Source organism: Odocoileus virginianus, chromosome X (assembly GCF_023699985.2).
Source record: "Odocoileus virginianus isolate 20LAN1187 ecotype Illinois chromosome X, Ovbor_1.2, whole genome shotgun sequence".
NCBI classification, from domain to species: domain Eukaryota; kingdom Metazoa; phylum Chordata; class Mammalia; order Artiodactyla; family Cervidae; genus Odocoileus; species Odocoileus virginianus.
In genome coordinates, this window is record NC_069708.1 from 32,758,506 (window position 1) to 32,830,594 (window position 72,089).

Genomic DNA, 72,089 nt, shown 5'->3' on the forward strand with positions numbered 1-72,089 from the left:
GTAGGGAAAACCACTAGACCATTCAGTTATGACCTAAATCAAATCTCTTTCAATTATACAGAGGAAGTGACAAATAGATTCAAGGGATTAGATCTGATAGACAGAGTGCCTGAAGGACTATGGATGGAGGTTCGTGACATTGTACAGGAAACAGTGATCAAGATCACCCCCAAGAAAAAGAAAACCAAAATGGTTGTCAGAGGAGGCCTTACAAATAGCTATGAAAAGAAGAGAAGTGAAAGGGAAAGGAGAAGAGGAAAGATATACCCGTTTGAATGCAGAGTTCCAAAGAAGAGCAAGGAGAGATAAAAAGGCCTTCCTCAGCGATCAATGCAAAGAAATAGAGGAAAACAATAGAATGGGAAAGACTAGATATCTCTTCAAGAAAATGAGAGATACTAAGGGAAAATTTCATGCAAAGATGTGGACAATAAAGAACAGAAATGGTATGGATCTAACAGAGGCAGAATATATTAAGAAGAGGTGGCAAGAATGCACAGAAGAACTATACAGAAAAGATGTTCATGACCCGGATAATCACGATGCTGTGATCACTCACCTAGAGTCAGACATCCTGGAAAATGAAGTCAAGTGGGCCTTAGGAAGCATCACTATAAAGAAAGCTAGTGGAGGTGATGGAATTCCAGTTGAGGTATTGCAAATCCTAAAAGATGATGCTGTGAAAGTGCTGCACTCAATATGCCAACAAATTTGGCCCCAGCAGTCGCCATAGACCTGGAAAAGGTCAGTTTTCATTCAAATCCCAAAGAAAAGCAATGCCAAAGAATGCTCAAACTACTGCACAATTGCACTCATCTCACACGCTAGCAAAGTTATGCTGAAAATTCCCCAAGCCAGGATTCAACAGTACAGTAACAGTGAACTTCCAGATATTCAAGCTGGATTCAGAAAAATCAGAGGAACCAGAGATCAAATTGCCAACATCCGTTGGATCATGGAAAAAGCAAGAAAATTCCAGAAAAAAACACCTACTTCTCTTTTAGTAACTATGCCAAAGTTTTTGACTAGGTGGATCAAAACAAACTATGGAAAATTCTTAAAGAGATGGTAAACCATCACCAGACCACCTAACCTGTCTCATGAGAAATCTGTATTCAAGTCAAGAAGCAACAGTTAGAACTGGACGTGAAACAACAGAATGATTCCAAATTGGGAAAAGAGTGTGTCAAGGCTTTATATCTTCACCCTTTTTATTTTACTTATATGCAGAGTACATCATGAGAAATGCTGGACTGGATGAAGCACAAGCTGGAATCAAGATTGCTGGGAGAAATATCAATAACCTCAGATATGGCAGAAAGTGAAGAAGAATTAAAGAGCCTCTTGATGAAAGTGAAAGAGAAGAGTGAAGAAGTTGGCTTAAAGCTCAACATTCAGAAAACTAAGATCATGGCATCTGGTCCCAACACTTCATGGCAAATAGATGAGGAAACAGTGGAAAGAGTGGCTGACTTTATTTTTTGGGGCTCCAAAATCACTACAGATGGTGACTGCTGCCATGAAATTAAATTCACTTACTGCTTGGAAGGAAAGTTATGCCCAACCTAGACAGCATATTAAAAAGCAGAGACATTAGTCAAGTCTATGATTTTTCCAGTGGTCATGTATGGATGTGAGAGTTGGACTGTAAAGAGAGCTGAGCATCGAAGAATTGATGCTTTTGAACTGTGGTGTTGGAGAACACTCTTGAGAATCCCTTGGACTGCAAGGAAATCCAACCAGTCCATCCTAAAGGAGATCAGTCTTGGGTGTTCATGGGAAGGACTGATGTTGAAGCTGAAACTCCAAACTTGGCCACCTGATGCAAGGAGCTGACTCATTTGAAAAGACCCTGATGCTGGGAAAGATTGAGAGCAAGAGGAGAAGGGGACGACAGAGGATGAGACGGTTGGATGGCATCACCGACTCAATGGACATGAGTTTGAGTAAACTCCAGAAATTGGTGATGGACAGGGAGGCTTGGCGTGCTGCAGTCCATGGGGTCACAAAGAGTCGGACACGACTGAGTGGCTGAACTGAACTGATTATTTACTTATTGAAATACTGCCATTCTTAGCATACTCAGCCTACTCTCTCCTTCCCCTGTAATGCTTTCCTGAGTTCCATCCTGAATTTCCACTTCTCACTCCAGTCATTACTTGACTTCTGCTGTGAAATCTTGCAACCTTAAATGTGACATTACTAAACCCTTATCACATATATGTTGCTTCATATTTGTGGCAATTGCATAATTTCTTATCTGCCTAACTAGATGCTAAAAATTTGTTCGGAAGTGGTACCCTGCCCGTTGCTATCACTCCCTTCCCACACTTTCCCCCTCATTCCCTCCTCCCAAGCTGCATTTGATCCACTAGTCTTCATTTAGCAATTTTGAAATAAATATTTGATTAATGGAGTGTGAGAGGGAAAGAGCATTGTAATAAACTCTAGAGAAAACCAAAGCAAATAAGAACTTTTCTTAAAATAAACAAACAAATCATTACCCCCATATTCTGCCAGACTTTGGAGTACAGAATAAAAAGACAAAGCAGGGGTAATATATTTTGGTCTATTGTCAGCATACCTGACTTAAGGCAAATTTAGATTAATTTACTCTTCTCCCCCCAACTTATTTTTCCCCAACTACCTCAGGACTATTCTCACCATAGCTATCCTAGTGCACTCATTAAAGACTATTACTTGGCAGCTTAGTTTTCCTATCCTGGAATCTCATCAGTTTTCCTTTATGACTTGTTCCCACCATCTACTTTGGTCTTTTCAATTCTAATTAACTCATTTATGTTAAGATTTTTTTTTTCATTTATTTTTATTAGTTGGAGGCTAATTACTTTACAATATTGTAGTGGGTTTTGTCATACATTGACATTAATCAGCCATGGATTTACGTGTATCCCCTATCCCGATCCCCCCTCCCACCTCCCTCTCCACCCTATCCCTCTGGGTCTTCCCAGTGCACCAGCCCTGAGCACTTGTCTCATGCATCCAGCCTGGGCTGGTGATCTGTTTCACCCTAGATAATATACATGTTTCGATGCTGTTCTCTTGAAACATCCCACCCTCACCTTCTCCCACAGAGTCCAAAAGTCTGTTCTATACATCTGTGTCTCTTTTTCTGTTTTGCATATAGGGTTATCGTTACCATCTTTCTAAATTCCATATATATGTGTTAGTATACTGTAATGGTCTTTATCTTTCTGGCTTACTTCACTCTGTATAATGGGCTCCAGTTTAATTTCTAAGTGAGCATCAGGATTGGAAAATCAACTTTAAAAAGAAGAAATGCTTACCTCCAAAAGGCTGGTATTTCAAACATTGGTGAAGGAAGCATTTTAAAGTAGAGCCCTACAGGTTCTCCATATAGTATATCACACAGATATGTCCTGGTGTGAGACTGGACCTGCACTAACATACTTCTTTCTCCTATGGCCTACATGAAAAATTCCCTCTCTCTGATCTGAAGATCAAGTCTTGGGAAGCACTTTTAGCTATCTCTTGTTCATCTTCCAGTGGTTCTGATGGTGGTAATATGGTAGGGTATGAGTGTATGTTCATTCACTAAGTCATGTCCAATTCTTTGCAACCCTATGAACTGCAGCCTGACAGGCTCTCCTGTCCATGGGATTCTCCAGGCAAGAATACTGGAGTGGGTTGACATTTCCTCCTCTAGGAGATCTTCTCAACCCAGGGATAAACTCACATCTCCTGCGTCTCCTTCATTGGCAGGTAGATTCTTTACCACTGAGTCCCTGGGGAAGGCCAGTAGTAGAGTATTAGGTGCCTAATACAGTATGGTACTAAGCTCTGGGTCTCCAAGGTTCCATCTTCAAGAGGTTGTGGCTATGAATATTGGCTACAGGAAATAAGCCTCTTTTCACTCAGTCCTCCCTAAATTGAGAAGAGATGACTGCTTACTACACTTTCTGCTTCCAAGGGTTCTGAGGGAAATGGGGAGTGGGTGGACAGGATGTGGTCAGTTAAGTATCTCCAAACCTCTTAAGGAGTAGGATATTTATTTCATTGTTAGGACTTTGAAGATTTAAACATAAAAGAATACTCTAGACAGAGGTCATCCGTAGCTTGACCTCTCCTATTTGGATCTACCTAAGGGACATCCTCTTGAAAGGGATCTCTAGTCTTTCTGATTCTATTGTTTTCCTCTATTTCTTTGCATTGATCACTGAGGAAGGCTTTATTATCTCTCCTTGCTATTCTCTGGATCACTGCATTCAAATGGGTATATCTTTCCTTTTCTCCTTTGCTTTTTCCTTCTCTTCTTTTCACAGCTAATTGTAAGGCCTCCTTAGACAGCAAATTTGCTTTTTTGCATTTCTTTTCCTTGGGGATGGTCTTGCTCCCTGTCTCCTGTACAATGTGATGAACTTCTGTCCATAGTTCATCAGGCACTCTGTCTACCAGATCTAGTCCCTTAAATCTATTTCTCACTTCCACTGTATAGTCATAAGGGATTTGATTTAGGTCATACCTGAATGGTCTAGTGGTTTTCTCTACTTTCTTCAATTTAAGCCTGAATTTGACAAAAAGGAGTTCATGGTCTGAGCCACAGTCCACTCCCAGTCTTATTTTTGCTGACTGTATAGAGTATCTCCATCTTTGGCTGCAAAGGATATAATCAATCTGATTTCGGTGTTGACCATCTGGTGATATCCATGTGTAGAATCTTCTCCTATGTTGTTGGAAGAGGGTGTTTGCTATTACTAGTGCGTTCTCTTGGTAGAACTCTGTTAGCCTTTGCCCTGCTTCATTCTGTACTCCAAGGCCAAATTTGCCTGTTACTCCAGGTGTTTCTTGACTTCCTACTTTTGCATTACAGTCCCCTATCATGAAAAGGACATCTTTTTTGGATGTTAGTTCTAGCAGGTCTTGTAGATCTTCATAGAAATGTTCACCTTCCGCTTCTTCAGCATTACTGGTCGGGGCATAGACTTGGACTACCGTGATATTGAATGGTTTACCTTGGAAACGATCAGAGATCATTCTGTTGTCTTTGAAGTTGCATCCAAGTACTAACCCTAACCCTGCCTCTTGAGAAACCTGTATATAGGTTAGGAAGCAACAGTTAGAACTGGGCATGTAACAACAGACTGTTTTCAAATAGTAAAAGGAGTATGTCAAGGAGTATATTGTCACCTTGCTTATTTAACTTATATGCAGAGTACATCATGAGAAACCCTGGGCTGGAGGAAGCACAAGCTGGAATCAAGATTTCCAGGTGAAATATCAATAACCTCAGATATGCAAATGACACCACCCTTATGGCAGGAAGTGAAGAATTAAAGAGCCTCTTGATGAAAGTGAAAGAGAGTGAAAAAGTTGGCTTAAAGCTCAACATTCAGAAAACTAAGATCATGGCATCCAGTCCCATCACTTCATGGCAAATAGATGGGGAAATAGTGGCTGACTTTATTTTTCTGGCCTCCAAAATCACTGTGGTTGGTGATTGCGGCCTTGAAATTAAAAGACGCTTGCTCCTTGGAAGGAAATTATGACCAACTTAGATAGCATATTAAGAATCAGAGACATTACTTTGCCAACAAAGATCCGTCTATTCAAGGCTATAGTTTTTCCAGTAGTCATGTATGGATGTGAGAGTTGGACTATAAGGAAAGCTGAGTGCAGCAGATTTGATGCTTTTGAACTGCGGTGTTGGAGAAGACTCTTGAGAGTCCCTTAGACTGCAAGGGGATCCAACCAGTCCATCCTAAAGGAGATCAATCCTGTGTGTTCATTGGAGGGACTGATGTTGAACCTGAAACTCCAATACATTGGCCACCTGATGAGGAGAGCTGATTCATTTAAAAAGACCCTGATGCTGGGAAACATTGAGGGCAGGAGGAAAAGTGGACGACAGAGGATGAGATGGTTGGATGGAATCACTGACGCAATGGACATGGGTTTGGGTGGACTCTGGGAGTTGGTTATGTACAGGGAAGCTTGTGTGCTGAAGTTCATGGGGTCGCAAAGAGTCGGACATGACTGAGTGACTGAAGTGAACTGAACTTAAGGGACATCCTTAGACAGGGCTGTCCACTTTGGTACTTGAACACAGTATTGAGGGTCTGTGAGAAAAGATAACAGTAAAGATTACAGTGATCCACTATCTATGCGTGAGGCCAAAGGAAACCTAGTTTTAGAAAGAGGCTGCATTCAAATATAGGCTGTGTATTACCACACAAAGCTGAGTGCAACCACAAGACTGAAAGACAATGTACTGTGGTCCTATAAATAGAAATGAGAGTTTCTTTGCTAAGTGTGAAGCTTTGCAGACTGTATGTGCAGCCCATAGTGTTAGCCTTGCATCATTAATCAGAGGGGGAGAGAGAGAGAGAGAGAGAGAGTACATGCACAACTGTTAGTTCAAGCTGCCCGTGGAAAACGGAAATGTTCGGTGTTCAGAGTGGCTTGCATATTTCACTCTGACATCTCACTATCATGTTTTTCAACATGATAGTGGTTAGGCAATGCAGATAATTATTTTTCCTTTTTCTCTTTTTTCATTTTTTTTTTTTGGGGGGCTTTCTTTTATTTTGTTTTCTTTTTACTCTCTCCTTCCAACCTCTTTCCCTCATTTCTTTCTCTTGTGTCTTTCTTTCTTCTTTTTTTTTGGTGGGGATTTGTAGTGAAGAGAGATTGGATTTAGTTTTTCTCAGAACAAAGAGCTTATATTGATGCACAGATCAGTAGCATCCATGTTGGAGTGGCTCTCACATGAATTATTTGGATATCTCTGGAGAAAACAGAAAGAAGTTGAAACGGTAAGCTCCAGTTTTTAACTGCATATTAGCTGTTATCTGTGCCTTTCATCTCTGATGTCTTCAACTGATCTCTTCACACCAGATACTGCGTAAACTGTCAGATTTAAGGGTGGCATGGATGTAGTAAACCTGGACCATCCTTGTATGTCATTTCCTTGGTATTTACACAACAGAAATAATTGTACAGTTGGCTACCTGAGGTGAGAGGGAGGAAGAATCTTTGAACTTGGGGAAATATAAGTTTGCCATAGAGAGGTTTTTCATAATGTGTTTCTATCAGTTGATATTGAATAAAAATAGCCTTATGGACATTCATGATTTAATCAACTCTGTATTAAGTAGAGTTGCTTATATGAATGCACAGGATTGTTTTTATTTACTCTTTGCTATAAATCTTTGGGAATGGTATTTTTATCTGCCAAAATATTAAATTTGTGTCATTTTCAAAATGAGCTATAATTAAGAAAACAAGAGGGCCCTTACCAACATGAATGTGTGTTCCTATTAGCTTGTATAGGTTACATATTTTCACTCTAAATTATCATTTAAATTATAATAACTGTTGGCTATAGAGAATTATCTCTCAAACAAAACATTTCAGTAAGAAAAAAACATGTTTCTAATGAGAGCGGAAATAAGAAAGATAAGAGACACAGTTGCTCATAGATAAGCTGTTTCTGTCAGAATAAATAATTGGTATATTTATAAATTCAACAATGGATAAAATAATTTTGAATTAAATTCACATTGTTATACATTTATAATTGACAACATATTTTGACAAAATGTAAGTGAAATTGTTTTCTGGTTTGCATGTTGTTTTTTGTTTGTGCTCAAAGAGAAAATATTAATGAAGTTACCTTCAAAATTTCAAATTCCCCTGGGTTGGGAAGATCCCTTGGAGAGGGGAATAGCAACCCAAACCAGTATTCTTGCCTGGAAAATCCCATGGATGGAGGAGCCTGGAGGGCCCCAATACATTGGGTCACAAAGAGTTGGACACGACTGAGCAACTAACACACTCACACTCAAATTTTGAGCGATGAGCCTATCAATAGCATGTAACCCCTAGAAACTGCATCCCAAGATTAAAAGAAAAGAAATGATAGATTTTTATGGTGCAACAAGACCCAAGATTAAATTCCAAATGATTTTCCTTCTCCCTTCTCTGCTGTTGACAGTGGTGTGTAAGCACTTCATATTATAATGCTATAATATTTCCAAGGAAGAAACAAGATATAATTTTATTCAACTAGCAAAGCTACATTTATTTGTTAGAAAGGTTTGTGTTATTCAGCAAGGGGTATATATTTCTGAATATTTTAGCTGCTGTAAATCTCAGATATGGTGGCAAGAACACCAATCTTATAGATGGGATTTAAGTTTTTTAGCCCAGGGAAAGATTCTATACTAGTGAATATTTGGAATACATAAATGCCATCCTCCAAGAAGTCTGTGTCAGAGGGATAAATTTTTTTAATTACAAAATTTTTCTTTGCACTTGTAAACACATGTACTACTACTCTGCCTTGCTAATGTTTACAGTAACATTTCTGTGAGACAGAAACCATCTAGTGTATCTATTCTGTTGGAGCCAGCATAATATAGTACATAATATTGTAAAGGTGAATAAACACATGAGGGTCATCAAAACTTCCAAAAATTTCATTGAATTTCCACCTAGGGATTCTTAGGAATGAATGAGCTCAATTATCCCCCTTAACACTAGGTTCAGTTCAGTTCAGTTGCTTAGTTGTGTCCGACTCTTGGCAACCCCATGGACTGCAGCATCCCAGGCTCCCCTGTTCATCACCAAATTCCAGAGCTTGCTCAAAAACATGCCCATCCAGTTGGTGATGCCATCCAAACATCTCATCCTTTGTCTTCCCCTTCTCCTGCCTTCAATCTTTCCAAGCATCATGGTCTTTACTAATGAGTCAGTTCCTCGTATCAGGTGGCCAAAGTATTGGAGCTTCAGCTTCAGCATCAGCCCTTCCAATGAATATTCAGGACTGATTTCCTTTAGGATTAACTAGTTTGATCTCCTTGCACTAGATAGCTGAAATTAAAAGGAGAAACAAGCATGCTTTTTTTTTATTTCTCTGATAGACAATTTTTGGCACCAATCAGATGCTTAAAACTGAGAAGAGAATTTAAATTCTTCTTCTGACCCTTTACTTTATCCCAGAAGAGTGACCATAGACAGTCTTATTTCCCTTGCTCATTAAAGTGACATCTCCAAAGGCTTCCTCTTATGCCATAGGTCCCAGGAATCAATCACCAGAACCCTAGTCAGAGAACATGAAATTATTAGAGGCATACTTGAATCTTGTCATTCACAGGATCAGTGCTGAACATCAAGACTGCTTTATGCTTTGAGAAGTGACATAGATTGTCAGTTTGCATTTTACAACTGGAAAAGCTGAGGCCCGAATAGTTGAAGTGAATGGGTTAAGTATCACTGTGAGTTTGTAATAGAAAATGCTGGATTCTAGGTCTTGTGACACTTTGTCCAGTGCTCATTTCACTTTACTGCCTATCAAGGCTTGAAGATTAACTGACACGTTCATTTTTCATTGGGCGATGTTAAAAAGATGTCATTTTGAAATCACTCACAGACTCTCAATACTGGAGTCACAATTGAGGCTTCTCCCAAGGGCCCTGATAATGTAGCAAACCTTAATTTGCTGGGGTTTACCACTGTTTCCTACTGTGCTAAGGGAAAAAAAAATTCAACATGCAAATTGATATACCCTAAGTGCTGTGATATAGCACTGCCACAGACCTGGCCCATGGACTGAATGCTTTTGTGCTATATTGAGTGCCAGGGCATAAATTTGGCCAAGCTAAAGGCATGAGAGAGTACTAAGGAAGCCCCAAGGTCTAGGAGATTCCAAATTTGAGAAGAAAATCAAGATTACAGGGTATCTGCCAGGCAAAAACAGGTATATGGGGCTTAGGATAAAGTGTGAGGAAGCTAAATATTATAATAATTGTTAGTATGTGAATCCCAAAGAGGATGCAATTGTTAATGTCTTGGCTGTAACTGATGTTTATCATATAAGAGGGTGATAATCTGATATTTGAATATTAAAGTGGGCTCTCTTGGTATAGTCATTAAAAGATGATTAGGAGTAGAAAGTGTACTTCACAGACATTACTTTCATTTACAGCAATAGCTGCATTAGCTAGATGCAGATAAACTTCTTGAGAAATAATCAGATGTGCATAATCTTAACCAAAATCATCTGTATAGACTCTGGAGATTGGGGTATGCACCTTGGTGGCTCAGATGGCCAAGAATCCGCCTGCAATGCAGGAAACCCTGGTTCGATCCCTGGGTCAGGAAGATCCCTTGACAGTAGGCATGACAACCCACTCCAGTATTCTTGCCTGGAGTACTCCATGGACAGAGGAGCCTGACAGGCTACAGTCCATCAGGTAGCAAAGAGTTGGACAGGACTGAACAGCCAACACTTTCACTTTCAAGAACTTCACTAACTGATTACCTAGTAAAGAAACCAAAGTTTAAATCATTGGCCATGATCAGTATATGTCACCTAGAAGCATGACTTATACTCAGAGCATAAACTAAGGCTGCCCATTCAGGCTCATTTGTATCTCAGACAGCATGATTACTGTTTTATTAGGTACCTAAAATGTATGCAAATGTCTGCCACCAAGTCAAAAGTCCCTAAATCCCTTTCTTAATAATTAAAAACATATTTGTTTCTTCCAAGAGCTTTTACTCATTACAATAAATACTATTTATAGGCAACAATGACAAGATTTTGTTCATATTATTAGCAGTAGAAGAAATGTTTGAATATTGTTATATTTTTAATTATTTAGCAAAAATTCTTTTCAGCTTTACTTGGCAGATCAGATTCATGTATTTCTCATAAGCTAACAAGATGGTACCAGATATTTCTTAAAAGCTAATGATATGTTTTATATTATAAAATAATTCTTCCAAGTTATTTATAGCATAGCAGTAGTGATTTTGATTTACTATTTGGAGTATTAAATCTTTTTTAAATGACACAAAGTGACCTATGTATTGGATTTTTAAAAATTTGTTATTCTGAGTGGCTACTCTACTTTGAAGTGTCTGCCCAATGTTATGCTGGAAAACGAATGACATGCACAATATGGACTGATTTATTATCCATCCAATTTGTTTCATTTTTTAAAAAAAGTTCAATTTCAAAACTGCAAAAGGATATGTTTTCTTGATATTTGTAATTAAGGTCACATCAATGGATATAATTAAACCATCTTGATTACAAAAGTGAGTAAGACAGTGGCTCCAAACTACAGAAACAATTTGTGTTCTAAATTTACTATAACAAGTTGAAAATCTCTTTCTCTCTTTTCTTCTTGGAAAATGAAGTTGTTGAAACTAATGAACATTCTTGGCAACTTAACATTAATATATTGTGATATTAGTGAATCAAGGATATTTACTAGGCATTCTTGTAAAGAATCTGAAACAAAAAACTGGTGTTATCTTTAAACCCAATGATATGACAAAGTTAGATAACTTTTATTAAAAATTCTATCAGAGGTACTCTAAGATACAAAATGATGCTTATACATGCCTCTCACAGTGGAAAGTTAAATAATTATCCAAATAATTCAGTTAATGTTGATAAAGAAAGAGCATAACTTGGGTCCAATAAACAAACTTTTCTTTAGCAGACACAATGTTGTTCTCTTACTGTTTTTGTCCATTATACTTGGTTAGTTTAAATTTGTAAGTATAAAAATAATTTAGAAATTTCTATTTTTTTTCTTGGGTGGTAAGGATGTGCAGAGGGGATTTTTAAATCTATATTATCTTGCTCCTTATTAATTTGTATAAACAAGAATTTTACTTATTTGATATTCTAAAGATATATTTGTCATTTTCTCCATATTTCCATAATAATAGTATTAATAACATCTGTGTCTATCTCATTTGATCCAATTTTGATTGGCATCTAATTTTTTTTCTTATTTTGTTGTTGCTTACTCATTTTTCCTTTCACCTTAATATTTTTTTAACTCTAAAAGTACAAGTAGACCTCTTTTTCTAAGAATGCTAGGCTTAAAACTAGGTAGTACTAATTTTTAATACTTCATAAAACTAATTCAGTATAATAAGGGGAATTTCAGTCACTTGACCTAGCATTAACCTCTCTCTGGAAGAGTCACTGATGATAGAAATAACTGGTTTGATTATCAAAATCAAGCACAGTCCATGTCAAGACATCAGGTACAGTAATGTCTTTCCCTCTGAAAGTCTATGACTTCCAAATCTTATCAGGATTTAAAAAATGAATTGTTTTAATTTCCCATCAATGGATATGATAAATTCACTCTGTTGATGCTCTACCTAGCTGAAGCACAATAGGAATATGACATACTGTGAAACTATCAATCTAGATAACCAATTCGGGTTAATTAGGGAAAGTAGATTTTGGGGGCTGAGTTATCCAGAGTGTGTGATCATCCTCTGTATTTTGAGTTGCTCAGCTTTTCTCTGACCATTTTCTGGAAGATCATTTTGGTCACAGAAAATAGTGTAAACTTCATTCAATTTTGGACCATGAAATTTGATTAAGCAGAGCACTGTAAAGACATTTTGCAATAAGCAGAGACAAGAGTGCTATTTCTCAGAATTCACAGAGGATGGCCTGGAATATATTTTACATAGAATTACTTTGGGCTCCAAAATCACTCTAGATGGTGATTGCAGCCATGAAATTAAAAGACGCTTACTCCTTGAAAGAAAAGTTATCACCAAACTCGATAGCATATTAAAAAGCAGAGACATTACTTTGCCAACAAAGGTCCATCTAGTCAAGGCTATCGCTTTTCCAGTAGTCATGTGTGGATGTGAGAGTTGGACTGTGAAGAAAGCTGAGCGCTGAAGAATTGATGCTTTTGAACTGTGGTGTTGGAGAAGAATCTTGAGAGTCCCTTGGACTGCAAGGGGATCCAACCAGTCCATCCTAAAGGAGATTAGTCCCGGGTGTTCATTGGAAGACTGAAGCTGAAGCTGAAACTCCAATATTTGGCCACCTCATGAGAAGAGTTGACTCACTGGAAAAGACCCTGATGCTGGGAGGGATTGGGAGCAGGAGGAGAAGGGGACGACAGAGGATGAGATGGCTGGATGGCACCGCCGACTCGATGGACATGAGTTTGAATAAACTCCAGGAGCTGGTGATGGACAGGGAGACCTGGTGTGCTGCGATTCATGGGGTCACAAATAGTCGGACACGACTGAGCGACTGAACTGAACCTGTTAATAAGCATCTTGATTCAAAATTACTGTTGTGATAATTGAACATGATGAAATGTCACCTGTGTGTCTGAATCTTTTCTATGGGGAAAAAAAAAATCACTGAGGAAATTTAAAGTTGTTTGACCTCTTGGAATCAGTAAATTGAAAATCCCTGTGACATCATTCAATAAGGAAGAGATGCTAAGGTTGATTAACCTGGGTTATAAGTTGCTCCTTGACTGGGACTTGGGAAAAAAACATATGGAGCCAGAATAAAAACTTATGCTAAACAAGTATCTGGAAAATATGGCATTATGGTTAATCATGCTGGCTCCTATTCAAATGCAGTATGATCTTCAATATGCAGGATTCTTTAATACATTGGATAGAGATGCAGTCTTTCCCCCAGCCTTTTCATTTAGTCACACATTTGTGAACTTGAAGCAAATATTTTGATATGAAATTAAAATGAAAGGTGAATTTTCTTAGTAAACTCATCTCCAAAGACTTATGATACTGCCTTGGAAATTTTAAATCTAATCGAGTAATGAATTCATGCATTAACCCTCTTGTCATATTGGGCCAAAGAATGGACAATACTCTTATGTAATGATAGTCAACTTATTCTCTTTTCCCATGACATTGTGACATTTTTATTAAAAAAAAGATGGATTGTCTAATAGTGCATTTTCAAAATAAGATTTTAATTTCACATTACCCTTTTTTAGATTTGAAAAATTCATTTTGGAATATAAATTAATTTTGATTTGCTCAATCTCACTCTTAAGCATATTGATTTCATTATCCTCATGAAAAATTCTGAGTCTTTCACTTTCTTCTATTATTAAAATTCTGGGAGACCAGTCTAGTTTTTATAAGAAAGGAAAAATAACTAGCATTTTCCAATATGATTTATGAGATTAGATATACATTTAGTGGTTCCAAAATCCTCCTAAAAGCTCAAGCTGTGAACTGTGTGGTCTAAGGGTCAACATCAAATTCAGGCTATCCTTGAGCTGTTTTCTCCCCAAAGAACTAATGCCCTATTCAAAATCATGTATCTGCCTAGCAATGACTCCAGAGAAAACTACTAAATATTTAATAAGCTATCTATAGCCTAGGATTAACCAATTTTTTCCCACTTATTTGTATTAGTTGGAGGCTAATAACAATATTGTAGTGGTTTTTGCCATACATTGACATGAATCAGCCATGGATTTACATGTATTCCCCATCCCGATTCCCCCTCCCGCCTCCCTCTCCACCCGATCCCTCTGGGTCTTCCCAGTGCTCCAGCCCCAAGCACTTGTCTCATGCATCCAACCTGGGCTGGTGATCTGTTTCACCCTTGATAATATACATGTTTCAATGCTGTTCTCTCTAAACATCCCACCCTCACCTTCTCCCACAGAGTCCAAAAGTCTGTTCTGTACATCTGTGTCTCTTTTTCTGTTTTGCATATAGGGTTATTGTTACCATCTTTCTAAATTCCATATATATGTGTTAGTATACTGTATTGGTCTTTATCTTTCTGGCTTACTTCACTCTGTATAATGGGCTCCAGTTTCATCCATCTCATTAGAACTGATTCATGGATTAACCAATTTTTAAACCTGTCTACTACAAGCCCTAACATTGGTTTTGAATTCTCTACTATCAAAAATAAAAATGATTATTATTTATTGTGCATTTATGATGTGTACTAAGCATTGGGCAATAACTCTTACTTCTTAAGAATAACTTTATTATTTCCCCCATCATATAGGTGGGGAAAAGTAATGTGAAAGAAATTAAATAACTTACTCAAAGTTTTACAACTGTCTTGTTCAAATTTCAAACCCAGTTCTGTTGGTTGTCAAAGCCTTTTCCATTACACTAGGTTGTCTCTATATGATAAAGGCACATCACACTATTTTGACCCTTTCCATTTGAAATTAACAGTTTATAACAGAAGGAGTCAAGTTTTACCAATTTCAAAATAGGTTGTCCTTTTTCAGTTTTGGGCTGAGTAAACTAGGAAATAAAGAGAGTAGAACACATAAAATGAGAAATAAAAAAGGATTTAAAAAATATATCATAGAAAGTATAGATGAAGTACTTTAATTCTCTTTAACCAATCTATATGGTGTGATGACTAATTTTTCAGTGTAGTATGGATAATAATACGAGTCACATAAGATAAATCTTCTGCCCTCATGGGGCTTATTTATTTGAGGGAGATAAAATAGCACATACTAAACCTGAATATACAAAACATATTTAGAAAATACATTGCTTCATGACATGTTTTGCATTAAACAGAGAATCACTATCCACATTTACATTTAAGCTGATGTGACACAAAAATTATTTTAGCCTGGTTAGGCCATTCCTGTGCCTCTGAGTCTTTCCTAGGGGAAAAAATCCCCTGGAGAAGGAAATGGCAACCCACTCCAGTATTCTTGCCTAGAGAATCCCATGGACAGTTGGGTCTGGCAGGGTACATCCATAGGGTTGCAAAGAGTCAGACATGACCAGAGCAACTATGCATACATGTACCAACCATCAGAAGAGAAAGTAGAGCTATATTTGTATTAATGAATCATTTTTTCTCTTAAGACCAAGGCTTTGGTATTACAGGATATATGTTCCAGATTCAGAGGACAATCTATGGCTATATTACAGAAAGAATTAGTTGTAATCTAACATACATAAGTTTAGAAGTTCAGTGGTATAATATCTGACTCACCTGGTTACAGAACTCTGTGTAAAAATTTTAAATAAACAACAACAACAAAACAAAATCAGAGAACAAAGTTTTAACATACTTCATCTCCTGATAATGTTGGTTATCCCCTCATGTCTTCCTTATCTCTGCAGTGCCCCTCATCCCCCACCCATGTCTATGTTTCTTTATCCAAGAAGAAACAAAAGAAAGAACTTGAGACATCTACACCTGATTTTAGAACTCTAAATCATACTTTCAGCAGGCACCAGTTACAGACATGAGCTTCAAGATGTGTTCCTTTGGGACTGGTTTGGGATATAACCTGAACAAGGCAGCAGGATTGCCCATTTTCAGTTTCTCTGTCTGTAAAAGCAGTGTGATTAAGGGTGCCTCTTTCTATAGGGTATGAATCATCACGCTAATGCTTAATAGATACTTTGAATTCTTTTGGTCAGAGTTCCTCTACACAATTTGTAAAAATGCCATGTGTGTTTGAATTGAAATCACACTGGGAAAATTAGGTTGCACCTGTCTTTCACCTGACAGATTTCCTTCAGCACATGAGAGCATTACATTTGGTCAAGTTTGCAGTTTGAAATGCTTATAATAAGGATAATAGCTATACACATTTGAGCAGAATAAATGAGAAAGAGAAGTGTAGTAAGTCTCTATATACAAACGAGTTATTTTCCGAGAGCACATTCATAAGTTCAATTTGTTCATACATCCAACAAGTTAACCTAGGTATCCAACTAACAGAATCAGCTAGCTATATATTACTTTAATGTAATAGGTTTATAATATTTTTCCCACAAATTACATAAAAAACAAACACAAAAGATAGAGAAGACATTTTCAATCTTACAATACTGTACCTTGGAAAGTACAGTAGGACAGTACAGTAATTGTCATACAGGGGCTGCTATCAAGAAAACAGGTAAGAAGAGTTACTGACTGGAGGAGGGAGAGAAGGTGGAAGATGACAGAGCTGAAGGATCTTCAGCAATAGAAGATGGAGGGCAGACCGCAATTTCACTCATGCCTGATGTTTTTGGAACACATGTTTGCATCTTTGAAAGTTCACAACTTGAAGATTCATATGTAGGGGACTTACTGTATGAGTTTTATGGCTTAGTAAAATCACTGCTTTTAGAAATGCCTTGGATTTCCCTTGTAGCTCAGTTGGTAAAGAATCTGCCTGCAGTGCAGGAGACCAAGGTTTGATCCCTGGGTTGGGAAGATCCCCTGGATAAGGAAAGGGCAACCCATTCCAGTATCCTTGCCTGGAAAATCCCATGGACAGAGGAGCCTGGAGGGCTGCAGTTCACGGGGTCACAGAGTTGGGCACAACTGAGCAACTAACACTTACTTGTGATATCAGAAATAGAGACACGGATGTAGAGGAATACCTTATGGAATGGCCTAACCATACTAAAAACTATTGTGGGTTTGTACCCTAAATATATGGAAGATTTTACATAGCTTGACATTTGCATTGCTCAATTTAGTGTTTGATTTTACTCATTTCTCTTGTTTTTTTTTTTTTTTTTTTTTTTTTTTTTTTTATCATGTCATTGCTACCAGCCTGCAAGCTTTTGAGGAAAGAGAGCGTGTCTCCTTTCTTTTTATCTTCAGTGACATCTAGCATGATGACTTGATTTACTTTATGGTATTGCTCATCTCATCACTTAATTCCTTTCTCTTAGACTGAGAATTTAGCAAATTATAGCATCAAGAAAGGAGATAAAGAGGAAAAAAAGAACAATTGTCTCATTTTTGTTTATTTATTCCAGTCTTGTATGTTAGCAGCAATGGATGTCTGAGTGTCTGTGTTTCTGTATGTGTGAGGGGTGGTGTAGGGAGAGAGATGAGAAAGAGGAAAGGCTAGATGTTGAGTTTTTGCACATAGCAAAGATCCCTGGTTTCCATGTCATTGCAGAAAGAAAAATGAGAGATATTTATTTCTGCTGATTTTTACACTCACCATTAGTTAGTAAATTGGCAATCTTAATAATATAAACAAAGTTTTCATTCAAATGACTGGACTGTATGAAGAGAAGAGAAATATGTGTGGATAAACACATATTAGAGAATACATAGTTGGGAGAAAATGTGATGTGCATTAAAAAAAACAAGGATTTTTAATTAAAACTTAAGCTCTAGTCTTGACTTAGTTTTTAACTTGCTATGTAACTCAGGAAGAATCCCCTACTTTCCCTAGCCCTCAGTTACCTTGTTTGTAATAGCTAAATCATCAATAGGGATTATTAGGTTATTAATAGAGATTTAATAAAGATTAATAGTCTAATCTTTATTTTAAATGCTCAGCCTGTCATCAATTTAAAAATTATATTAAAGCTCATTGAATCATTATGCCATCTTTGGGTGTATCGATGTAAACAGCCTGTCGTCCCAAGTGCTCAATAAGTATTTGCTGTCTGAAATTGTTGAATTAGTTACTCCATGTGTAGGCTACTGAACAGGTGTTAGTGAAGGAAATAAGGGCTCTAACCTGATTAGCAGGCTTCCCTGTTGGCTCAGTGGTTAAGAATCTGCCTGCCAGTGTAGGAGAGGAGCCTAGTGGGCTACTGTCCATGGGTGCACAAAGAGTTGGACAAGACATAGCTACTAAATAAAAACCAGTCTAATTAAAACCTCTCCCTTACTCTCCACCTATGGTGCCACGCTCTTTTTGCTTAGGTCTGCCATAATTTCCATGAATTATTTAATAATAAACTGCCAGGAAAATGTCTGCAAGCTTTATGTGAAGGTCTTGGATAATGTCTTCTAGTTCTCTGTCATTAATGTATTAGCTTAAATCTTATTTTCTCAGCTTAAAAGCAGAGACAGTGACCCTAAAATGTTTTGATGAGGAGGACTCCATAACAGGAATTTGTTGTTGTTTAGTTGCTAAATCGTGTCCGATTCTTTGTGACCCCATAGACTCTAGCCCACCAGCCTCCTCTGCCAGTGGGGTTTCCCAAGCAAGAATACTGGAGTGGGTTGTCATTTCCTTCTCCAGGGGATCTTCCCAATCCAGGAATTGAACCCACATATCTTGCATTGACAGGTGCATTCTTTATCATTGAGCCACCAGGGAAGCCCCTCAATGGGAATAAGTTTGTGCAAATCAGGAAAGTCTGCCTAAGATTGTATATTTCTTGGACTGGATATGGATTCCAGGCAGGTAGGCTTGTGATATGAGGCCTCTTAATCAGACTTGAGATGATAAAGTACTGGAAATAAAGAACACAAAATTTCTTCATATTTTTCTAATTTTCATTTAGAATTGAGCCTATCTGCCAAATCCAATTTTCTACTAGACTTGTAATATCAGAACCTTAGGAATAATTCAGTCTCTCATTTTACACACAAAAAAAGATGAGTCCCAGAGATGGAAGGAACTTTCCTAAGATTATACTACTAATTACTGATACAGCCAAAACTAGAAGTCAGGAATCCAGTGCCTGGCCAGTGTTCATTCCCCTACATCCTGCTTTCTCTCAGCTTAAGTAACCTGTTCTGGGAGTTGAAAAAACCAGCAAGTAAAGTAGCATACTTCTGTAGTATGTGGCTCTTTTAGAAGTAATCAATGAAGTAACTCCAAAGTCAAAATCCACTTGTTGATACCTTGCCTAACTCCTGTTCATGAAATACAATAAGTTAAATGACTTAAAAAATAGTTCTTGAGACTATTTACCATCTTAGAATCTACTTCTAGCCATCTGGATTTGCTTGGTAGGGTTTATGATTAATCTGGAACTCTGCTCAGTCACTGAATTCTGTCCTTATAATTTGTCCTCAGATATCTGCCCCACTTCGGTGGTATAGATGAACTTGGATAGCTCTTGTTTTACATTCTAACAAAGTACCAGTAGAGATCATAACTTTGTAACTTCCTATCTGGGCTTTGGTTCGTAGCCACCATGACAGACTTCTGTGGATTCTGGGGCATCTGAGAATGTATTCAGCTTACTCATTGTCTTCCCATGTCTATTTCTTTCACATTGTTACCTTCTTTTAATGACAAAGCAGTTTAGAAAGAACTTTAGTCTACTTTATCTACACTATTAATTTTCTTCATCAGGTCATTTTAAAGACTATATTGAGGAATTTCTCTGTGCCTAGCATCCTAATTACTCTGTCTTAAAGGCAAGAAGAAAAGAAAAAGCAGCATGCATTGGCTATCTATTGTGTGTCAAGCATAGTCTTCCTGACTTTGACTTGGGATACCTCATGTAATCTTAATAGTATAGCACAGGGACAGGCATTATTTATTATACCCACTTTACAGAAGGGAGAAAGAGGACAAGAGAGAAAGAGAGGGAAAGAAAAAGAGAGAGAGAGATTCCCCAACTGACCCTGGTGTTTGAACTCTAGTATCTAGTCTCTTTGAAAGCATCCCCTTCCTGAAGGAACTGGCAATCTGATGAGAAAAGACTAGCTTGAATCAAACTTGTTTAGGTGGTAGCTGCTATGTTTATTGCCTACCTCTTGTCTTTCCTGCTCTCTCCTCCCTATTGTAGAAATCTCTGCTAAAACTTCTGATACAATCTGGCTTCTCAGGTAATCCTACTATATTGCACCACGTAAGGCTATCTGCCTCTGCATTAATTTACTTTCCTTCTACTAAGTAAAAAAATATATATATCTTTTTATTTCATCCAATTCACCTTTTATGGTGAAAACTAGCTTACCTGATTGATTATAGTTAATAGGTTAATGTGAAAATCCTCCTTGTAGCATTTTTATTTTAATAGGAGATTGTTGGAGACAAAGTGCCCTAAAGGATTGAATCTATAATGGTGTATTTCAGGCAAAATGGCAAGTCTGGGCAAGAGATCACTGGGTAAAGTGGAGCAGAGAGGAGCAGATGTGGAGTTTGGTTTTTTGATGCCCCTAAATCACCCCATGTAGGAAGTCAACTATAATCATTGCAAGGATACACATAAGGTAGTTTTGCATACAAGTTAATCTCTCTTCTTAGCACCAGCTGTGCTAACAGCCAGTAGCCAGCTTGGTCTCCTTATATGTGTATTCACTAATTAAACAGTTGTGGTCACAAGAACTCAGAAAAATCACTGAGAAAAGTCAGTTTCTACATTCCAAGTGTGTTGTGAGTTTGACTCTAAGTTGTTGAGATTTTCCTAGGGAGCTCATCAAAATGAAGAGCTCCTTATGACCAAGGAAGGACTGTGAACCTAGCACTGACATTCATATCCACTTATACCCTTTCAAAAAGCTACTAAGTCAAAAAGATATGTCAGATGGTAGTAAATGGATTCCTTCTCACTCTACTTTGCTATCACTAAGGGCTAAGGTTACTCTTTTCATGCTCTCACTTGCCCACAGTAATCTATTTCTGGGTTCTAAGCATCCACTTTCTGAAATTTACCAGCCTTCTGTGGGAATGCTGTTCCCACTGTTCTTGACCATGGTTCTTCTATGTTCTTTCAGGCACGAATGAATTAAAGCAGCTGGATTCCCCATGGCTTCCTCAAGAGACCCTATTGCTCTGATTAAAGAATTTTAATGGCACTGGAGAAAACAGTAGGTATCCAAACATTAGCTTGACTTCTCTTTTTTCATCATCCTTAAAAGAGTGTGCTTCTACTCTGTGGGCTCTGGAAAGGCACTAAGAGCCTGTCCCACATTTTCTGGTCTACTTGAAAGATTACCAGGTGATGACCAGGTAAATTACATTTATCTCAGACAATAAATGTGATCTTATAGAACATGAAAGGCCACAGTTTATGGAGTATTTGGTCGAATGTTATTTTTATTAACAGTGTCTCATTGAGTCATATTGGAATCTGAGACAAAGGGAAGAATAAATTTAAATTATATGACTACACACACACACACACACACACACACACACACATGTTTAGTATTACTCAGCACACATTGGCCACACTAGTCATACAATAGAGGATAATATGTGTGTGTTGAGAAAGGGTATGCCATTTGCTGGAAAGGAAGATTATAGTAGCTATAGGTGACTCATATACATATTAGGCAAGCATCTATTAACTGATTGGTAAGCTTAAAAGTCAATAAATCTTAGGCTAAGAACAGATTTTGGAGATTGGTGGGGGGTATTGGTATGCTTCTATTGGCTTCTTTGTCTTGATATCTATTCTTAAAAGAAGAGTATTACTGAAAAATCAACCTAAATATCTAACAATCAGAAGTGAAAATGTCTAATACTTAAGCTTACTCTAAAATACCATGAGTATAAACCAAATTGACAAACTTTAAGCTAGACATATCAAGAAAAAAGAGAGAGTACTCAAAATATATGAAAGAGAAGTTATAATAGATGGCACAGAAAAACAAAGTACCATAAGAGACTACTATGAAAAATTATATATCAAAATATTGGACAATTGAGAACAAATAGTAAATTCCTAGAAAAAATATAATCTTTCAAGACTGAATCATGAGAAAATAGAAAATCTATATAGACATATCATTAATAAGGAGATTGAAAAATTAATAAAAAATCTCTGAAAAGGAAGGATTAGTTAGGGACTTTGGAATTGACATGTACACACTGCTATATTAAAATGGATAACCAACAAAGACCTACTGTATAGCAGAGAGAACTCTGCTCAATATATGTAACAAACTAAATGGGAAAAGAATTTGAAAAAGAATGGCTGCATGTATATGTATAACAGAATTACTGTGCTGCACACCTGAAATTAACATGATATTGTTAACCAACTATACTCCAACATAAAATAAAAAGTTAAAAAAATCTCCCAACAAATAAAGGTCTAAGATTAGATACCTTTAATCATGAATTCTACAAAGCATGAAAAGAAGATTTAACACCTATCCTTGCCAAACTTTTCCAACAATTTGAAGAGGAAGAAATCCTTACAAATGTATTTAATGAACTGAACATTACCCTGATATGACAACCAGACAGGGATACAACAGAAAAAGAAGACTACAGGAAAATATCTTGATAAACATAGATGTAAAACTCAACAAAATATTGGTGAATCTAATTCAATAATATACTAAAAGGATTATATACCACAATTGTGTAGGACTTATACTAGAGATTTAGGGATGTCTCAACACATATAACTCAATCAATGCAATGCATCACATTAACAAAATGAAGGATATAAATCATATGATCATCTCAATAGATATATGACTCATTTGAAAAAAAAAATCCACATACATTTGTGATTAAAATCTCAACAAAATAGTTAAAAAGGGAAGACAATGCAACACAATGAAGGCCATATATGACAAACCCACAAGTAAAATCATATTCAATGTTGAAAGCTTTTATTCTAAGATTAGGAACAAGATGAGGATTCCATTCTCATCACTTTTATTTAACATAATATTAGAAGTCCTAGCCACATCAGTTAGGCAAGAAAAATAAATTAAACGTGACTAAATTCAAAAGGAAGAATTAGAGCTGTTAATATTTCCAGAAGAAATTATACTGTATATAGAAAACACTGAAGACTGCACCCCAAAATTCTTGGAAATAAGTGAATTCACAAAAGTCACAGGGTACAAAATTAATATACAGGAATCTGCAGTGTTTCTATATCTATATAATATATAGATATTAATATACATATTAATATATACTATTAATGACTATCAAAAAGAGAAATTAAGAAAACAATCTCATTTATTATTGCATAAAAAAACTAGGAATAAAATTAACCAAGGACTTAAAAGATCCATACACTGAAAATTATAAGACACTGATGAAAGAAGTGGAAGAAGACACAAACAAGTGAAAACATATTCTATGCTCAAGGAATGGAGGAATTAATATTGTTAAAATGTGCATACTGCCCAAAGCAGTCTACAGTTTTAATGCAATGCCTGTTGAAATTCCAATGGCATATCTCATAGAACTAAAACAGTGCAATACATAACTACTACAACTAATACTAAAATTTGTGTTAAATAACAGAAGATTCTGAATAGCCAAAATAACCTTGAGAAAGAAAAAAACTGGAGGCATCATGCTCCCTGATTTCAAACTGTACTACAATTTTATAGTGATTGAAATTGTATGGTACTGGTATAAAAACAGCCGCACAGATCAATGGAACAGAACTGAGAGCTCAGGTATAAGCTCACACATATGGACAATTAATTCACAACAAATGAGCAAAACAATGGAGAAATGACAGTCTCTTCAATAAATGGTGGTAGGAAAATTGGACTTTCACATGCAAACAAATGAAACCAGCTTACACAACATACAAAATTAATCCTAACTGAATTAAAAATTTGAATATAAGGTCTAAAATCATTAAATTCCTAGAAGAAGACATAGGTAATAATCTCATTGACATCAGTCTTAGCAATGTTTTTGTTGATCTGACACCAAAAGGCAAAGGAAACAAAAGCAAAAGTAAACAAATGGAACATCAAGCTTACAAGCTTCTGTACAGCTAAAGAAACCATTCTCAAAACAAAAAAGTATCCTGCTATATGGGGGAATATATTCTCAAACAGTATATCTGATAAGGCGTTACTATCCAAAAAGATCCATATAGTTAAAGCTATGGATTTCCCACTGTCATGTATGGATGTGAGAGTTGGACCATAAAGAAAGCTGAGCACTGAAGAATTGATGCTTTTGAACTGTGGTGTTGGAGAAGACTCTTGAGAGTCCCTTGGATAGCAAGGAGATCAAACCAGTCAATCCTAAAGGCAATGAGTCCGGAATATTCATTAGAAGGACTGATGCTGAAGCTGAAGCTACAATACTTTGGCCACCTGATACGAAGAACTGACTCATTGGAAAAGACTCTGGTGCTGGGAAAGATTGAAGGTAGGAGGAAAAGGGGATGACAGAGGTTGAGATGGTTGGATGGTATCACTGATTTGATGGACATGAGTTTGAGCAAGCTCTGGGAGTTGGTGATGACAGGGAAGCCTGGCATGCTGCAGTCCATGTGGTTGCAAAGAGTCAGACACGATTGGGTGACTGAACTGAACTAAATCCAAAATATATGGACTTCCTAGGTGGCTCTAGTGGTAAAGAACTTGCCTGCCAATGCAAAAGACATGAGATGTGGGTTCAATCCATGGGTCATGAAGATCCCCTGGAGAAGGACATGGCAATGCACTCCAGTGTTCTTGACTGGAGAAGCCCATGGACAGAGGAGCTTGGTGGACTACAGTCCATAGGGTCACAAAGAGTTGGACAGGACTGAAGTGGTTTTGTAGGCATGCTCCTATGGTCTGTGTTCAATTATTGTACCTTGTAGATACAGCAAACATTAATGGTTACAAGAAGGGAAGGAGCTTGGGGGAGTGGTTGAAATGGATGAAGAAGGTCAACTTTATTGTGAATGAAGGTAACTAGACTTGTAGTGGTGAACATTTTGGAGTTATCCAAATGTTTGATTATAACGTCATATACCTGAAACTTATATAATAAAAAAATCATGAGCAAAATGACTACATAGACCACTTAAACATGGATAAAAAAGCCCCTAAATATGGTCACTTTCAGTTTTATTCCTAGCCATGAGGTCAATGTTTTAATAAATAATACAATACTTTGTAGTGAATGTATCATTTGTATGTTAATGTGTGCATGGCTAACTGAAGTATTTAGTGTATGGGTTTATGGATATGTGAAAGCCAACCTGAAGCCACTCCATCCTTCCTTTCTTGTTGCACTTGCTCATAAAAGGGGGAAGAGCCTCTTCTCAAGATTACTTGAGACTTTTCCCCTGAGGTGATGAGTATAACTGGAGAGCTCAGTAAGACAAAGAGAAAAATTTAGGCAACTGTCCAAAATGTATAATGTTTGTAACAGTCATAAATCAATGACTAGTGATAGGTTGAGTAGGTTACACTGCTACTGATATATTTCTATTGTCTTTTGTGAAATAAATATCTGTTGGCTCAATTAACGGACAACACTTCCATCGGAAGTATTAAAAATGAAAGTGCTGGTTTAGCCTGAATTCCAGTCATAATATAAAATTCAAATTAACTAGGGATAATTCAAATGCATTTTCATTTCTTAATAACCATAAAAGTCCGTAATTAAGATACAACCTCAGGCTTAAGAGAGAAAAAGAGAAATACTCAACTACTACAATTAGCAAACAAACAAAAAGCTAAACAAGACAAATAACAATAAAGTCTTTGTATTAATAGGTATGTAGTTTGCAATTTATATTAATAGGTATGCAACTTGTAATTTATGTAATTTGTTTAAATGATTTCCTCCTGGAGACATTAGCTAGCATTCGGTCTTTGGCCACACATTTATGCATATTTATAATTATTTTACACTGTATAATGTTAAGAATTTGTTCATTTTTTTAAATATATTTATATAGCACTTGGTATAGAATCTTAGAAATATCAACTCCTCATACCCATAGAGAAAGGCACTGTTATCATTTCATTTTACAGATGAGGCAATTGAGATGTAGAAATGTTTGTGTTACTTGCCCAAATTCAACAGCTAGTCAGTTGCAGAGCCTCAGTTTGAAAACATGAAGACTGGCTCCAGAGTCCATTTTCTTGTCAACTACAAATGATGCCTCATTATTTCTAAAGTATTTACATATTGTGCCATAATTATATATACATGCACATGAAAACACAACTCAGCTGGTAAAGAATCTGCCTGCAATGCAGGAGATCCCAGTTTGATTCCTGGATTGGGAAGATCTGCTGTAGAAGGGATAGGCTATCCACTCCAGTATTCTTGGGCTTCCCTGGTGGCTCAGATGGTAAAGAATCTGCCTGCAATGCGGGAAACACGGGTTCAATTTCTGGGTTGGGAAGATCCCTTGGAGAAGGGAATGGATATTGACTTCAATATTCTGGCCTGGAGAATCCCATGGACAGAGGAGCCTGGGTGGCTACAGTCCATGGGGTCACTAAGAGTCAGACATGACTGAGTGATATGACTGACACTAACATGAAAATATATATATGGCATAGAATGCCAGAGCTATGTAAAACCCAGAAGTAAGGAAATTCTCTGGTGGTCCACTGGTTAGGACACTGTGCTTCCAATGCAACAGGCATGGGTTCAAGCCCTTTTCAGGGAACTAAGATCCCAAAAGCCATGTGGTGCAGCCAAAAATAATAATAAGAATAAAATAAAATTCAGAACTAAAAGGACAAAATACTAAACTAGAAGTGCAGTTAAACATTATTTTCCTTAACCTACATGTTTCAAAGAAAAAAATGGAGGCCAAGATAAATTGACTTGCTCAACGTCACACAGATATTCAATGGCAGAAGTGAAACAAGAACTGATGTTTTCTCACTCTAGTCTATTATTTTCATTTCACTAAGTTACCTTTGCTATTATTAATTTAAGGAAATATGTCATTATTTATATTTTTAATGAGTATCACCCTCAGGTCTTCATTTTTCAAAGCTATATGCTTATAATAGTAATGCTATATTTCACCAAATAGTCTTATAACTTTTTATTTGAAATTATCTTTGAGATTGAGTTGAGCTAATTAAGAAAGCTGAGTCTTGATACACTGTGATCATATCTCATCATATCTTGTTTTTGGCCAAAAAAAGGCATTTTTAACTTGATCCTTAAACTTCATTCTTCAGACTTATTTCTGAATAACTTTTAACTGTTTCCAAAATTCAACTACCATTAAAAGACAAAAATTTTTCACCACAGGGATTATTCTCAAGTATGTGAGGCAGACTCTGAGTGTAATTCTAAAGGAGAGTTCCAAAATTTTCCTGAGCAGTAGGAATGTAATTGAAATAAGCATATAACCTTTCAAAGTGATAGCCCTAGGAAAGACTAATTCAGTTGGCTGCTTGCTTACTGATAAACTTGTTTTGAAGTATATTGTTCCATCTATTTAAGCATTTTAATTTCTCAGCAACATTTTGTAAATATTAGTGTACAGCTTTTTTCACATCACTTGCCAGATATATATCTAAGTATTTCATAATTTGATGGTACTATAAACATTATTTTTTCTAAGTTTCAATGTCCAACTGTTTATTAACAGTACATAAATATAAATGGATATCGCTTTATTGACATGCTTTCTGGAAACCTTGTTTTATTCATTTTTTTAACTGGCAGTTCTTTTTTTTTTTTTACTATATTTTTAAATAGACAATCATGTCATTTAAAAACAAAGATTATTTTGATTCTTCCATTCTAGTCTGAATGCATTATTTTCTTTTATCTTGCGTGGTTGCATTTGCAAGTTGTACAATGTTGTATAGAAGGAAAGAAAGCAGACATTATTTACTTACTCTCTATCTTAGGAGGAAAGAATTCAGTCTTTCACCATTAAATACGATTTTAGCTGTAGGATGTTCCTAGATGTCCTTTATTTATTTTTTTATTTTTATTGAAGTATAATTGGTTTACAATGTTGTGTTCATTTCTGGTGTAAAGCAAAATGACTGTGTGTGTGTGTTCAAATTATTTTCCATTATAGGTTATTATAAGATATTGAATATAGTTGCACTTTGTTGTTTGTGATAACTTTATTTTTTTTTTTAATGTATTACCACTGTAAGGAATCCAAAGTCATAAATGTTAAAAGCATGCACGTGCTGCATTGTATTTCTTGGGTGACTTTTCCCAGATAATTAAGTTCAAATGGAGAATACCATTCATGCTCCCAGGTAAAGAAAATTTACTAGAGATGAATATATTGGTGTGTGGTATGTAGGGTATGTTGATAACACAGTTGAAGATGTTGTGAAAGTAATAAGAAAATCAGATAGAGCTAGAAATAAGAAAAAACTAACAATGTGGCAGAGAAGGTCAGATGAAGGAAGTTGCAGTCTAAATAGGGGGCAGAGGAGAGAAATAGGACAGAGTGAAGAAGGGGATTAAAGGAAACTTTAAAGTTTAAATTCTGAGTTATTAATGATATCAATGATCTGCCCAGTATTGAGAAGGACAAGGAAAAAGAAGGGTCTCAGTTTTAGATAAATTTGCTGTTCAGGATTGCTAGCTATTTGTTTCAACCTTCCTCTTAGCGAAGTCTTTTCGAAATAATTGATGGGCAGTTACATAAAAGGCCAGTCATAGAACTAATGATGGAAGCACATTACCACTTGATGAACATCTTAAAATGAAAAAAAAACATTCTTCCCATATTTGCAGTTCTCTGTCACTGAAGTCAATCACTGAAACAAACAATTGTTAAAATGTTACAAAGAAAACAGGAAGAAAATAAAATGAATAAATTTAAATGAATATCAAGAAGTGGCGAGTCACTTAGTTTTCAATCCAGTGATATAAAGAGTCATCTCAAACCAACCAAGCACTGCAAATAATACCATTCACTGGAAATAATCCTTTTATTTACTGTCACCAGTTTTGGTTTAGAAGTACCTTCTCTCTTTAGCTTTCCATAAGATATATTTAAGGGAAAGATATAAGATATAAATAAATATCAAGCTTCTACCTAAATTGCTTCTAAACTCACTCAAGGCCAAATTAATTCCCTAGGTCTACAGGTATCCAGAAATTCAGCTGTACTCTGATTAGATAATGACAGAAATGTAAGCAATTGACTTATGTCAGAAATGAAAGTGAGCAAGCCAGCAGGCAAATGTAATAGGGAAAAATATAATATTTTCTCAACTGCAGCTTTTGGGAACAAGTGCTTGTTCAACACAGTTTCAGTACATGGTAAGTCCCCCGGGTATGATGGGGGAGGGAGTTGTCATTTCCTGCCAGAAGAAGGCAGCAGGTGGTGGTTTAAAAAAAAATAAAAATAGCACCACATTACCACAAAGAAGTGTGCTCTTCCATTTTGGTGTGTGTGTGTGTGTGTGTGTGTGTGTGTGTGTGTGGTAGGAGGGTAATACTTTTTAAACCTGACTTGCTTTTATTTGCACTTCTTTTAATTGTAACAATTTGGCTGTTTAAATGTATACTGAAAGTTGAGATTTTTTTAAAAAGGCAATAAGTTTGTTTTGAGTTCTGTATTCTGCCTCAGGGCTTCCCTTGTGGCTCCCTGGTAAAGAATCTGCCTGCTAATGCAGGAGATGTACTTTCAATCCCTGAATCAGGAAGATCCCCTGGAAAAGGGAATGGCGATCCAACTCTAATATTCTTGCCTGGGAAATCCCATGGAAAGAGGAGCCTGGTGGGCTACGGTCCATGGGTTAGCAAAAGAGTCATATGTGACTTAGTGACTAAATAACGACAACTCTGCTTTAGTTCAGAGCTTGCAGGTAAATATGGTAACATTGCAGCTGAATTATTTTTTAAATGTTAGGTGAGCATGGAGGATTATTGGGGTCACTGTTGTCATGAAGGAGGGATTTTCTTTTTGATTGTTTTTGAAATTTATTCAGTTTGATTTCCAAACACTTATATGTATATATTTGATTGTTTTGAGGAAACTGTGGATGAAATCATAATCAGTTCAATGGTATGGCATCCGGTGCACTTATTTTATCCATTGAGAGATGATTAAGAAGGAAGAGCAAATTTTCCTGCTATTAAAAATTTCAGATGTGATCCCCAGTAAATAAAAAAAACAGAAATTATTTATAAAGAGGTTTGGTAATCTTCAAATGTTTTGCAGTAGCCAATATCAGTTATTAAAACAATAGCTGGAAATCACTAAATATGTTTTTAGATTTCATAATTTCAAGAGCCTTTAAGTGACATATACTTCAAAAATTATACAAAACTGGATAATTGGAAAAAATATCCTATAGCCATTCAGGGGAATTTGTATTCAAATATAGTAGGCATCTGTTAAAGATCTGCCAATGAGCACTTAGTACTGGTCTAAGTGGTGTTGTGAGAGTTGGCCCATAAAGAAAGCTCAGTGCCAAAGAATTGATGCTTTTGAACTGTGGTGTTGGAGAAGACTCTTGAGAATCCCTTGGACTGCAAGGAGATCAAACCAGTCAATCCTAAAGGCAATCAGTCCTGGATATTCATTGGAAGGACTGCTGCCGAAGCTGAAACGCCAATACTTTGGCCACCTTATGTGAAGAATTGACTTGTTTGAAAAGACCCTGATGCTGAAAAATGCTATAGGCAGGAGGAGAAGGGGGCGACAGAGGATGAGATGGTTGGATGGCATCACTGACTCGACGAACATGAGTTTGAGCAAGTTCCGGGAGTTGGTGATGACAGGGAAGCCTGGCATGCTGCAGTCCATGGGGTTGCAAAGAGTCAGACACGACTGAGTGACTGAACTGACCGAAGTGTTGTGAGAGATATGTGGATGAATAGGACAGAGTTCCTGTTCTCAAAAAGCTTACAATTTAACAGTTATATAGACAACTAACTATACTATTAGTCAGGTCCCATCAGACTATAATAGAGGTACCAGCAGTATGCTACAGGAAGTCAAAGGAAGGTTTGTATGCATGCTAAGTCGCTTCAGTCATGTCCAACTCTTTGTGACACTATGGACTGTAGCCCACCAGGCTCCTCTGTCCATGGGATTCTCCAGGCAAGAATACTGGAGTGAGTTGCCATTTGCTACTCCAGGGAATCTTCCCAGTCCAGAGATGGGGTCGAACTCCAGCCTCCTATGTCTCCTGCATTGGCAGGAGTGTTCTTTACCACTAGTGCCACCTGGGAAGGAGAGCTAATTACAATCTGACTGACTCAGAGTCTTGGAGGTAGAAATAAAATTATCAAAATTCTCCTTTCTACCAAGATTTTTTTTTTTTATCAAAGTGGAAAAGTGAGGATGGGAGACTTGACCTTAAAAACTTTCAGACTAAATTAAAAGAAAGAGAGAGAGAGATTAAAAGGTACACGATATATTCAAGGTCAGCCTGGCATGGTGGAAGCCTAGGGCATTTGGAAGAGTATAATAGGAGATCATGCTAAAGAGACAAAATAGTTTTGAATGTCAGATATTTTAAACCATCAAAGTGTGAATACTTGAAAGACTTTGCATAATTTCGTGATTTGCTTTATCCTGTATCTGATAAAGATATCTGTAGAAATAAGTTCATCTAAAATAAGAAAGATGTGCTATTTAACATAATAAAAAGGAAGGTGGGCTACTGCTCACACTAAAATGTTGTAAACAGAGATAAAATATGAATGTTTGTTCCTCCTGAAATATTGCTAAGTGCTACTGATACTATGCTAGAAAGTTACAAAATGTTTGCAGTTGCTGGTGGGTATTCTTTATGTATTTACCTATTCATTTTAGGTATGAACACTATGTTTTGAGTCAAGACAGAATAGAATCTCAATATCTTTCTGTAAAAACATCTGCAAAAGACTTTGGAAGTAGGGATTTTCAGGGTTTCTTTTTTTATGCTTTCTCGTTTTTAAATTATTTATTTATTTATTTTTTACTTTACAATATTGTATTGGTTTTGCCATACATTGACATGAATCTTCCATGGATATACATGTGTTCCCCATCCTGAACCTCCCTCCCACTTCCCTCCCCATCCCATCTCTCTGGGTCTTCCCAGTGTACCAGCCCCAAGCACCCTGTATCATGCATCGAACCTGGACTGGCGATTCGATTCACATATGATAATTTGCATGTCTCAATGCCATTCTCCCAAATCATCCTGCCCTCACCCTCTCCCACAGAGTTCAAAAGACTGTTCTATACATCTGTGTCTCTTTTGCTGTCTTTCATACAGGGTTATCATTACCATCTTTCTAAATTCCATATATATGTGTTAGTATACTGTATTGGTGTTTTTCTTTCTGGCTTACTTCACTCTGTATAATAGGCTCCAGCTTTTCAACTCATACTACAGACTGCTAAAAAACAGTGAATGATATAGATCTGCTTTTAAAGCCAAAGAACAAGATTAACGAAGGACATTGACTTGTTCTTCATTATATACCAATCTTACAAATATTGCCACTCACTGAAAAATTACCTTATTTACTAACAGAGTATTATGCAGTGAAAACAAATATACAAAATTCCAGTCAACTATTGGCCATGCATCAAGCTCCAGGGGCTGACATAATCCTAGGCTTAACTTCAGATGGAGACTGTGGTCCTTCTAGGACACCTCAGCCCTGTCTTAGAGAAGAGTAAAATGTCTGGATATTTGTGAATTTAGTACTTTAAAGACTGGTGTAGGATAAAAAGAGTGCCATGTGAAAGGTCCTATATCATTCAGTTTTCACTACCTCTTTTCAATCAACATATATGTGATGCCATCTCCAACATATATGACAACAGTTCTGGTGAGGACCTACAGAATAATTTGATGTTTGATATTTCATACCTGGGGCATCCTTATTCCAGATTTGGGCTAGAGTGACCTCCAGGTAAATATGTCATTACCTTGTTCTTAGATCATGAGTAGAGTAGATTTGACAAAAGAGTCTATGAATTTAGTCTGGGACTTGCCCCACTTAACACCCCCATAATCCTCCTTGACAGAGCCAAAGAAACATATACCTACTCTACTAACATTTTATATTCATAACTCTTTTCTCAAATGTGGTAGCTTATAAAAGAAGAATATGGAAAGAAGATGCATTAGCAGTTATGTGCCACTCTCTCTGCTTCCATCTAAAGCCAAGGGACATGTGCCTGTCATAGCATTCCTGTCACTGTTAGAAAATTAATCAAGGAATCCAATAATCTTCTTTTTCAGTGACACTTCAGTGTCAGTAATTAGAAAGATATCTTTAACTGCCAAGAGTTTCCAGAAGACTCAGTTTGTTGCTGCTGAAAGAAGTGTAGGACCACAGTAATGGTTCCTGGTATGTGGTCACTTCTTGGACAGTATACATTATCTGCCATTTAAATCAGTTTTAATGAGATGGATGAAACTGGAGCCCATTATACAGAGTGAAGTAAGCCAGAAAGATAAAGACCATTACAGTATACTAACACATATATATGGACTTTAGAAAGATGGTAATGATAACCCTATATGCAAAACAGAAAAAGAGACTCAGATGTATAGAACAGACTTGTGGACGCTGGGAGAAGTTGAGGGTGGGATGTTTCAAGAGAACAGCATTGAAACATGTATATTATCTAGGGTGAAACAGATCACCAGCCCAGGTTGGGTACATGAGACAAGTGCTCAGGCCTGGTGCACTGGGAAGACCCAGAGGGATCGGGTGGAGAGGGAGGTGGGAGGGGGGACTGGGATGGGGAATACATGTAAATCCATGGCTAATTCATTTCAATGTATGACAAAAACTACTGTTATGATGTAAAGTAATTAGCCTCCAACTAATAAAAATAAATGGAAAAAAAAAACAAAATTAAGATTGCCCTTTGTCAGATTAATTGCCTTGTTCTTGAGATATCAAATGTTCCCTGGTAATTTTTCAGAGTAGTTACTGAAGTCTCTATAAGTACTTTTTAGGGCTTTTTACTGAGGGGTAACTAATTCCTCTTTGCCATTTGCACTTTAGTATTTAAAATTTAATTCTAAATAATTTTCCATCAGGATCCTTTATGAAGTTTCTGAAGACCCCAGTGTCTTCTGAGAAGCTTCCACATTCGCTTTCCTTTTAATAAACAAAATGCTATACACTTTGAATAATATAGTGTGGAGAAATGGCTCCAAATTACAAGTAAAACACAAGTAATGGTGGAAAGTGGAAATTACTAAGTACCAAGACTAGAAACATCAGATACACTGAGCAGAAAGGCAAAGGATGTAAAAGTTCTGAGGTCTATTACAACATGATCCAGAAATTCTGAGTTTGTATGAGGTAGTGACATTCCTTAAGAAAAGTTACTAGGTTTTAAATTACAGGACTCTTATCTTTAAAGGTGGGAGGCTGATATCCCAAGCCAAAACTCTCTGTATAAGGCAAAAGGCTTATCCTTAAAAAAAGGAGTTTGGACTCCAGCCAACAAGTGGGAAAGGACTTTTTCTTTCATCTTTCTTAAAGGAAGGAGTTTTGAAAATTCAGGAACTTACATCACAGTAGGTAGTTACCTACATCTCAAAGCAAGGCTAACCCTGTGGAGTGAGGTCCTGGAGACTGGTTTAATTTTCCACTTCATGCTTGCCTTTTTCCCTAGAACTCATAAGATTTGTTTACTCCTCCACTTTCACAGACTATTAATCCTGTGAAGCATTGGATGCTTTGTTTGGATACTGTTTGGATACACTCTCAAACAGAAAATTGCAAGAAAGAGCTGCAAAAAAAAGGGGGGCCAGAAAGACTTGATTATCTTGGACCTTAGTTTATTTTATGGAAGCTTGGAAGCTTATAACTTCACTTAAAAAAAAAAAAAAACACCTTCTTCCCCAAATGCTCATGTCTGGTCTGAGACACAAAGTGAACATTCAAAAGAGCTGAAGAAAATCCCCACAGCCCTGTCAGCACTGAGAACAGGAAATACGTACAGTTTCCCCACCATAACAGCTTGTGATCTTCTCATCACTTCTATAAAACTGAAAATATTTTAAATGTAATGTGTAGAATTGAACTTTGTAAAATGGTTACTTGTATTTTAAATAGAAAGTTATATATGCCATGTTTGCCTAGGGACCATATTTTGAGAAATTTTGCTTAAGACAAAAGGAAAGACTAAACATAGACACCTGTAAATCATGTGGATAAGAGCAAGACCCTAAGGCATGAGAGCCGTGTAATAAAAAACTAAATTTTTTTAATGAATGGTAGAAACAAGAAAGTGGATAGTGGCTAAATTAAGTTTTAATTATCAGTACAGATTTCAACACCTTCTGCAGTCCCCTGGTCTCTAGGATGAGAAGTGATTGTGAACTAGGATATCTGACAAAAAGCAACATGACTGGGCATTATCACTGGTGACGTGAAATTGAGTGATGACATTCCCTCTTTCCCCAAGTAATTAAAAGTGCACTACTCAGGAGCAGAGGAACAAGATGCACAATCTACTGAAGAGGAACTGTGCTTAAGATCTCAAAAGAAACATTTAGACTTGGCTAAGTGAAACTTTCCAGTAAAACAATAACTATAGATAACTGCTTTGTCTGTCCACACAAAGATATTTCTACCCTTCATGTATCTGGCCTATTGGGGAGTCATAGATGCCAGAGATAAGGGAAGTTGGGAACAGGACTAGATATGGTATGTATACAGAACACTTCTTTCTGAAATAAAAATTCTGATGGAACATTCTCTCTAGAAGAATTAACCAGGTAAAGACTTTCTAAAAATATTTGCTTACTGAACTGTAGTCAGCTCTTAGATACAGTTGCTGGACAGGTTTCCTGAAAATATTGTAAGCTATTTGACTTTGAAGATTTTCAAAAGTGAAAGTAGCAAGCACATTTCCTGGCAAATGATAAATGCTGAATAACTATTTGCTTAATAAATATTGGATGAACCCTATACATTCAAGACATAGTTCTAAGTGTTCCAGAGGATATAGAAGTACATAAGACTAAACCCCAGACTTCAAGAATTTTCTGGCCTTGTGGTAGTGTGGGGTGAAAAGGGGAGCAGAGGCATAAATAAAATAAGTTACTAACGAAAAAGCAGAAGTATGTGCTTTAATGGAAGTATAAATGGGGATTTTAAAAGGAGTTAGGACAACATTGTTGAGTTAAACACTAAAGTTTCCAAGAAGAACTGAAAATTTAACAGAGATCTTCATAAATAAGTATGACTGCTATGCAAAACAAACAAACAAAAAGATATTCCAAACTGAGGCAACAGAATGAGCAAAACCTATTTGCTGAGGAAGAAAAAGTCAATTTGAATGGTATGGAGCTCAGTTTGGCTGGAGTTCTTGGCACATGAGAACACTGGAAGACAAAATTTTAAATGTTGATGGCACTCTATTTAAGGAAGCCATTGATTGCCAGACTATGTATTTTGTAATTTGTTGGGCAAAAGGAAGCCATTAGTGATTTTTAAAGATCTCATTTAAAGGAAAAAGATAAAGGAAGACATAGATAAATTAAGTAATAAGCCCCTGAACTAAAGTAAAAACAATGCAATTTAAAGAATAATATGATTATGAAAAATAATGCAGTTGCAGAAAGTAGTAATAATTAAGAATGTTGGTTATTAAGCACTTATGTACTATACACTATGCTAAATAAATTATATACAGTGGCTCAATTCTCACATTGAGTCTCTAAGTTAGGTACTATGATTAACAAGAAATTAAAGAATTGGAGAAGTTTAATGATACACCCAAAGTTGCACAGCTGTTAGTTAAAAGAGCAAGAATTTAAACTCAGGTAATTCTGACTCCTAAACATATGTTATTTCCCCCATAGTACACTATCTCCCCTTTAGGAACCAGTTTGGAAGTGGAAAATAAATAACAATGAGTCAGTGCCTCCCAGACTTTGAGGCAACCTGGGAAAACATGGATGAGCTTAACAGCAATGAAGAAGTCAGGAGTAAAAACTGGTTTGAAGTTTCGAGGGATGATGATTTTTGTATAAGATACATTGATGTTTATAGTCAAATGATTTTATTTACTGAAAGTAATTTATTGAACAAATACTGAGCACTCACTTGTGTTTTCCACAGTCCTTGGTGCTGTTTTAAGGCAAGTAAACAAAATATACAAGAATCCTTGTTCTCTTGGACTTTGCATTCTAGTAGGGAAAATATATGAAAACAAAATAAGTAATAATCAAAGAGTATGTTAGTTATGACTGGAAATGGGTAAAATAAATACTAAAGGGAGATAGGAAGTGTTAGAGGTGAGCTGCAGTTTTAAATAGGAAGATAAGGGAAAGAAAGCCTCATGAAAATGTTCCACTTGGGTAAAGATCTGAAGGAGGTAAGGAAGTAAAGCACATACATAAGTAAGTTAAAGCATTTCAGGCACAGGAAACTGCCAACTCAAATGCCTTGAGATGAAACTGCTATTGGTCTGTTCACCTCACAGCAAGAATGTTAAAGTTGCTGGAGCAGAGTTCAAAGGGGAGAATCATAGAAGGTGAGGTCAGAAGAGTAACCAGGGGCCAGATTGTATAGGTGACACAGGCTGTTTATTGTAAGAACTTTATTTTTTCTCTGAGTGAGATGAAAATACATTAGCAGATTTTTTATCAAAGACACAACATGATCTCACAAGATATACCATATTTCATTTTATTTTAGCACATATATAATGTTTATTGCAGACATTATGCAACAGTCTATAATAGCACCTATAGGTCCTGTAATAGGACCTATCTTTATGTCCTCATCCAGGATCAATTCCCAGAAATAAGAGCTTCAAGAGCAAAAATCTGTCAACATTTAAAGATGGTAAGTATCATTAGACTGCTCTTTAGTCAACCTTGGAAACTAAAACATTCACTAGAAATGTATAAAATAGTGCATTTGTACACATCCTTGAAGGAAATGGATTTTGTATAAATAAGACCTATTTTAAATAAATAAAAATATTGCTTCATTTTCATAAGTTGAATTCTGAGATGATGACAAAATGTCCAAAAGGTGTTATATATTTGGGAAGAGAGCTAGTGCTCAGGATTGATATGTAGATTTAAAAGCTATTGACTGTGATAGGAAAGGTGAATGTTCATTAGAGGTTACTGGATATATATTTTTTAACTTCTGATTTCTAATCATTGACATTAGCAGGTGATGATTTCTATGTATGGGCTTCTCCAGTGGCTCAGTGAATAAAGAACCCACTTTTAATGCATTTGACACAGGAGATGAAAGTTCAACTCCTGTCTTGGGAAGATCCCCTGGAGAAGGGCATGGCAACCCACTCCAGTATTCTTTTTTTTTTTTTTTTTCTTCCATTTATTTTTATTTGTTGGAGGCTAATTACTTTACAACATTGCAGTGGTTTTTGTCATACATTGAAATGAATTAGCCATGGATTTACATGTATTCCCCATCCCGGTCCCCCCTCCCACCTCCCTCTCCACCCCATCCCTCTGGGTCTTCCCAGTGCACCAGGCCTGAGCACTTGTCTCATGCATCCAACCTGGGCTGGTGATCTGTTTCACCCTAGATATACATGTTTCGATGCTGTTCTCTTGAAACATCCCGCCCTCGCCTTCTCCCACAGAGTCCACAAGTCTGTTCTATACATCTGAGTCTCTTTTTTCTTTTTTTGCATATAAGGTTATCATTACCATCTTTCTAAATTCCATATATATGTGTTAGTATACTGTAATGGTCTTTATCTTTCTAGCTTACTTCGCTCTGTATAACCACGCCAGTATTCTTGTCTGGAGAATCCCATGAACAGAGGGGCCTGATGTGATACAATCCATAGGGTTGCAGAGTTGGACACGATTAAGCATACATGTACATATGACTTTTATACATAAATAGTTAAAAGGAGGTTGAAAAACCAGGGTTTGTGAATTTTTTGTCTTCCACCTAATTTTGCCTGCCACATAATCAAAGTCACTACCTGTGAAAATATTTTGAAGATATATTTCAGTTTGGGGGCTAAACAAATTAATTTTAACCACTCTTTTAGCATCAACTTTTATTCTTATAGTCGTGCTTCTCTGCGTTTTATGTGTTTTATGACACCATCTCTCTATTTCCTTATATGAGAAATCTGAAGTATTTAACCTCATCAATCTGAATGCCTAGTTCATATCATTTATCAGGATGTTTAATTAAAGTACATACCATATCTTGAACAAAATGTGCTGTTCTACTTACCAGGCAATTGAGGCAAAATAATAATAATAATTCCTTCAGGGGATGAATCAAACCTATTTCAAGCCACATGGATTTGATAATCCAAAGCAGGATGTTTTATAATTCCTATTTCATTTTTGTTCTTCCCTCCTATCTTTATTTTTTTTAATTGAATTATTTTTTTTCCGTTTATTTCCATTAGTTGGAGGCTAATTACTTTACAACACTGCAGTGGTTTTTATCATACATTGAAATGAATTAGCCATGGATTTACATGTATTCCCACGTCCTTCTGTATTTCAGTAGCCTTGAGGTAACTATTCAGGCCCTTAAGATAAAATTTGTTTTAGAACAAAGTTGTGGACCTAACTGGGTCAACTTTCTGTAAATTTTGAATCTTTGTGCTGGTGTTGTCTTGCATAATTGAAAAGTGTCTTAATAACATGTGTTAATGGAAGTATTTAAAGAGAGGCTAGTTGCCCACTTATTTTTAGATATGTGGGAAATATTTGAACCAAATCAGTGGCCCCTAAATGGTGGTTCAAGGACAATTGCTGGGTTGGCTATATCTTAATAATATAGAGACCTTTTAAAAACACAAATTCCAGACCTTAAATACTGACTCAGAATTTCTGGAGGAGACACTGGGAAGTCTAAGGAAAGCTATATATTTATTTTTTAAAACTTCCCCAGGTGTGTCTGACAATCAGTGATGTTTGTGGTCTACATCAGTTCAGTTCAGTTCAGTCACTCAGTCGTGTCCCACTCTTTGCGACCCCATGAATCACAGCACGCCAGACCTCCCTGCCCATCACCAACTCCCAGAGTTTACTCAAACCCATGTCCATCTAGTCGGTGATGCCATCCAGCCACCTCATCCTCTGTCGTCCCCTTCTCCTCCTGCCCCCAATCCCTCCCAGCATCAGGGTCTTTGCCAATGAGTCAACTCTTCGCATGAAGTGGCCAAAGTACTGGAGTTTCAGCTTCAGCATCAGTCCTTCCAATGAACACCCAGGACTGATCTCCTTTAGGATGGATGGTTGGATCTCCTTGCAGTCCAAAGGACTCTCAAGAGTCTTCTCCAACACCACAGTTCAAAAGCATCAATTTTTCAGTGCTCAGCTTTCTTCACAGTCCAACTCTCACATCCATACATGACCACTGGAAAAACCATAGCCTTGACCAGACAGACCTTAGTTGGCAAAGTGATGTCTTAACTTTTTAATATGCTATCTAGGTTGGTCATAACTTTCCTTCCAAGGAGTAAGCATCTTTTAATTTCATGGCTGCAGTCACCATCTGTAGTGATTTTGGAGCCCCCAGAAATAAAGTATGACACTGTTTCCACTGTCTCCCCATCTATTTGCCATGAGGTGATGGAACCAGATGCCATGATCTTAGTTTTCTGAATGTTGAGCTTTAAGCCAACTTTTTCACTCTCCTCTTTCACTTTCATCAAGAGGCTCTTTAATTCTTCTTCACTTTCTGCCATAAGGGTGGTGTCATCTGCATATCTGAGGTTATTGATATTTCTCCCAGCAATCTTGATTCCAGCTTGTGCTTCTTCCAGCCCAGCATTTCTGTGGTCTACATCAGAGCCTCTCAAATGTTAACATGCCTAAGAATTGCTTGTGGTTCTTAAATTGCTGATTGTTATGCAGCAGGTCCCAGGTGGGACTTGAGATTCTTCTGCATTTCTAATTAACTGAAGCAATGCTGATTCATGGATCATATTTTGAGTAATAAGGAGCTAGATTACCTCTCAGATTCCTTCTAGCTATAAAGTGCCTTATGGAACTTGTATCTATCACCCTTACTCATGTCAGAACTTTCCATTAACGGTAATAGATTTTTCTTACACATAAGCTTTTTTTGTTTTTGAAAAAACAGGAATTATTTTTTATTAGATATTTTTAAATTTATTATTTTTGCAAGACAATAATTGGCTTACTTTTTTTTTGTCATTTGCAGTTCTGACTTTGTTTTCAACATATAACTGAGAAAGTTCCAGGAAGCTGACTCATCCAAGTCAATCATCTCTGAAGAGTTTTAGGCACACTGAGTACTAGAGGAAACCTTTCTTCTATGTGAGCCAAAAAAAGAGAAAAACAACCTGCCAAACATCAGTAAAGAGATAACTATCATCATATGGAAATTTGAAGAGCTTCTGTATAGCACATTCATTATCCAAATGGGAGAGGATCAACTGTCATGATGTCTCAGAAGGCCTTTTAACTGAGTAACAAGAAGGGGAAATTATAACAGCTTGTCATCTGCGCTTGCACATTAGACTTCCATGTAGTTAATGTAGACAAATTCAAAGCAAACATGCAGATAGTTCTTTGAAAAGCCCCCAAATCATGTATAGAAGCTCTGACCAATGCAATAAAAAGGAGGTTATTCTATATTCAGTTTCTCCAGCCCCTCGATGATCAATCTCTTAGAAAGAGCAGTAGTAGATTGTAAATTTAAATTTTTAACCACCACTTAACAAAGGCAGCTTCTCTAGAAACAAACATGACTGCTAATGACACGTGTACTGAGATCAGTAGAGACAATACAGATTTCCGATACTTCATCTATGCTGTGACATACACTGTTATTCTTGTGCCAGGTCTCATAGGGAACATATTAGCCTTGTGGGTATTTTATGGCTATATGAAAGAAACCAAACGGGCTGTGATATTCATGATAAACCTGGCCATTGCTGACTTACTACAAGTCCTCTCCTTGCCCCTGAGGATCTTTTACTATCTGAACCATGACTGGCCATTCGGGTCTGGCCTCTGCATGTTTTGTTTCTACCTGAAGTATGTCAACATGTATGCAAGCATCTACTTCTTGGTCTGCATCAGTGTGCGAAGATTTTGGTTTCTCCTGTACCCCTTTCGCTTCCATGACTGCAAACAGAAGTATGACCTATATATCAGCATTTCTGGCTGGTTGATAATCTGTCTTGCCTGTCTGCTATTTCCTCTCCTCAGAAGCAATGATGACACCCCTAGCCACAGAACCAAATGCTTTGTGGATCTTCCTACCAGGAATGTCAATCTAGCTCAGTCTGTTGTCATGATGACCATTGGCGAGTTGATTGGGTTTATCACTCCTCTTCTAATTGTCCTGTTTTGCACCTGGAAGACAGTTTTATCACTGCAAGATAAATATCCTGTTGCACAAGACCTTGGAGAGAAAAAGAAAGCCTTGAAGATGATTCTAACCTGTGCAGGAGTTTTCCTAATTTGCTTTGCACCTTATCATTTCAGTTTTCCTTTAGATTTCCTGGTCAAGTCCAATGAAATTAAAAGCTGCCTAGCCAGAAGGGTGATTCTAATATTTCATTCTGTTGCCTTGTGTCTTGCTAGTCTGAATTCCTGCCTTGACCCAATCATATACTATTTTACCACTGATGAGTTCAGAAGACGGCTTTCAAGACAAGATTTGCATGATAACATAAAACTACATGCAAAATCACTTGTGAGCAACCATACCACATCTATCTTGTCAAGTGAATTATGTTAAATTAAAAAAAATGGATGTGGACTGAAGTATATTAAAACATATTTGCAATACTCCAAGCTACTGGGAAGTAATCACAGCAAGCATTCCAAGATTTTCAGTTATGCTCTATCTTACCTATATGAAGATTTCACGTCTTCATAACACAATCTGTTTAGAGCATTATATTCCACTATCATTGATGTTGAGGTGTCCATGTAGTAATCTGTCATCAAGTCTTTAAGATTTAAGCTCTAAAATTTCAGTGACATACTATATGCACATGCTTTCAGCAGGAGTCAGTTTTATCTGTGAATCTAAGACATAGAGAGACTATTAGCTTGAACTTATTATAAGCACTTGGTTTTTTTTACAATGGACACTGAATTTGTTTATATTTAGAAACAATGTAGTTGTCTATTTATACTAGTAATCACAGTTTATATCCCAATATCATATTTTAGTTGTCTTTAATCAAGTAGGATAGACAATATACTATTTTGTGAAACAGTGTTATAAGCACGGACCTTTTTTATCTCCTATATGTGATTATACTCTTGAGTTTGAAGACTCAAATAGCTATTTCCTTCATTTAAGTATCAGCATGAAAAATCATCCATCACATCTATTAACAGAATGAAAATCTGAACTCAGGCCTCTGATATATTTAAAATAAAAACAAGAAACTAATTCACATACTCTCTATGACTGTATATTGACATATTTAATCTATCCAGGACAGGTAGCTTGTCAAAATTCATATAATGTGACCCACACTGTCATTAAAGGTCCAGGAAAAAGCAGATACATGATAATCACAGTTCTGATTCTCTTAAACTATTTCCAGACAGCACTTCTTATATCTTTCAAATAAAGAAAGTGTCTACTATGCTTCTAGAGTGACATTGAGGTACCTGAGAGGTTACTGCACTTTCTGAGCCTATACAAGAAACAATGCACTAAGTTTAAGCCAGAGCAAAAAGGTACAAGTTATTTTTTACTTTGAAGTGGCAACTATCAGGCTACATTCACAAGCCAGAGTAAGGTCTAGAGGCAGACAGGCATGTAGACTCTAGAGTCCTCAGTAATTTTTTTGGTCCAGCTTTGCTGCAGCCTCTTCCAAGGCAGCTGGGAAAGCCAATTTTTGCCCTGTTGAGAAAAGTGCAGATTAATTTTGGTGACATTGGGCACCTATTAAAATGCCTTGCCTACTAATACCTGTTTAGAACTAGTACGCAAGAAACAGACCCAGAATATGAGTAGTGATTAAACCTGAGGTCTTAAATATTAGAATACTTTGAAAAATATTTTGGCAAACAGCTCTAACTTTTAAAACATGCTTTAATTAAAATCTGTACAGTATATAACACACAGATAATTTTGGCCTGGAAGGAACGTGAAAATCAAAGAAGAACTCCATCATATTTACAGGAAAGGAGTTATTTTAGACACACAGTTATGATATTAATATGTTTGGGGGGATTAGTGAAATAAAAGTGAATTCTAATATCTTAGATGAATGGAAAATTTTCTAATGTTTTCTCTAGACAAGTGTTTATTTGCTTGTACTTTGTTATTAAAATATTATCCTGTTAGAAGACTGACTTTGTACTGCTAGCAATAGTGTATCTATCTATCTCCTAATTGTTCATTGTAAGGTACCTATTTTGATGTACTAAATGAGCTATGAAAAAATGTTAAATTGTGTTTTAAAATGAGTAACTGTAACTATGTCTAGTCTATTTGCTTTAAAGTGATTTGTGTTTCATCATAATTTGGTTTTGTAATGGGATCAGAAGTAATAATTTTGTGGGTACTTGTAATGAGAAACTTGTCTATATATGTTTACTAGTTTCTATATTATTATGAACTACACTTTTAGGGTCATTTGTGGGAGACCTCTGATTTAATTTCATTTATGTATTAATTTCACTTTAAACATACCTGTTATCTTAAAGAGGAAAAAAATATTTCCAGGAGATTACTGAAGTTCTTAGAGGAAATGTTGAGGTTAGAGCCCATTTATGAAGCAGTCAAGGAGTCCTTGAAAATTATTCATATCATTTGAGAAAAGTACAGAGAGAACAAGTGTCCAGTATTCTTATGCTGCTTAGCTAAGAACCACCCCTTCTCTTTAGGTTTGCCCATCTAAGTTTGTGTTCAATGCTGTGATTTACTTTATTAACCCCCTTTCGCCATGAATATGCTTTGCCTTCTATTCCCTTGTTCTCGTCAGTAATTGATCAGTCTATTCACACTAAGGTACTAAGGACTAATGTAAGATTAATATTAATTTGCCTAGGAATATCTGAATTATAGGCCTTAGGCATGAATTTTATCTCAAAGTGTAAATATTTTGTTTCAATGGAGTGATCAAAAACACCAAAACAGACTAGAAAGAACAATATTTTGAAGAAAGTGGGTCTTACAACAGTGCCTTTCAGATTACATATGGTAACTAAACACCTACTTTGCTTACCATGATGGGGTATTTATTATACTAGTACCTGGCCTATACTAAGTTTAAGCCAGAGCAAACAGATACAAGTTATTTTTTACTTTTAAGTGGCAACTATCAGGCTACATTTACAAGCCAGAGTAAGGTTTAGAGGCAGCCAGGCATGTAGACTCTAGAGTCCTCAGTAATTTTTCTGGTCCAGCTTTGCTCCAGGCATACTATTCTAAGGCCAGTACAGCCTTCCCCAAGGCAGCTGGGACTGATTGGAGTGATTTCCATGTTATTATTATTCTCATTATTGCTATTATTATTATATTCAAATGATGTATACATTTTCATTGTCACTTGGTTAAGCAACCAATTCTATTAACCTGCAATTCCATGAAAAGGAACCATCTGCCCTATGGACAACAGAACAAACTATGTTGGTCTAAAAGGATGCGTAAGTGGAACTCTTGTGCAACTTCATTTTTATGTCATCTTTTTGTTTTTATTCCCAATACACTGTGAAAATGTTGCTTTGTAATGTATTTATATTTATAATTTATAATACACATTTTCATAATAAAGATGATCTTTGTATTTGCATAAAAAATTCTGTCTCCAGAATTCCATGTATATATAGCCAGTCTTTCAGCAAACTGATGTAATTGAGAATCTTTGTCAGTGTTCTCACCTACATGGATATTAAGTTCTCTGAGGCTCTACTCTCCCTTTCTCTCTGGAGTGTTGCATGCTATTCTCAAATGGAAAGATAAACCACTTCCCCAACCTACCTTATACGTGCCCTCCACTCTTCCCATAAACAGAATCATTACTATCCACACTCTGCTAAGATTATTCCTCATTCTCACTTGTTGACCAAGTTATTCTAATGACTTAATACTTGTACCTGTTAGAGGATAGTCTTTTGGGAAGAAAAGGAGATGAGGGGAAAGAAGGAATGTTTTCTATTTAGTCTTAAGAATTTTTAAGACCAAATATTTTGATTTTCCTTATGTTTAGCAGAGGAAAAGCTATCATTCACTGTATCCTTCTGCTCTTACCAAAACATATTTCCATAAACATAATGAAATAAAACAAAAAGTGAAGTCAGGACAATTTTCTCTGGCTCTCCTCTCATCCTAGTTATCTTTCTTCCACTTTAGCAACTCTCTTATCTCACTATATTCTTAGTGCTTTCAGGAGGTCCAAGTGTCTTCTGAAATAACGAAGTTGTTGCAAATTACACATTTTGACTGCTGCAAAAAAAAAAAATTCCTAGAAAGTAGTAAAGGATTTCCTAAGAAGAAATTTCTGATGTTTTGGTAGACTTCAAGAACATAATAGGATTTAAATATAGGATTTGTCCACACTTTAAATGTCCTCAAATAAAGTGCATTCCTCCTATATGCCTTCCTGAAGCCAATTCAGAAGTGATCCCACTGCCTTCACTGTACCATATTTGAAGGGGAAAAAATAAAAGATGAATTCTCAAGTAAGTGTGGCTCTTTCAGCTTATTTATTTCTCAACAATGAAAGGATATGATGTGTGTTTGAGGGGTGGGAGGTGAACTGTAACTTTCTTGAACACAGACCATTTTTTCAGCAGTACTTCCTCACTCTTAACCACTTACTTGATTTTTCCAAGACCATATTTCCTCTACTTTTTGTTGGCTAGGTTCTCTTCATCTAACTCCTTACTGAAAATTTTCTTATTCATCTATGGGCATAGCCCTTATTTAAGGGCTTAAATTTGCCTTCTTGGATATCTTTAAGAAATATTAGAGCAACTGCTCCTTCATGGGGGTGGGCTGTAATTAGGCCTATCACTCTCACCCCAGTATCTTCCTCTCAATTTTGCTTCTGAAGCTCCTGCAAAAAAGAAGATACTGGAGTATCAGCAGAAACTCTAAGGTCAGGAGTGAGTGGAATGATATATCCAAAATGTTGAAAGATAGAAATTACCAACCAAGAAAACTTTATCTGGCAATGGTATCTTTCAGATAAGAGGAAGAAATAAATGTTTCCCTGGACAGTCAATTGCTGAGGGAGTTCACCATCACTAGACATGCCTTGCAAGAAATGTTGAAAATTCTTCAAGCTGAAATGAAAAGACACTAATCAGTGGCAGGAAAACCTGTGAAAGTACATGACACACTGGTAAAGATGAAAGTCAGATTCAGAAAATCATAACTCTAAAAGAAAAAGAAAATCATAACTCTATATTAGAATGTTATATTAACTGCTCAATTATAGTAAAAAAAAGGAAGACAGTAGAAAAAATAACTATAGCTACAATAAATTGTATTATAAGCAAATACATGGCATAAAAAGAAGTAAACTGTAACATCAATTATATGAAAAAAAAAGAGTAAAAGGGTGGAGCTTTTATAGGCATCCAAATATAAGTTTCTATTAACTGAAAATGGACTACTCAGAAACCTAGAATAGATCTACAAAAGACAAAGAAAGGGGAAACAAAGAATACCACCATGGAAACTAACCAATTTATGAAAGTATGTAGAGACAGTGAGAAAACAGAACAATGGAAATACAAAATAGTCAGAAGTTATTAATAAGATGTTATAAATATGTCCTTACTTAACAATAATTAGTATAAATATAAATGGATTGAACTTATCAAACAAAAGGCACATAGTGACTGGATGGATTTAAAAAAGAAAAACAAGACTCAACTATATACTGCCTGAAAGAGGCCCACTTCAAATTTAAGAATACATATAAACTTGAAGTGAAGAGATAAAAAAAGATATGAAAGTGGAAGCCAAAAGAAAGTAGGGTAGCTATACTTATATCAGACAAAACTGAGTTTAAGTAAAGAAAGGACAAGAGACAAAGAAGTTGAGATATGCTTCATTAAAAGAATGAATTCATCAAGAAGATGTAATAATCATAAATATGTGCACACCAAACATTGAGGTACCTAAATATTTTAAGTAAACACCAATAGCTCTGAAGAGACAAATAGACAACAATGCAATAATAGTAGGGGATTTAATTTGTTGTTATTTAGTCCCTAAGTCGTGGCCAACTATTTTGCGACCCCATGGACTGTAGCCCAACAGGCTCCTCTGTCCATGGGATTTCCCAAGCAAAAATACTGGAGTGGGTTGCCATTTTCTTCTCCGAAGAATCTTCCCAACCCAGGGATCAAACCTGAATTGGCAGGCAGATTCTTTGCCACTGAGCCACCAGGGAAGCCAGGAAACTTTAATATCCCTCTTTCTTTTTTTTTTTTAATTTTAATTTTATTTTATTATTATTTTTTTAATATCCCTCTTTCAACAATGGATGAATCATCTAGACAGAAAACCAAGAAAGAAACAATGGATTTAAACCATACATTATAGCAAATGAACCTAAAAGACATCTACACACTATTCCATCCAACAACAGCAGAATGCATATTCTTCTCAAGTACACACAAGAGATTCTCAGGGATAGAACATATAAGATATAAAATAAATCTTAGAAAATGTAAAAATATTGAAATAATAATATCTAATATCTCATTTGACCACACATGTCTGATATGAAACTACATATCAACAGGAAAACTGAAAAAAATCTACAAATATGTGGAAACAAGGCAACACGCTTCAGAACAACCAATGGGTCAAAGAAGAAATCAAAATGAAAATCAAAGAATATCTGAAGCCATTTGAAAATAGAAATATAAATCACCAAAACCTATGGGACACCACAAAAGCAGTTCTGAGAGGAAAGTTTATAGTGACAAATGCATATATTAAGTAATTAGAAATATTACAAATAAACAACTTAAAATTGCACTTCAAGGAATTAATAAAATTAGAGCAAAACAAACCCAAAGTTAGGAAAGAGAAGGAAACAATAAAGATCACAGTGTAAAATAACAAAATGAAGATAAAAAAGAGAGAGAGAGAGAGAACATCATTGAAACCAAGAGTAGATTTTTCAAATAAATAAATAAAATAGACAAACCTTTAGTGAGACTACAAAATGAAGAGGGAAGACTCAAATGGATACAATTAGATATAAAAGAGGAAAAACAATAGCTAACCATACAGAAATACATAAGCTTATGAGATCACTATGAAAAGATATGTCATCAAATTAAAAAAAAAAGTAGATAACATGGAAGAAATGGATAATTGCCTAGAATTGTAAAGCCCATCAAAACCGAACTAGGAAGAAATAATATGAACAGACTGCACAATATTTGTCCAAAACACAAGGAATTAAGTTAGTAATCAAAAACTTTGAAACATGAGCAATAATGTGTCAACAAATAGGATCACCTAGGAGAAATCAAAAAATTCTTAAAAACATACAACTTATGATTGAATCAGGAAGAAATAGAAAATTTGAATCCACCATTTACTACTAAGAAGATTGAATCAGTAAACAAGTCTCTCAGAAAAGAGCAAAATCATATTGCTTCAAAGATGAATTTTATAAAACATATAAAGAAGAATTAACACTAATATTTCTTAAACTATTCAAAAATAAATCATAGAGAATGAAACACTCCCAAACTCATCTTGTGAGTTCAGCATTATCTTGATATCAAAACCAGAACACTACTAGAAACAAAAATTATAGGTCAATATCCCTGGAAAATATAGATGGGAATTTTTTCAATAAAATACTAACAGATTAAATTCAGTAGGGCATTAAAAAGATCATTCACCATGATCAAGTGGGACTTATCCCTGAGATGCAAGTATGCATCAATATATGCAAATCAAAAAATGGGCCAAAGAACTAAACAAACATTTCTCCAAAAAAGACACACAGATGGCTAACAAGCATATGAAAAGATTCTCAGCATCACTCATTATCAGAGAAACGCAAATGAAAACAACAATGAAGTACCATCTCATGCCGGTCAGAATGGCTGCTAACAAAATGTCTACAAACAATAGATGCTGGAGAGGGTGCAGAGAAAAAGGAAACCTCTTACACTGTTGGTGGGAAGGCAAACTAGTAGAGCCACTATGGAGAACAGTGTGGAGATTCCTTAAAAAACTGGAAATAGAACTGTCATATGACCCAGCAATGCCACTGCTGTGCATACAAACCAAGGAAACCAGAACTGAAAGAGACATGTGCACCCCAATGTTCATCGCAGCACTGTTTACAATAGCCATATGGAAGCAACCTCAATGTCCATTGGCAGACAAATGGCTAAGAAGGCTGTGGTACATATACACACTATACACTCAGCTATTTAAAATAATGCATTTGAATCAGTTCTAATGAGGTATAGGAAACTGGAGCCTCTATACAGAGCGAAGTAAGTGAGGAAAAAAAACACCAATACAGAATATTAACTCATATATATGGAATTTAGACAGATGGCAACAATGACCCTATATGCAAGACATAAAAGAGACACAGATGAAAAGAACAGACTTTCGGACCCTACAGGAGAAAGCGAGGGTCGGATGATTTGAAAGAATAGCATTGAAACATGTATATTATCATATGTGAAATAGATTGCCAGTCCAGGTTTGATGCATGAAACAGGGTGACCAGGGCTGGTGCACTGAGATGACCCTGAGGGATGGGATGAGGGGGGAGGTGGGAGGGAGGGTCAGGATGGGGGACACATGTACACCCATGGCTGATTCATATGAATGTATGGCCAAAACCATCATAATATTGTAAAGTAATTAGCCTCCAATTAAAAACAAAAAAACAGACATGGTCCATTCCAGAGCTGGCATCTAATGAAGGAAATCAATAGAAAATTATATGTATATAATATATATATATATTTATAAATATATAAATATTATATATATAATATAATATAATCAATTAATATCTCACTTTAAGAGACTGAAAGGAAGGAGTCATATGATAATCTCAATAGATGCAAAAAAGTATTTCAACAAAATTTAACATCCATTCATCATAAAGACTCTTTATAAATGGCATAGAAGGAGCATACCTCAATAGAATAAAGACCTTATATGACAAGTGCACAGCTAACATCATACTCGATGGTGAAAGATTGAGAACTTTTCCTATAAGGTCAAGTACAAAACAGTGGTGAATATTCTCACCACACCTATTCAACACAGTATTAAAAGTCTTAGCTGGAAAAACCACAGAAGGAAAAAGAAATAAAAGGCATCAAAACGTGAAGGAAATAAGTAAAATAGTTTCTATTGGCAATGATATGTAAATATATATAAATATATATATTTACAATAGCACAAAGAGTACTCAGAAATATATTTACCTAAGGAGGTAAAAGATCTCTAATCTAAAAACTACAACACATTGAAGAAAACACAAAGAAAGGGAAAGATACCCAGGTCCAGGGATTGGAGGAATTAATATTAACATGCCTATTCTATCCAAAGGCATCTATGATTCAATGCAATACTTATCAAGATCCCAATTAAATATTTATAGAATTAGAAAAAAAACAACTCCTAAAATTTATGTGGAATGACAAAGAACCCTGAATAGCTAAGGAAATTCTGAGAAAAGAACAAGGTAAGTGTCATCACAGAGATTTGAAGCTATACTCTTAAGATATAGTCATCAAAAGAGTATGGGGCTATTATAAAACAGACAAATAGATGAGTGTAACAAAATCTAGAGCACAGAAATAAATCCAACTATATATAGTCAACTTATATTTGATGAGAAATTTGAGAATACTCATTGGAAAAAAATGATAGTCTTTTCATTAATTGGTCCTGAGATATTCACATGCATAAAAACAAAACTGGGCCAATATCTTACAGCAGTTGCAAAGGTTAACTAAAAATGTATAAAAGAATTAAATGTAAGACCTGAAACAACAAGAATGCTTGAAAAAGCAGGAATAAAACTTTGGCCTGGGTCTTGTAATGTTTTTTTTTATAACACCTAATGTAGAAGCAATAAAATAAAAATAAACAAGTGGAACTACACTAAACTAAAAAGGTTCTGCACAGCAAAAGAGATCATCAACAAATTGAAAAAAAGAAACTGCAGAATGAAAAAAAAATTTGCAAACCATATAGCTGATAAGGGGTTAATATACAAAATATATAAAGAATACATACAACTAAAAACAAGCAAAAACAAAAAGCAGACAAAAGTATCCCAGTTTAAAAAAAAAATAGATTTAAGAACCTGAGTAGATATTTCTCCAAAGAAAATACATGAAATGCTATTAGGTACATAAAACGATGCTCAACATTACTAGTCATTAGTACAGAGCAAATTAAAACCACAATGAGTTATCACCTCAGTCCTGTTAGAATGGCCATCATTAAATGAACAAGAGAAAACAAACGCTGGCATGGATGTGGAGAAAAGGGAACACGTGTGCACTATTAGTGAAATTGTAAGTTGGTGCCGTCACTATAGAAAACAGTATGAAGGATCCTCAAAAACAACAACAACAACAACAACAACAACAACAACAACAGAACTGTGATATAATATGATCTGGCAACTCTATTTCTTAGAATATATCCAATGAAGATAAAAACAGTGTCTCAAAAAGATATCTGCCCTCTTATGTTAATAGCAACATTCCTTACAATAACCAAGACATGGAAATAACCTGTGTCCACTGATGTGTATATTGATAAAGAAGTTGCTTTATATATCTGTAAAAATTAATACCACTATTTTTCAAAGTCTTTCAAAAAGTTGAAGAGGAGGAAACACTTCCAAATTCACTCTATGGGGTCAGTATTACCCAGATAACAAAGCAAGATAATGACACTACAAGAAATGAAGACTATAGACCAAGATCAGTGATGAACACAGATGAAAAAATTTTTAATAAAATATCAGCAAACCAAATTTAATAACTCATTAAAAGAATTATACACCATTACTAATAGTAAATGCGATACACCACATCAGTAGAATGAAAGACAAATTTTATATGTTCATTTCAATAGATTCAGAAAAATAAATTTACAGAATACACAATTCTTTTGTGATAAATATTCTCAACAGATTGGGTAGAGAAAGGACACATCCTAACACAATAAAGGTAATAAACTATGAACCCGTAGCTAACATTATATTCAGTGGAGAAAATTGAAAGCATTTTCTCTAAGATCAGGAGCAAGATAAAGGTGCTTTCTCTCTCCATTCTTATTCAACATAGTACTAGAAATCCACGCTAGAGCAATCAGCTAAGATAAATATTATAAAAAGCACTTGAACTGGAAAGAAAGAAGCAAAATTGTCACTATTTGCTAATGATATGGCTTTATGTTGAAATCCCCAAATATCAACTAAAAGCATATTGGTTATAATCAATGGATTTTGCAAACTTGCAGAATGTAAAATCAATACACAAAAATTAGGTGATTTTCTATACACTAACAATAAGAGATCTGAAAAACAGAGTTTTTAAAATATCCAATTCACAATAGCATCAAACACAATGAAACATTTAAGAGTAAAATTATCCAAGGAAGTGAAAGATTTGTGCAATAAAAAAAAATTACGAGACCTTACTGAAAGAAATTGAACAAGACACAAAAATGGAAGGATATTTTGTTTTCATGGATTGGAAGAGTTAATATTGCTCACTCAAAATGTCCATGCTACCAAAGTCATCTATAGATCCAATGCAACCTCTATCAAAGTTTCAGTGATTTATTGTACAGAAATAGAAAAACAATTGTAAAACCTGTAAGGAAGCACAAAAGATCGTAAATAGCCAGAGCGATCATAAGAAAGAATAAGAAAACCCAAGTCATCAGGCATCCTGATTTTAAACTACTAAAGTCATACGGTACTGGCAAAAAAAAAAAAAAAAAGACACATAAATCAATGGAACTGAAATCCAGAATTAGACCCCTACATAAATGGTAAGCCAATATTTGATAAGGAAACCAGGAGAATCCAATGGGGAAAGGACAGTCTCGTCAAGAAACGGTGGTGGGAAAACTGGATAACCAACAGAAGGAAAAATGAGTTTGTGTCCTTATATAACTCATTAAAAATATTTTTTAATTTATTTTTATTAGTTGGAGGCTAATTACTTTACAATATTGTAGTGGTTTTTGCCATACATTGACATGAATCAGCCATGGATTTACATGTGTTCCCCATCCTGAACCCCCCTCCCACCTGCTTCCTCATCCTATCCCTCTGGGTCATCCTAGTGTACCAGCCCCGAGCACCCTAATCTCATGCATCCAACCTGGACTGGCTATCTGTTTCACACTTGATAATATGCATGCTTCGATGTTGTTCTCTCTAAACATCCCACCCTCGCCTTCTCCCATAGAGTCCAAAAGTCTGTTCTATACATCTCTGTCTCTTTTTCTGTCTTGCATATAGGGTTATCATTACCATCTTTCTAAATTCCATATATATGCCTTAGTATACTGTATTGGTGTTTATCTTTCTGGCTTACTTTACTCTGTATAATGGGCTCCAGTTTCATCCATCTCATTAGAACTGATTCAAGTGTATTATTTTTAATGGCTGAGTAATATTCCATTGTTTATATGTACCACAGTTTTCTTATCCATTCGTCTGCTGATGGGCATCTAGGTTGCTTCCATGTCCTGGCTATTATAAACAGTGCTGTGATGAACATTGGGGTACATGTGTCTCTTTCAGATCTGGTTTTCTTGGTGTGTATACCCAGGAGTAGGATTGCTGGGTCATATGGCAGTTCTATTTCCAGGTTTTTAAGGAATCTCCACACTGTTCTCCATAGTGGCTGTACTAGTTTGCATTCCCACCAACAGTGTAAGAGGGTTCCCTTTTCTCCCCACCCTCTCCAGCAATTATTCCTTGTAGACTTTTTGATAGCAGCCATTCTAACTGGTGTGTAATGGTACCTCACTGTGGTTTTGATTTGCATTTCTCTGATAATGAGTGATGTTGAGCATCTTTTCATGTGTTTGTTAGCCATCTGCATGTCTTCTTTGGAGAAATGTCTGTTTAGATCTTTGGCCCATTTTTTTGATTGGGTCATTTATTTCTCTGCAATTGAGCTGGAGGAGTTGCTTGTATATTTTGAGATCATTCAAAAATATTCAATCAAATTGGATCAAAGACTTAAAATATAAAACCTGAAAATGTAAACATTTTTGAAGAAAACAGGAAAGACTCTCCTTGACATTTGTCTTTGAAATGATTTTTGGGTACAGCACCAAAATCATAATCAAAAGAAAAAAATAAAAAAATCAATAAATGGGACTACATGAAATAAAATTTTCTGCAAAACGAAAGAAACAATAGCAAAATGAAAAAGCAACCTGCAGAACTGGAGAAAAACTTTACAGACAATGAATTGGATCAGGAGTCAATATCCGAAATTTATAAAGAACTCATTCAATTAATTCATTATAAAAAATCTGATTCAAAAATGGGAGGAGGAGCTATACTTTTGTCCAAAAGGCCAACAAGTATACAAAAATGTGTTTAACTTTGCTAATCATGAGGGCAATGAAAATGAAAGCTAGGATGAGATATCACCTCAGACCTGTAAAAATAATGATTACCATGAAGACAAGAGAAAACAAGTATTGATTAACAAGGATGTGGAGAAAATGAACTGCTTGTGCACTGTTGGTGGGATTGTAAACTGATTCAGCTACTATGGAGAACAGCATTTCTATGCCTCAAAAGCTAAAACAGAACTACCACATATTCCAGCAAGACCACTTCTGGGTATATCAGTTCAGTTCAGTAGTTCAGTTGTGTCCAATTCTTTGTGACCCCATGGAATGCAGCATGCCAGGCTTTCCTGTCCATCACCAACTCCCGGAGCTTGCACAAACTCATGTCCATCGAGTCAATGATGCCATCCAACCACCTCATTCTCTGTTGTCCCATTCTCCTCCTGCCTTCAATCTTTCCCACCATCAGGTTCTTTTCCAATGAGTCAACTCTTCGCATCAGGTGGTCAAATATTGGAGCTTCAGCTTCAGCATCTGTCCTTCCAATGAATATTCAGGACTAATTTCCTTTAGGATGGACTGGTTGGATCTCCTTGCAGTCCAAGGGACTCTCAAGAGTCTTCTCCAACACCACAGTTCAAAAGCATCAATTCTTAGGTGGTCCAACACTCACAACCATACATGACTATGGGAAAAACCATAGCTTTGACTAGACATACCTTTGTTGGCAAAATAATGTCTCTGCTTTTTAATATACTGTCTAGGTTTGTCATAGCTTTTCTTCTAAGGAGCAAGCGTCTTTTAATTTCATGGCTGCAGTCACCATCTGCAGTGATTGTGGAGCCCAAGAAAATAAAGTCTGTCACTGTTTCCACTGTTTCCTCATCTATTTGCCATGAAGTGATGGGACTAGATGCTATGATCTTAGTTTTTTGAATGTTGAGTTTTAACCAACTTTTTCACTCTCCTCTTTCACTTTCATCAAGAGGCTCTTCAGTTCCTCTTCACTTTCTGCCAAAAGGGTGGTGTCATCTGGGCATATACTTAAAATTAAATGATAATTGATTATCAAAGAGATATACACAGTCCTATATTTATTGCAGCATTATTCACTATAGTCTAGATATGGACATAACTTTTGTCTGTCAACAAAATAATCAATAAAGAATATATATATATATATACACATATATATGTATTATATGCTAAGAAAATGAGCAAGGCATACATGTATATTTACATATATGTTATTCTATTCTGGTACTAAAAATGGAAATTCTGCCATTTACAACAATGTGGATGGACCTTAAAGACATCATGTTAAGTAACACAGAGGAAGATTGATACTATGTGACTTCTCTTCTATGTGGAATCTAAAAAAGAAATGAAAATGATTAAGTCAGACAGTAAAATGGTAGAACCAGGAGCTTCAAGGTGGGGAAACAGGAGAGATTTTTTTTTAAAGGTACATATGTGCAACTAGTAGATAAACAAGTCCTGGAGACCTATACACAGTATGGTGATTACAAGCAACAAAACTGTATTGTAAACATTAAACTTGCTAAAAGATTACATCTTCATCCTACCACATGAGGAAAGTTAATCACGTTATGCGATGAACTTTTTTTGATGCTACAATGGCAATTACATTGCAATTAAATGTATAAAATCACTATATTTTATACTTCAAACTTACATAATGTTATATGTCAAGTATATCTCAATAAAAATACATATTTTGAAAAGGAATACAAACAATGAGGGTAAATAAGTTGAACTCTGTTATCTCATATTCTACTGTTCGAAATTCTGTATCAATAGACAATTTTTGCTTTATAGCATACAAAAACAGTTTAGATTTATTGTTTATCATAAAGGCTTTGCAAGATCTTCTGGTGCCATAAAACTCATCGAAGAGGAAACGTATTCATCTTATTTTTTGCATTATGTGCATTTTCTTGTGTTGGTTTGACTATATGTATATATATGGTTTTTTCTCCTTGTTCCTTGCACAGAACTTCAAATACTGTTGGGGTTTCCAGAATGGTACTAGTATATTTGTTTTGCTGATAAATTAACTTATGAAGGAGTAGCTAGATAGCTTCATAAAAGGGGGTGGGTCACCAAAAAAGAACAATTATATGATTAGAATGTTGGAACTCTGAGTCAGACTAATGTTCAAAATGGGAAGAGAGGCTGCAGATTCAATTCAATAACTTGACAACTTAATCAGCCATGCCTTCATAATTAAAACTGGAAAAAAAAATCTGAAAGTTGAGATTTGGAGGAGATTCCTTGTTAGTGGACATATTGAGATCCTGGGAAGCTAGCACTCTCTGACTCTACTTGAACAGAAACTCTTGCACTCAGAACCCTGCCAGACCTCACCCTATGTATCCCTATCTGGGTACATATGTATGCTGCTGCTGTTGCTAAGTTGCTTCAGTCTTGTCCAACTTTGTGTGACTCCATAGATGGCAGCCCACCAGGCTCCCCTATCCCTGGGATTCTCCAGGCAAGAACCTTGGAGTGGGTTGCCATTTCCTTCTCCAGTGCATGAAAGTGAAAAGTGAAAGTGAATCATTCAGTTGTGTCAGACTCGTAGTGACCCCATGGACTGCAGCCTACCAGGCTCCTCCATCCATGGGATTTCCAGGCAAGAGTATTGGAGTGGGGTGCCATTGCCTTCTCTGACGCATATGTATATTTTATAACAAAATAGTAATTGTAGGCAGAGCACTTTCTTGAATTCCGAATCATTCTAGTGAATTATTTAGCCTAGGGGCATTGTTGGAGGCCCCAACTTTGTGGCCAGCTGAACAGAAGTGGGATCACTTGAACATATATGAAACTTGTGGTTAGCTTCTGAAGTGTTGATGGTCTTATGAAGGACTTGATCTTATGGGGTTTGTGTTAACTTTGTGTAGTATCATAATTGAACTGTAGGATAACTTGTTTGTGTCAGAAAATTGGTGTCAGAGCAATACTGGAAATCTAGATGTTACTATATTTTCACTCTCAACCACATGCAACTTTGAATAGCAAGACCATCCCTATGAACTTACTTGTGTCAGCTAGCAGAGAGCTTGTTAGAACAATTGCTATATTCTGAGATAAATAGTTCTTCTAATGCAAACAAAAATTGAAAGATCTAGTTGATTTAATAATTGCCAGTAACTAAGTTGAAAAATATAATAATAATAAAAAAAAGGAAATTAAGACAGTGTTTTCACCAGTAACAAGTAGCTTAAAATTACTAGTTGACCCAGTGGTTTCTAAAAGTCCAAATTTATTTTCTTGCAATAGACACAGCTCTGAATCAAAATGTTAATCTTACAAAATAGTGTGACACTTGAATTTTGCATACTTCAAAAATTTAATATCTCCTCAGTGAGAACAAGCTGTTCATCTTGGTTTTAAGCTGTCATACTTGGTTGTATTCCAAATCCATTTAAACATGATTTAAAAGCATGGTAAAACCTACACCTGAGGCAAAATGTGTTCTAGAGAATGAAGCCAAGAAGAACATCATAAATGTAACAATGTTAAACAGGGTTAGGGTTAGGTTAGGTTTAGTCACTCAGTCATCTCTGACTCTTGCAACCCCAAGGACTGTAGCCTGGCAGGCTCCTCTGTCCATGGGATTCTCCAAGCAAGAATACTGGAGTGGGTTACCATTTCCTTCTCCAGGGTTCTTCCCAACCCAGGGGTCGAACCCAGGTCTCCTGCATTGCAGACAGACTCTTTTCCAACTGAGCCACCGGAGAAGCCCCATATTAAATAGAAACTCAAACAAAAAGAATGAACTTCCTCAAAGACATTGCCTGGGAAGGAAATTCTCTAGTCCTCTGTGGATCCATCCAACCTGATAATTGCTCCCATGGGACCTTGCAGAGATATTTAGAAAACCATTTTGAAAAATCCAATCACTGCTGGACTTAAGGTAAGAATCATGGAACATTCTAACTCTTTATTTATCAACTATAATTCTAGTCTATCATTTCTGAATATGTATAAAATACTCCACTGATCCCTTCTTATCTAACAAAAGCTATATTGAGTTCTGGATTTGGTGCCTGAACCTGACTTAATAGGTGTAGGGAAATTCCCATCAGTACCCCTGCCATTGCTCAATTTAGGCTCTGAGTTAAGAAGACAATTGTTTACTAGCAAATCTTCTAAACTGAGATAGTGTAACTAAATGTGGGGTCCAGCTACTCACTGTTCAGAAGCCATTAAAGAGGGCAGGATGGTGGAAAGGAAAGTGTGCTTTATTTTGGACGCTGGCAACCCAGAGTGGACAGGGTGAATGCCTTTTAAAAGTCTGACTTTTCTCCCCTACTCCAAAAATCAGGGAGCAAGTGCTTTTATAGGCTGAGGGAGGCAGCTACATGCAGAAATATGTATCTTGAGATTGGTCATTGGTGGTCTGGCCAGCAGCAACTTGATTGTTTCAGGTACAGTTAATCTTCAGTTTAATGGTTTGATTGTTGCCATTTCCTCGAGGCTAATTCTTGGAATTGTGACAGCTTATCTTATGTCTACAGTCTGGTCATTATGTAGTTAACTTTTTCCACCTGGTTGGGTTTCATTATCTATAAGATTGCTCACAGGATATGGCTCAGAATATTATCTATATTCCTTGAAATGAATAAAAGTCCTTGACTATGTTCAATGACTAAACTATCATCATTTGGTCTGCTTTAACTGTTTTTCTTTGTTTCTGCATGTTCTCACTTCTGTGATTAAACTTATTATTTGGCTAATTTTTTTTCCCCACAGACAAAAGGCAAATTGGGGACATGAGGGGCAAAGACCATAGTGTCCTGCTCAATTTCAATAGTTTACTGCAAATCAGTAGCTTGTATATAATAACCTTGGAAATACAATTTGAATTTTACTTAGCAATATGATTAAATAGTTCATAACTAAAGAGAAGTTTGGGAAATAAAATGTAGCCAGGATAAGAGATAGAATTCTGGGTTGAGCCCTTTTAAGTTTCCTTGTCTACTGGTTAGACTCATCACAACCTGTGTTATTGACTTTATTTACTTCTATTAGTTTCAGATACCTCTGGGAATTAATAAACACTGTCTTCTAAAATTGCTGCTATAAGTATGAAGAGGTAGGGGAAAAATATGGGTTTCGGAGACAAGAGGGTGAGTAAGGATCATTAGAACTGCTGGAGAAGCATGTGCATTTTAAAAAGTAGTTTCTAATAATACAATATACTTAATATAGATAATTTGCAAAGTTTTTTTTCCTTTGAAGCATTTTTTTTCCTTTTCCTGTTTGACTATGAAAATAAAACAAATTAGTAGACATAATAAGTAAAGTGATCTACAATGTGTTGTACCTTCAACATTAACTAGAATAGAAAAGTTGTAGAAATTCACTTGTCTTAATGCTTGCAGTAATTAAACAGTTAAATATTGAATGAATACCATGCAGCATGGTTTGTGTTAGGCACTAGGGATATGAAGAAAATAACAACAGTTTACTTAATGGTACTTTTTTACCTCATATTTGCTTGCCTCATATTTACCTCAATTTTTACCTCATATTTGCTTCTCAGAGCATCTTAAACCAGTTTCTTCTGTCACAATTTTAGTATTTATCCATCCAGTAACAAATATATTTTGACAAGCAACAAATGCCAGGTACTAGCTGGGCACTGTAAGCTTACCATCTAGTTAACTTATGGTCAAAATTATGTACATTTATAGATAAATTTCTGTGTTTAGTTTCCAAGGTGTATATAGATATAGATATATGGCTCAGTGGTAAAGAATCTACCTGCAATGCAGGAGACACAGGTTTTATCCCTTGGGTGAGAAGATCCCCTTTAGAAGGAAACCACAACCCACTCCAGTATTCTTGCCTGGAGAATCCCATGGACAGAAGAGCCTGGTGGGCTATAGTCCAGGTGGTCTCAGAGTCAGACACGACTGAAGTGACTTAGTACACATGCAAAGAAGGGCATGAGTCTGCTTTGTATTATTATTATTAATTTTAAAGACAGGGATGAGTCTAAAGTGAGGTTTATAAAAGATATCACTGATATAGATGATTGAGTCTCTGATTCTGAGGGTAAGTTTCAAATAGGAGTAAAAGCTCATTTCTCTACTTTTATAGGCATGTGTCTGAGTGAAAATGGATATTTATGCTAGCTATTTGGATCACTGTAGTAAGAAATAAGTTTATTTTAACAAATCAGGTTAAGTGCCCCCCCCTTTTTCTCTTGCCATCACCTTTACAGAAAAGCAAAGTAAAATTCATAAGTCTTTAAATTATTCTCTAAGTTAAGTTAGCTTTCATACAGTATTTTGTCTTGTGACAAATTAATGTTTCTGAACTCTATTATGTTATTATTATAATCAATAGCTTTCTACTATAATCTTAGGTTCAACAGTCTTTGGAACCTCTGTTTTTTAATGTGTAAACTCGGGTAATTGGACTATGATTTCTACAGATCTTTCCATTATTAAAGTTTTATAGTTTTATGAAATAGTCTGTATTGTCTGAATAATTAGAAGTGTTACTAAAAGTCTTTATGCCATGGTGTATGAAGGTAAAAATATCCTTGTCTTTAGGTCACCACAAAATTATTCTAGATTGTGAAATAGCAGTGCAAACTTTAGCAGTACAGGCATAGCTCACAAGACAGGCATTTCAGAATTTAGTATTTTATGTCATAGTTAGCACTTTATGATAAAATGGGTAACTACCTCCATCAGTTTAGGGAGAATAATGCAAAGAGCTACTTTATTTGTCTTTGATTTCCTTCTCAAATAAGGGTTCTCAAATCCCTAGAAAGTATTGAGGCAAATTTCATAGGTCATCACAGCAAAGTTGTCCACAATTTAGATTTTGTAGTTCAGAAAATATTCCATAATGTAAAAAGTAAACGAGACTGACAAAGGTTGTGTTTTACCAAGCACGTTAAAGCAAATCACCAACCAATTACAGAAACTATTACCTCTATTTCAATTATATTTAATTTTAAAGAATCTACTCAAGGAGAAATCCTCAAGATGGCAGAGTAAGAGGTGGAGTTCACCTTCCTCTGCAAAGATACACCAAAAATACATATAGGGCTTCCCTGTTGGCTCACTGGTAAAGAATCCAACTGTCAATGCAGGGGACAGGTTCAGTCTCTGGTACAGGAAGATCCCACATGCCACAGAGTAACTAAAAATGTCAGAAAGAGAAATTAAGGAGACAATTCCATTTACCAGTGCAATAAAAAGAATCAAATGCCTAGGAAAAAACCTACCTAAAAAGACAAAATATCTATATGCAGAAACCTCTCACACTAATGAAAGAAATCAAAGACTACACAAACCAATGGAAAGATATAATTTATGTTGTTGAATTTTAATAATCAATATTATGAAAATTACTAACTATCCAAAGCAATGTATAGGTTCAATGCAATCCTTATCAAACTACCAATGTTATTTTTTCATAGTGGTAGGCTGCAGTCCGTGGGGTCACTGTGAGTCGGACACCACTGAGCGGCTTCACTTTCACTCTTCACTTTCATGCATTAGAGAAGGAAATGGCAACCCACTCCAGTGTTCTTGCCTGGAGAATCCCAGGGATGGGGGATCCTGGTGGGCTGCCTTCTATGGGGTTGCACAGAGTCGGACATGACTGAAGCAACTTAGCAGCTGCAGCTGCTAGAACAAAAAAATTCACAATTTTTAGAGTAACACAAGAGACCTTGAATAGCCAAAGCAATCATGAGAAAGAAGGATGGAGCTGGAAGAATCAACCTTTCTGACTTCAGAAAATACTAGAAAGCTGCAGTCATCAAGACAGAATGGAACTTGCACAAAAACACAAACATAGATTAATGGAACAAGATAGAAAGCCAAAAGTTAAAGCCATGTGTCTATGGATACCTTATCTTTGATAAAGGAGGCCGGAATATACAACAGAGAAAGACAGCCTCTTCAATAAGTGGTGATAGGAAAACTGAACAGCTACATGTAAAAGAATGACTAGAACATTTCCTAACACTTTACACAAAAATAAACTCAAAATGAATTAAAGACTTAAATGCAAATCCAGAAAATTTAAAGTTCTTAGAGGAAAACATAGGCAGTATATACTTCGATATAAATGGCAGCAAGATCCTCTTTTACCCATCTCCTAGAATAATAGAAATAAAAATAAAGCAAAGTGGATCTAATTAAGCTTGAAAGCTTTTGCACAGCAAAGGAAACAATAAATGAGATTAAAAGACCAGCTTCAGAACTGGAGAAAACAATGCAAATGAAGCAACTGACAAAGGATTAATCTCCAAAATACATAAAGGACACATGCAGGTCAATATCAGAAAAACAAAAAGCCCATTCACAAAATGAGCCAAAGATCTAAATGAACATTTCTTCAAATACAGCATACAGATGGCCAACAAATACATGAAAAGATGATTAACATAGTTTATTAGCAGAGAAATGCAAGTCAAAATTACAATTACCTCACACCAATCAGAATGGCCATCATTAAAGAAAAAAACTACAAACAATAAATGCTGGAGAGGATGCGGAGAAAAGGGAACCCTATTGAACTTTTGGTGGGAATGTAACTTGGTACAACCACTATGGAGAACAGTATGGGAATTCCTTAATAAATCAGGAATAAAACTACCTCATGACCTAGCAATCCCACTACTGGACATATACCCTAAGGAAACCACAATTCAAGAAGACACAGGCAACCCAATGATCATTACTGCACTGTTTACAATAGCCAGGAAATGTAAGCAATCTAAATATTCATCAACAGATGAATAGATAAAGAAGTTGTGATATATACTTATATAACCATAGAATATTGCTCTACCATAAAAAGGAATGAGTTTGATTCAGTTCTAGTGAGGTGATGAATGTAGAGCCTGTTATACAGAGTGAAGTAAGTGAGAAAGAAGAAAAGAAATATCATATATTAAGGCATATATGTGGAACCTAGAAAAATAATAATGGTGATGAAAGTATCTACAGAGAAGAAATGGGCACAAAGACAAAGAGAATGGTCTGGTGGACACAGAGGAGGAAGGAGAGGGTAAGACAGATTGAGAATGTAGCATTGACATTTATAAAGTATCATGTGTAAAAGATAATTAGAAGGAAGTTGCTGTATAACACACTGAGAACAGCCTGGTGCTTTATGGTGACCTAGAGGGGTGGAATGTAGGGGGAGTGAGGGAGGCTCCAGAGAGAGGAGTTATATATTTATTACTGTGACTGATTCACATTGATGTATGGCAGGAAACACTATCCAGACTTTTGTCAGCAGAGTAATGTCTCTGGTGTCTGTCTGGGTTGGTTATAGTTTTTCTTCCAAGGAGCAGGTGTCTTTTAATTTCATGGCTGCAGTCACATCCACAGTGATTTTGGAGCCCAAGAAAATAAAGTCTGTCACTGTTTCCATTTTTTCCCATCTATTTTCCATGAAGTGATGGGACTGGGTGCAATGATCTTAAGTTTTTTGAATGTTGAGTTTTAAGCCAGGTTTTTCACTCTCCTCTTTCACCTTCATAAGAGGCTCTTTAGTTTTTCTTCGCTTTCTACCATTAGGGTGTGTTAGGGTCCTTCAATGGACCGGAACCTGGTGGAGTTGGCGATCAGAAAGTGAAAAGAGAGAAGGAGGCTGATATCCCTTGGTTTACACAGAGGACCAATATTGTCCTTGACACAGGGCTTGCATCACTCACCAAGGTACCAGGCGCCCTCTCGAGGGGGTCTTAGAAGCCCGGGCAGAAAAGTGAGCACGACGGGTCTCCACGCTCCAGAGAGTCAGCCAGAAAAAGATAGAGAGAGAGACACACACACTAAAGACCCAGGGACCTAAGCTCTAATGAAACAAAGGTGCTTTAATGAATTTTCTATGAGTATATACAGGCTGCAGTACAAGAAACTTCTTTCAGGAATGATAGAGTTCAGCAAACCAAACAAACTGCAACGGTTCCCAAGGGAACAAGGAGTAATGTTAATCACAAGGTCAGGAGACAATCCATATCTCAAGAAAGGGGAAGGGGACTAAGCAGTTTTGTCCTAAAGAGAATGTTTACTAAAGGAGACCCAAGCCTGCCTCACACAATGACCTCAGTCCCTGGGAGCAGCGTGCTGTTCCGCTTGAAGAGGGACAAAGGACTCATGGGAGACAGCACGCAGGAATCCTCCCGTCAAACACTCCCTGACAAGGGTGGTGTAATTGGCATATCTGAGGTTATTGATATTTCTCCTGGCAATCTTTTTTTTCATTTATTTTTATTAGTTGGAGGCTAATTACAATGTTGTAGTGGGTTTTGTCATACATTGACATGAATTAGCCATGGACTTACATGTATTCCCCATCCCGATCCCCCCTCACACCTCCCTCTCTACCTGATCCCTTTGGGTCTTCCTAGTGCACCAGGCCCGAGCACTTGTCTCATGCATCCAACCTGGGCTGGTGATCTGTCAATCCCACTTCTGGGCACACACACCGAGGAAACCAGATCTGAAAGAGACACGTGTACCCCAATGTTCATCGCAGCACTGTTTATAATAGCCAGGACAGGGAAGCAACCTAGATGCCCATCAGCAGATTAATGGATAAGGAAGCTGTGGTACATATACACCAAGAGAACAGCATCTCCTGGCAATCTTGATTCCAGTTTTTCAACCCAGCATTTCACATTAAATAAGTAGAGTGACAATATACATCCTAGATGTACTCCTTTCCCAATTTGGAACCAGCCCATTGTTCCATACCCAGTTCTAACTGTTGCTTCTTGACCTACATTCAGGTTTCTCAGGAGGCAGGTAGGTGGTCTGGTATTACCATCTCTTTAAGAATTTTCCACAGTTTGCTGTGCTTCATACAGTCAAAGCCTTTAGTGTAGTCAATGAAGCAGAAGTAGATGCTTTTCTGAAATTTTCTTGCTTTATCTATGATGCAATGGATGTTGGCAATTTGATCACAACAGTATGAAAAGGCAAAAAGAAGAAGACATAACAATTATTAATATATAGGCACCTGACATAGTAGCACCTCAGTACATAAGGCAAATGCTAACAACTATTAGAGAAGAAATTGACAGTGGTACAGTGACAGTGGGGAACTTTAATGCTACTCACACCAGTGGACAGATCATCCAGACAGAAAATTAATAAGGAAACACAAATTTTAAATAATTGATATCTACAGGGCATTTCATCCAAAAATAATAGATTTCGGTGTTTAAATAACTCTTACAACTCAACAATAAAACATCTAATAACTCATTTATAATGGGAAATTATTTGAATAGGCTTTTATCCAAAGTTGACATATAAAAGCCAGCATATGAAAATAAACTCAATATCACTAGTCATTTGAAAATGTAAATTAAAATCACAGAATACCAGTTAATACCCACTAAGATAACTATAATAAATAAGTTCAGTTCAGTTGCTCAGTCATATCCGATTCTTTGCGACCCCATGAATAGCACGCCAGGCTTCCCTGTCCATCATCAACTCTCCTGGAGTCTACCCAAATCCATGTCCATCGAGTCGGTGATGCTATCCAGCCATCTCATCCTCTGTCATCCCCTTTTCCTCCTGCACCCAATCCTTCCCAGCATTAGGGTCTTTTCCAATGAGTCAACTCTTCCCATGAGGTGGCCAAAGTACTGGAGTTTCAGCTTCAACCTCAGTCCTTCTGATCTCCTCTAGGATGGACTGGTTGGATCATCTTGCAGTCCAAGAGACTCTCAAGAGTCTTCTCCAACACAATAGTTCAAAAGCATCAATTCTTCAGCACTCAGCTTTCTTCACAGTCCAACTTTCACATCCATACATGACCAGTGGAAAAACCATAGCTTTGACTAGATGGACCTTTGTTGGCAAAGTAATGTCTCTGCTTTTAAATATGCTATCCAGTTTGGTCATAACTTTCCCCCCAAGGAGTAAGCATCTTTTAATTTCATGGCTGTAATCACCATCTGCAGTGATTTTGGAGCCCAAAAAATTAAAGTCTGACACTGTTTCCACTGTTTCCCCATCTATTTCCCATGAAGTGATGGGACCAGATGCCATGATCTTAGTTTTCTGAATGTTAAGCTTTAAGCCAACTTTTTCACTCTCCTCTTTCATTTTCATAAAGAGGCTTTTTAGTTCCTCTTTGATTTCTGCCATAGGGTGGTGTCATCTGCATATCTGAGGTTATTGATATTTCTCCTGGAAACCTTGGTTCCAGCTTGTGCTTCTTCCAGCCCAGCCTTTCTCATGATGAACTCTGCATATAAGTTAAATAAGCAGAGTGACAATATACAGCCATATACACCTTTTCTTATTTGGAACCAGTCTGTTGTTCCTTGTCCAGTTCTAACTGTTGCTTCCTGACCTGCATGCAGGATTCTCAAGAGACAGGCCAGGTGGTCTGGTATGCCCATTTGTTTCAGAATTTTCCAGAGTTTGTTGTGATTCACACAGTCAAAGGCTTTGGCATAGTCAATAAAGCAGAAATAAATGTTTTTCTGGAACTCTCTTGCTTTTTGATGATTCAGAGGATGTTGGCAATTTGATCTCTGGTTCCTCTGCATTTTCTAAAACCAGCTTGAACATCTGCAAGTTCACGGTTCCCGTATTGCTGAAGCCTGGCTTGGAGAATTTTGAGCATCACTTTACTAGCGTGTGAGATGAGTGCAATTTTACGGTAGTTCAAGCATTCTTTGGGATTGAAGTGAAAACTGACCTTTCCCAGTCCTGTGGCCACTGCTGAGTTTTCCAAATTTGCCGGCATATTGAGTGCAGCACTTTCACAGCATCATCTTCCAGTATTTGAAATAGCTCAACTGGAATTCCAACACCTCCACAAGCTTTGTTCATAGTGATGCTTTCTAAGGCCCACTTGACTTCACATTCCAGGATGTCTGGCTTGAGGTGAGAGATCACACCATCGTGATTATCTGGGTCATGAAGATCTTTTTTGTACACTTCTTCTGTGTGTTCTTGCCACCTCGTCTTAAGAGATAATAGCTAATGTTTGAAAGGCAGTGAAAGTATCAGAACCTTCATATGTTACTGCTAGAATGTAAATGTTTCATCCACTTTGAGAAACAAGTTCATGTTTCCTCCAGGAGTTACACATACAGTTACCATACAAACAAGGCATTCCACTCCTAGATCTCTACTAAAGAGAATTAAAAAGATACATCTATGCAAATATTTGTACATGAATGCTCATTTCAACTTTTTTTTATAATAGTCATAAAGTGGAAACAACCCAAATGCTATATTTATATTATAGAATATTATTTGACCATAAAAATAATGAAATATGATGCATTCTATGAGATATAGATGAACTTCAAAATCAATGAAAAAAGCCAGACTAAAAATGGCATGTATTATATGAATCCAGTTATATGAAATATCCACACTAGGAAAATCCATTTAGACTAAAGGCACATTCGTGGGTCTGGGTATACCAGGAAATAGGGAATGAGCGCTAATGGATATGGAGTTTCTTCCTGGAGTAACGAAAAGTTACTGGAATTAGATAGTGGTGATTTTTGCACAATTTTGGCAGAATACTAAATACTAAAATGTAAATGTGAAATTATAAGCTGTAGTGCTATTTGTAAAATAATTATTTTTTATCAAAATAACTAAACTCTGTTTGACCCTCCCTCACATTCATTCCCTGCTTAAATATTTTGTGAAGGTGAAAGTGGCTCAGTCGTGTCTGACTCTCTGTGACTCCATGAACTATAGAGTTCATGCAATTCTCCAGGCAAGAATACTGGAGTGGATAACCTTCCCCTTCTCCAAGGGATCTTCCCAACCCAGGGATTGAACCCAGGCCTCTTGCATTGCAGGTGGATTCCTTACCAGCTGAGCCACAAGGGAAGCCCAATTTTTTTTTTCTCACAATTTTTGTTGTTGTTGTTGTTGTGAGCATCTGCTAAATGTCTGACAGTATACTAGACCTTGACAGTGCTGACTCTAGTTGGCTAATCTCTATAATGCTCTCTAATGGATATTGCTTATTGACAGAGGCTTTTATCTGATAGGCTGATTTTTGGTATGATAAGCCACAAATTTTCCTGACTAAGACATCTACAGGAAGATGGGTGGCCTTTTCAGAGTACAGGCTCACCTAGCATTCAGAACATAAGAACATCTTCCTGTACCTTTATAAAAGCACTTGACTACAACAAAGTTTCCCTCAATTTTGTTACATGAAATGAAACTCCTTTTGTTTAACACTACAATTCATGAAATGTTTTCTTAGATGTTTTCTCATGTAAGCCCCCCCCCAAAAAAAATCCTCTATCTAGTCACCATAACAATGATAATTCCATTTGCATGATGAAACCAAGGTCCTTAGAAGCTAAGATATTGAGCTAAAGTTATCACTTTACTAGCTAGAAGCAGAACTAGCACTACGATCCAGGTTTTCTGATTCCAAAATCATCATTCTTTTCTCTATACCACTAGCTTTTTTTTTCCAATTTCATAAATTAGTGCATGAAAAAATGGGTATTGGCATGGGCTTGCTGATATTTTATTTTGTCAATAGATTAGTAAATAGCAATAAACAATAGACACCAAAAATTAGGAATAAAATAAACAGAGAAGATAGGAGAACTCTTTAAGTTAAATGCTTTAAAAGTTATAAAATATTGTCACATTCTCCCAAATTTCTCATTTTACTTTATATTGATGTCTTCCTCATAGGCAGTCACTGGCCAACTAATTCTGGAAGGTAGCTAGTTTCATGTTTGAGGAAAACTTTCTATGTATTTCATTGATAGAATAATGAATTAAGTTCCTTTATTTCCAATATCATCCTGAACTCAGGTAGCAATAATGTTCACATATTCTCCAATTCACTTATCTTGATTTGGCCAAACATGATTATTCTTGTTTGCAAGTAAAAAAAGCATATTTTAAGTGAAGCAAACATAATATATAAAACATATAAACCAAAAGAATAAAAGCACAAAATATTCTTCCTCCCACTCCCTGGGGGCTTCAAAATATTTCAGAATAGTCAAAGCATATGATTAGCTTGTGTGCTATACATAAAACATAATTACTTTTGCTTCTTTCTTAACTGCATTTTGGGCCATTTTAGATTATGATCACATTTACAAGATAGCAAGCCAGAAAGAGAAAAACAAGTGTTATATATTAACACATATATATGAAATCTAGAAAAATGGTACTGATAAACCTATTTGCAGGGCAAGAATAGAGGCACAGACATAAAGAATGGACTTGTGGACACAGGGGAGAGGGAGAGATTGGGGCAAATTGAGAGAGAGAGGATAACATTTACATATGTACACTACCATGTGTAAAACAGATAGCCTAGCAGGAAGCTGCTGTATAGACAGGGAGCTCAGCTTGGTGCTCTGTGATGGCCTAGAGGGGTGGGATGGGGGTGGGGTGGGAGGGATGCTCAAAAGGAAGGGATATATGTATGCTTATAGTTGATCCACATTGTTGTACAACAGAAACTATCACAGCATTGTAAAGCAATTGCACTCCAATTATTTAAAAAAGACATTTGTAAGAAAGAAAACACTTTAGCTCATTACTCAGTTGATTTAACCTCATGATCCTCAATATCTGGATGACTATAAATATCTGGATGATTGAAATTATCAGTCTATAAAATGTGTCTATGGTTAACAACATTGATGAATGAAATCATGCTGTGATGTTGATTAAGGTTGAATTCGATAATTGTTAGATAAATGTTGGGCTGCTGATAGGCTAAATGGATGGATGGATGAATAGATGGAAGGATGGATATATGTGAGTGGATGAATAAATATCATTTCAGTACATATTTGTGTAAATGCTATTTAATGTTTAAAACATTAATAATATTATGTTGTTCAGGTTCTATGATTCACAGTATTTTGTATTGTTTTACCCACAAATGCTTCATTTATCCAGTTTTTAACAGTTTCCATGTAAATAAAGTTTCTAGGTAGTATACTTAGCACTTTAAGTACTATATTAGTTTTCTATGTTTGGAGTACAGATTACTGCAAACTGCATAGCTTAAAACAACAGAAATTTGTTTTCTCATAGTTCTGCAGCTCACAAGCCCCAAATCAGCACTGGCAGAGCTCTTACACTTTTTTCCCCAAGGATCTGGGTGGAATCCATTCCATGTCTCTCTCCTAGCTTCTGGTGACTGGTTCTTGACCTTTCTTGGCTTTCTCTACAGTACTGCAATCTGTCTCCATCTTCATATTGCCTTCTCCTTTGTCTATATCTTGTCCTCTCTTGTCTTGTGAGGATATTTGTCAATGGATTTAAGGCCCTTCCAGATAATTAAGGATGACCTCATCTCAAAATCCTTACCTTGTGCAATACCTTGTTTTCCCAAAGAGGTAACATTCCCTGGTTCTAAGAATTAGGACATAGACATATTTTG

General features: G+C 36.3%; 1 protein-coding gene across 6 annotated transcripts; it reads left to right on the top strand.

The window, feature by feature from the left end:
- Nucleotides 1-6,311: 6,311 nt before the first annotated feature.
- GPR174 (G protein-coupled receptor 174) lies at nucleotides 6,312-45,871 on the top strand. Of its 6 annotated transcripts, XM_070461986.1 has the most exons (5): nucleotides 6,312-6,794; nucleotides 21,230-21,322; nucleotides 37,899-37,955; nucleotides 39,526-39,636; nucleotides 41,295-45,871. In XM_070461986.1, exon 5 carries the CDS (start codon nucleotides 41,841-41,843, stop codon nucleotides 42,840-42,842), a length of 1,002 nt encoding a protein of 333 aa, XP_070318087.1. In that variant the 5' UTR covers nucleotides 6,312-6,794; nucleotides 21,230-21,322; nucleotides 37,899-37,955; nucleotides 39,526-39,636; nucleotides 41,295-41,840; the 3' UTR covers nucleotides 42,843-45,871. The 6 variants fall into 6 exon arrangements, with proteins under 6 accessions (XP_070318087.1, XP_070318086.1, XP_070318088.1 ...); XM_070461985.1 differs by lacking the exon at nucleotides 39,526-39,636; XM_070461987.1 differs by lacking the exon at nucleotides 37,899-37,955.
- The last annotated feature ends 26,218 nt before the right edge of the window (nucleotides 45,872-72,089 follow it).

What these genes read in the sequence shown, in the direction of transcription:
- GPR174 (XM_070461988.1), top strand. Translation starts at nt 41,841, where the DNA reads ATGACTGCTAATGACACGTGTACTGAGATCAGTAGAGACAATACAGAT.